Below are 72,089 nucleotides of genomic sequence, written 5' to 3'. Positions count from 1 at the left end.
ACTACATGATAGAAGTGTATTTTAAGTACAATACTGTTATACTGCAAGTACTGTATTAAGTGCTACAGAAGTATACTTACAATACGTCACTGTTATACTTCACATACACTTTAAACTACTTTCTGGTACCATTTTGGTACACTCCAAGTGTGCTATTCTGTTCCATGACAAATTGCACTTCAATTATCAGAAAAACACAATTTTATTGACATTAAAAGATTAATACAAATTTTACACACTTTACAGCTTTGTAAAACAAAAAAAACAATCTGTCTTCTGCTGATTCTTTGGAGGCGTTTAGAGACCTGGACTGCAGAGTTGCCCAGGAAAATCTGTAAAAATACAAAGAGGCAGATTAAAACACGGTAAATTACAACATTACAACAAGACATTACAGTGTACTCAAGCACTACTTGAGTACACTTGAGTACTGTCTTCATGGTAGCCACCAATCCTGGCAGCTCTAAAACAAGGACATAAAAAGGGGTCCAGGTGTAAATAACAAATTGAGACACAAAATAGCACATATATAAATGTCATTATACAACAGCGAAATCCGACCAAGTAATATGATTGACCAAGGCGCATTCCAACAGTGCTGATATTCAGCAATTACACTCTCTCTTTCTTTTGCACTCGCGCACTGTTGTATAAATGCAATAGATCACTTATGGTTAGTGCGTTCCTGGATAATCGCATCACTGCAGAGAGTACCTCCACCTGCAGTCTCGCTGTGATGTAAACAAAAAAAAAGACTGACAGACAGACCAACAGACACACACACACAAACAAACACACACGCTAGCGGTGCACAGGTTGACTCTGTCCTTCCTTTGAATCGTTTTAGATTGTCTACACAAGCCAACCCATGTTAAACATGTCAATTAAATCAAATTAACAGTGGAGAATGACAGCAAAGATGGGAGAGAGTCAATTGGATTATTTTCAAATTTGTAATGTGGGAAGTCTGGTCTGGAATCTGAGACATAACACGCAACATGCATGCACATGGGCTTCAAAATAACAGTGGGATGCATGTCTTGAATTCATGAATTTCACTTCATAACCTCAATTAGAATGGTTGCACGTGGGTCAATAAATTGTGTGGGAGGGTTCAGGTGGCTGTAGAGCTAACCCAGGCATCACTAGCATACACATGCACCCACCCACCTTTCAGAGCCTTCAAAGTCTCCTCATCTAATTCCACCAAAAACTTCTCTGGTTGCTGCTGGCACTCTGGCTCCTCCTGTGGAAGGATGCTATTGTCACTCTCCTCCTCACCGGTCATGATCACCTGTGCAGAAAACGTTGACTTAATTACCTTAAGCAAATAAGGCAGCTATACACTCCTAAGCATACACAAGGCAAGACACAATGTTTTCAGGGTGTGAGTGTATGTGTGTGTACATCAATAGGCTTGCCCCCACACTCTTTCAATACATTTCAAATTTCAACCGTTCCGAAGTCAGTGTAAACCATCCAAAATTCAAATGTTATCCTTTTATTTTGTTATTGACATCTAAAGTGGTTATTTGCATAAAAACACACGATTCAAATGATTAGGAAATAAATGATTGGATTTTTATTTAAATATTTGCTTTGATTAAAAAAAAAATCTTGGCATTAACGTTAGTAGTTTTAATTATGTATTATAAGCTGCTTAGAACTAGTGTTAGGAAGTTAAACAGGGCATAATTCCCTCTCTAATATCTATTTTATATTGCTGTGAAAACATCAACAAATTTCGCCTTCAAACAACTGTATTCAAGTTTCTCGCCAAAAACTAAATTTTACAAGATTACATTTGAACACATCATGATAACATTAATTTACCTTCGCCCAGTGCTCATTTTTACTGAATAGAGCTTGAACACATCATAATGTAACTCAACCCAACCTAACGTTAGCTAGCTAGCTAAAGCTGGATAGCAAGCTAACGTTAGCTAACGGTAACTAGCTAGCTAGGATAAAAACAACTCCTTCTATAGGTTATCATCAGTAACGGTACATTTCTAGAGACTATAGCCAAAGTTAGCTAACGTTACAAAGAGTATTTCAGAATCATTTCACTACTATTTTGGAACTTACCTCCCATGAATAGCACTTTGGCTGCAACTAGCTTCGACTCTTGTTGTCTCCGTTTGGCAGGCCAAATCACCTCTATCCAGCCTGGCTCCGACTCGAGGTCTTCCCTGCAGGTTAACGTTACTGTAACTTTTACATTCCTGTATACATCCTGTATGACGGATGTATTTTCTGCTCTAACGGACCCGTCTTGAAAACAGAACAATCCAAACATTCTTAGACCCTGAGACATATTGATATCTTCCAGAGTTTGGGTGCTCAATTTCAAATAATAACCGCCAATGTATTTGGCTACACCGCCCAAACTACTACATTGTGATTGGACCCAGTCCAGTGGGTGTGATTGCACCCAGCGATACCGCACACTGATTGGATGTGGGATGTATCAGTCCTGATATTTGTTACTAGGGTTGAAGTCAATAAATGTGATAAAATGTGGTAAGCTACCAGATAATACTTCTAATGTAAAAACCCCTCGTAGATTGAGTTGTTAAGTACACAGTACCTGTACTACAATGTTACAGAGTGGGATGTACCAACGTGTTTTACAAACTGTTCTGAACCTGACATACATAAAGTGATATCCTTCTGTCAAGCAAGTCTTTGCGCATTAATGCATGATGGTAACAGTCCAGACCTATACACTTCTATACTTCTTCCGATACACTTCCCAGTGGTGGAAACAAAGTGCACTATTCACAAGTGCACTTTGGGGCGGCTGTGGCTCAGGAGGTAGAGCGGGTCGTCCACTAATCATAAGGTCGGTGGTTCGATCCCCGGCTCCTCCAGTCCGCATGTCGAAGTTTCCTTGGGCAAGATACTGAACCCCAAATTGCTCCCGATGGTTGCGCCAGCACCCTGCGTGGTAGCTTGCCGCCATCAATGTATGAATGTGTGTGTGAATGGGTGAATGTAGGCATTGTAAAGCGCTTTGGATAAAAGCGCTATATAAATGCAGTCCATTTACCATTTACCAAGTGTACTGAAATAAACATTTTGAAAGACTAAAAATGAAAAAGTATATTGAAGTGCACCTTTAAAGCACTTCATTAAAGTAAACATTCTATTATTGTACTAATAATATGATATCCAAGCATGCAAATAAAGTACACTTATTATACGTATACTAAAACACTACTATAAGTATTTGAGATTAAGTACATGTATTTGAAGTGAACTAAAGTACAACTTAAAACTAACTTAGAATAAAGTACTCTTCATGTAAGTATACTACAATACACTTTTGAATTTCATAAGTACACTAAATTACCACTATAAGTATTTGCAATTTATTATACTTTTTCAAAGTACACTGAAATACAGCTTAAGATGAAATTACGTTAAAGTGCACTTTTTGTAAGTATACTTAAATACACTTCTAATGTAGTGAAATTAAAGTACACTTAAATAAAGCATACTAATAGTGTATTACAAAGGACTTGAAAATAAGTATACTTTTTATAAGTACACTAAATTACCACTATAAGTATTTGCAATTTAGTATACTTGTTCAAAGTACACTGAAATACAGCTTAAGATGAATTTACATTAAAGTGCACTTTTTGTAAGTATACTTAAATACACTTCTAATGAAGAGAAATTGAAGTACACTTTAATAAAGTATACTAATAGTGCATTACAAAGGACTTGAGAATAAGCATACTTTTCATAAGCACACTAAAATACCACTATAAGTATTTGCAATTTTGTATACTTTTTCAAATTACACTTACGTACAATTTACAATACACTTACAATAAAGTACACTTTTTATAAGTACACTGAAATACCACTTTAAGTATTGCAGGATTAGTATATTTATTTTTAGTACACTGAAGTTGAACTTAATGACATCTGTTCTGAAGTACACTTTTTAAAAGTACATGTTAAATATACTTAAAATTAAGCACAAAAAATAAAAGTATACTTTTTTATACTTAAATTATATTTCCAATACACTAAAGTATACTACTTTTTGACCTGGGGTGAGCACCACTTTTAAACAGTGAGGGAGGAGACAAGCTAGTTTTAAAAAATTTTAAAGCTACTGTATGGGCCAGGAGGAGCTTTGAGTTGGTCCGGGTTTTGACAACAAGCTTTAGAAAAGAGCAACACAGCTGTGCAGGGACGCATTGGCCATCTGGAAGTTCTGGAGAAGTCCAGAACAGCTGCTTGGCCCATTCGGCTGTGCACACATTGCTAAGATCTGAATGACAGAGTTCTTATTATTTCTAAGTCAGATAGTTATATCGACAGTCTCCACAGAGGGCGCTTATGCAACAATTTGGTTCCTGACCCTCATAACACCAAGTAAGCGACCGGAAGTCAGATCGTGAGCTACAATCGGACGGTTAGCATACAGAAAAAGATATGCATGTCCACTTTCCTAAACTATCATTCTCATGGTTTTGGATCTTATGTGTTTACAGGACAGTTGCAACCTGTTATCGTTGGGATTGGGCCAAAGCCAACATGTAGACCAAAAAACACAAAGAAAAGGGTGGTGCTGAGAAAATATGTGATAAAAAGTCATTGGAGTGCCCTCATTGTGTCCTCCATCTCTGTGAGTATTCTAGTTAAACTATAGCCTACTGAACAAAAATATGAATGCAACATGTAAAGTTTTGGTTCCCATGTTTCCTGAGTTAAAATATCCCATTCATTTTCTCTAATCTTCTGTACAAGTTTGTATACATCCCTGTTACTGAGCATTTCTACTTTGCCCAGAATTTCTTCAAATGATTTTCTCATATGAACTGTAACCAACTAAATTTTTGAAAATTGTTGCATGTTGCTTTTATATTTTTGTTCAGTTAGAATAATATATTATTATGTTACTACTTGGTATCGTGATACCTTGGCTGGTATAGTATCGTGAGGTAAGATTAAGGTATCGTGACCCTTCCAGGGACCGTGGAGTATCCGCATGCCGGTTGTGGTGGGCTGGTCTGGGTCAAAGTCCAGGGCTGCTTTTTTGCCCCAGTCTGTCCCTGCAGCTGTGTGTGGATATTGGTTTATATCATTATGGCTCAAGGAAATCTCCATATAGCACACGTTATTTTCAGGACTGGTTATAGGGTCTGAAATTGCTTATAGCAGGTTTAATTTAGTATGCCATTATTCACTGTTAGCTGAGCTTTTTGGAGCTACCAATTCTAAAGCGAGCACTTTGCATTATTGACAATTCACTTATTATACAATTAGTAAGAGTTAATTTACTTGTTTTGCAGCCATCCCATTTAAAGCAAGCACTATTTGTTGTGAAGGTTGATAAAAGGTCAATAAAAAATGTATTGGTTTTAGCTGCAAAGCAGAAAAACAAACCTTGCTGCATTAAAATTGGCATTACCCCAAGCCCGTACCCCAAGTGAAAGGATTTTCTCTCAGGCTGGGAATATCATCACCCGATAGTGATCAAGACTTCATCCTGCCCACACTGATGCCCTCATCTTTTTCCACATACAATCCAGGAACGTAAGGCAAAGACTACAACTGAGGATTTTGACATCCAGTCGGCTTACTAGGGTAGGGCTATATTTTAAGAGTCCACTTTCTGTGGGGCTCAGGACTCAGACCCAAATGCAGACAGAGAGGGAAGCAGTTTACAGGGACAACCAATGGCCTTCAATGGCAACAGGCAGGGAACACAATTGGAGGACAAAAGGTGGCTAGGAACGGACAGACAGGTACTAACTAGACTGAGAAGTACTAGGCTGGATAGCAGGCTAGGACAACGGCACTACAGTCTGGCACAGACTAGAAGGAGAAACAGACTTATATCCTCCTGAAACCCAGCCTATGCATTTGTGTTACCCTATTAATTCCTCTGTACTTAAAAGAGGACATCCTGGGCTTTCCAGAGATACCACATGTGTAGAGGTACGATGCTCACAACTTCCTCTTCCTTTCTGCACAAAATGGCTTCTATAGCAACAAGCACATTTTATGGAAAGAGAAAGGGTAAGTCAAATATTGTTTAGTTATTGATTTTTTTTTACTATGATATTCATATATCTTCTTGTTTATTAACATGTCAGGAATTACATTGAATTAACCCATTTCTAAATGTCCTCTATAGTGGACACCAGGATGATGTTAATGTCTTTCACATTTCACTTTGTTGTAGGAGACAGAACAGAGGAGGAGAAGATCCATCAAAATTGAGGGAGATTCAGATGTAGATTCGTCAGATGAGGAAAACGCTGAGGATGAGTTTGAGCCTGTTGAAGAGGTAGAGAGCAGTTTTATGTAGTTTCAGTGTACCCATAAATAATGTTTATCTCCAGTATAAAATATATCATGGCAGCTCAGTATTCCAAATCATATTTTTACAGTAAATATAACTAGTAACTACATTTCACTGTCAGAGGGGTTGAAGGTTAAATGATTACTCAGTTGAATACATATTGAAAATGAATGAGTTAATTAAATCTAATAACATTTCATCATAATAGATCCACACCTGTGCTCCCTAGGCCTCCTGACTACCAAGATGACCCTACAACCCATGCAAATTTAAGTCCAATTCAGTACTTTTCTCAGTACATCAACAGCAAAGTTTTTGAAGACTTGGCAGCATTCACAAATCAAAGGGAGCATCAGATAAGAGGAGTGTCTCTGAATACCACACCACAGGAAATTAAGGTCTTCTTTGATATATCAGCCCACATGGCCTGCCTTGGCTATGCCAGAATCAATGTGTTTTGGGCCAAAAAAAAACAAAAAACACAAAAGTGCCAATAATAAGCAACAACAACCCACTGAAAATTGTTAGTGTGACAGAAGAAACAAAGACAGACATTCTTTGGAAAGTCAGCCCCCTCCTTGACAGAGTGCAACAAGGCTGCCTTAGTCTTCCAAAACCAGGAAATCTCTGCATTGATGAGCAAATCAATCCTTTCACATGCTGCTGTCCAATCAAGCAGTTTGTTCCAGGCAAGCCATACCCTACTGGCTTGAAGGTATTTGTTCTTGCCTCTCCAGATGGTCTGATGCTGGACTTTGAAGTGTACCAAGGAAAGATTACCTCTACCATACATGGGAAAGAGCCCGAAGATGTCTGCACAAGATGTTCCAATAAAGACAAAGCACATGTCCAGATGTCATCAGAGAGTATAACAACAACATGGGTGGGGTGGACTTACGTGACTGTATGTTGAGTTTTTACAAAATGTAAAGCAGGACCAAAAAGTGGACTGCACATGTGATCGGTCACTTTTTTCATGTTGCCATTGCAAACTCCTAGATCCAGTACAAGTCTTACAGCAAAGGCCTGAACTGACCTGCAAACGACACTCAACAGTACCTGGACTTGAAATTGCACCTGGCTGAAGAGCTGTTGGAAAATCCAGAGCTTGACAGCAGTGCAAGTGAAGACAGTGAAGAAGAATATGAGCCACCAGTGAAAATGAGGACTCCACAACCAGAGACATCTGTGCGTAATTATGGAACCACGCACATGCCAGCGATGGATTGCAAACACCCTGTCAAGGGACCGGCTGCTTCATTGCCTGCGTCACCTCCTGACCTGCCTGCCTCTCCTACTTCCTCTCCATCCTCATCCTCTACTCCTCTCTCCCAGCATCTCTGATCTTTGTCTGTGTGTCTTGTCTATGTGTTGTGTTTCAAGGTCCTGTTGCACACCACAGCTTCAATCAAGCCAGCCCAGCTCCTCCCTGCACCAGCTGTCCTTAATTCACAATAGTCAATACAATTAGTCTAGTAACATATACACCAGTCACTTTCCCCTCAGTCCCTGCCAGATTGTCTAGTGTGTTTTGCCTAGCTTTCCTGCGTTCATGTTCCGTTCTGTATTATTTGGTTATCTGAACTCATCTGACTCTGCCTTGCCTGATAGTAAAGTATTTTTCACCATATACCTGCCTCAGTGTGTCTGCATCTGGGTTTAAGTTTGCTTACCTGTCACACATGCAGAAAGATGCAGAAATAAGGGCTGTAAAAACAAGACATACATGAGATGCACCAAATGTAATATGTTACTCTGCATAACCAAGAGAAATTGCTTCTTGGATTATCATCGCTAAAAATAAAAGTAACATGCAAAGAAATGAAAGAAAATAAGTTTTTAGTTTTGCAGAAGTAGTTTAGTAGTTCTGTACTTTAAATCAACAAATAATGCTAATCCAAAAGCAATTGTGACCAGGCCCAGTAGAAGAGGAGATTGGACTGCACCACCTATGGCCTAATAGTTGAGGAACCAAACCACGAATACTTGGGCCTTAGCACAATGTTAAATTTCAAAGGTTACAGACATGGAGACATGCATTCAGTACACTCAAAATGTTTATTTAGTTTGCTGTAGGTGAAGAGAAAAATGCTGCAAAGAAACTAGAATCAATCAGTCAACCTTTATTTAGCTCTCGGAAGACACACTGAGGGGGCTCTTTTCCAGTGGTGTGGAGATTACAAATAAAAAGACTAACAAGAAGAGGAAATAAATGAATAAACAACTAAATAAACAAGCAAAAAGATGAAAAGAGAATCACACAGATCAGTCCATCCTCACAGATGCATCATTTAAAACATTGCAATTAAGGTTAACCAGAGTTTATATTTTCTCACTGAAAAAGTCAGAGAATCATATTTCAGTAAACCCTGTAAAATATTCCAAGTGTGCAGAGCACAGAATTTAAAATCAGTCTTTCCGAGGTCTGTGGAGACACGTGGAACCTCAAGCATTAGACAGTCCTGGGAGCATGTGTGGTAAGCTACCAATGCTGGTCTCTCCTGATACAAAGGGAGGGCCAACCAACTTTTTTTTATAAAGGATGCAGTGGTGGGTACTGTAACTATCCCCTGTTATAAATCTAGGAGCTGAGTGATAAATTGCATCTAATGGTTTAAGCATGGTAGCAGTCCCGATAATCCAAAACAGAAGGAAAAGCACCCCTGTTAATCTCTTTCTAGCAAACAATTGAAAACAGGATCTGTTCCAATACAAGAAGCCAAGTTTCATCCGCAATTTTTTAATTAAAATTTCATTTCCACTGAAAGCCAAAAGCCCAAGAACTTTGGCCCAGGAACTCTAGCCTGGAACTTAAGCACTGGGCTAAACTTGTTAAAGTGTTTCCACTGAGCAACCTGGTCCCTGCGTAACCATGACAACTAACTTACATAACTGCTTGTCATCAAACATGGCAGACAACGCTGCTGTCAAATGTACTGTATAATCGTTAACATTAGTTTTTATTACTTTGTGGGAAGTTTTAAAAAATAAGAAGGTTGCAGGATGAGGCTAACATCATTCACATAAAAAAACAAAGCGTCATCACTGGGCAGTGATTTAAACGCCTACTGAAGGCGTTTAAGTAAAAAAAACTGCCTTGCCTGCGTAAGCAAAGGCATGTTTTTTCCCTTTAACATTAGTCCTTTACTACTGTGTGTGTCAAACTTGGAAAGTGAGTGATAGTAATTGGGGTATTTTCTAGACAGCTAAATAAGGCCAATGTTGGTTTTAATATACAGTATCAGGCTAAAAAGTTGTTTCCAACTGTAACAGTCTTATTTTTCTATGTGTAGCAAGATGTTTTTTTGTTTTTTTCCCCTAAGATAGCAGCTGAAAGTAATGCAGATTTAAGAATGAACATACCTAGTTTCTAACAGGTAGATGCTCATTAATGTTGGAATGGCTGCACTCAATTACAGATGTTACTAAGCAACACTCCCTATTTGAGCCCAGAGGTAGTTACAGAACCACAGTAGGGGGGTCCGGAGGAAGGGTAAGTCAAATTTCTCCCCCTGGGAGAATTTTTTTTAAAATTTAAACAGCAAAATGCATCATTCTGGTGTAATTTGACATGAACATACATGGGTGTAAATGAAGCAGCATAGTAAACAGTTTGAGCAGCAGTCTGTACAGGCCAGCAGTGATACAATATATTGTAGTCTGTCTGTCTCTCTCCTCAGGCCTGCCTCCTGAATTCTTCTCTTGACACTTATTTGTCTCCTCCCCTCATCTCTCTTTGTCTCTGTCTCCTCCTCTCTCGTTCATTTCAGGTTTTGCAAAAAATGAACAGAGACACAGTTATCAATTAATATATAAAACTTTAAATATATATGATATACAGTGTGTGCTCCTCACTCCTCATCTGTCTCTTTACTGTAAAAAAAGATCCAATCCAATCGTAATCCAGTGAGTTATTTAGTGATATTTAATCAAAAGTTATATTTCTATATATTTCACTACCTATATTTCTATATTACTACAACCTAATAGTGAGCTACTTTGGTTTATTTGTTATGTATGGAAACTTAACTTTAAGCATAACTCATTTTAAGAAGTAAATTATTTAACCTGTAATGTCCTTCTGTTAAGAAACTGATATTTTCAATGCTACATCAAAGATCACCATAATCCATTCTGAATGGCTGGAGGAGTCTACCAGCATAGTAAAATATACAGAGGCACAAATTAAATTACATTTTTTAACATTTTCTCACGTTTACGGGAAACAATGTCTTAAGTTGAAAATAATATAGATGTTTCATGTGAAGAGAATTAGTTTTTGCATTTAATGTTCAGCAGCCCACATAAGTAGACCTGAATGGGAGGATTCAGTAATTAACTGACTAACCAGCTGACTGGAGAGAAATAGTAGGAAGCGTTCACAATGGAGCGTGGATGGTGAGAGGTGACAGAAATCTTGAACAATGTAAAACTTCACTTACGACTACATATTAACTGATCAAAAATATTTGGGGCTAGTCTCAAAATATTCGGGGGTTAAGCCCCGAAATAAAGACCCTGGCGACGCCACTGTGTATAAGCATCAGGGCTAACAGCTTTGGCCCTGAGGATTTGGAAGGCCCAAGTAGTGGGGCTTGAGTTCCTGGACTAGCCCTGTTTTGGCCTAGGCCAACCCAGTGGAAGGGGGTCAGGAACTCTGGAACTAAGTTCAAGCACCAGGTTTGGCCCTCAGTGGAAAGGGGGCTAATATATGTTTTAAAAGAAAATTTCTCATCTAACCAAATTCTAAGGTATTTATATTGGGGAACTCGTTCAATACATGTGCCATTTAAGGTGCAGAGCTGAAGATCATTCTAATCAGTATCTCTTATTCTAGAAAATAACATGTAGTCTTGTCTGCATTTAACACCAATTTAAGATCTAACAGTGATTTAAGGCATCGACGGCATTTTGCAGATGAAGAATGGCAGCTTGTACAGAATGTGAAAAACAAAGAATAGTGTCATCTGCATAGAGATGGACATTACAGGCTCTCAAAGATTTCGGAACATCATTTGGTAAATATAGGGCCAAATATCGAGCCCTCTGAACACTCTTTGATATGTGAAGTAACTCAGATTGTACATCACCCACTTTAACACATTGATATCTGTCAGAGGTAGTTTTCAAACCAGCCACAGGCAGTACAATCAAATTCAAGATAAGACAGTCTCTGTAAAAGCAGGAAATGATCAACGGTGTCAAATGCCTTAAATCAACAAAGAGTGCAGCTTAGTGTTGATTTTTATCCAGGGCAGATACAATGTCATTTAAAACTAAGGAGGCAGAGATCGTACTATGTTTGGCCCTGAAACCAGACTGATAAGATCTAAGAACAAAGTGACTGGTAAGAAATGGCTTAAGTTGTTTGCTACCAGGGATTCCAAGACTTTGGCTAGACAGGACAATAGTTGTGGGCGATAGTTATTAGGGTCACTTTTATCATAGAATGAAAACAAGTCAGTCCAAACAATAATCTCTTTATTACAAAATAAATAGGGATAAAATGTTAGCTGTAGCCCGATACAGGTGGTAGCAGCAAATGGGGCGGTAATTCAAGGGAACCACCACTAGGTGGCAGAGTGAGAATAGGGCACGTACTGCAGGGAGATACTACAACCCCAATGAAGACACACCATGCATGCACAATACACCCATACAAACTTGTACACTGCAGATCCAATGAACGCTATGTGATGATGGGGCCTGCAAACTTTAAAGCTTACCACACCGCATGCACTGAAGACAAACTAGGACCCAGTCACTCCCCACAGTGCTGTCCCTCCACTCAAAGAAAGAAAGGGATAAAATAAAATTAAAAAAAACAACACACTCAGAGAAGTCAAGAAGTCGCAAAAAATGCTAAAGAAATGAAATAAAAAAATAAGCTTTCAGTTTAATAGAAAGTCTACTGTACCATACCTAAAATCAATAAACAAGTACAAATACAAAATGAAAGAAAGTTAAGTGATATATCTTTAGTTTAATATTGTATGTGTTTTAATTTGGTTTTACCTTTGTTTTAGCAGCACCCGCACACAGATACGACCGCAAGGCCACACTTTTAGTGTGGCCTTTAACAGTGTTTTGTGATTTAGAACCCTTAGTATCAGTCGATGAGTTGGTAAACAACTTTAAACGAAAATATTCATGCATGAAAACATAAATGATATAAGGCGGAGCGTCAGTGGAAGGCGCCTAAGCTCTCCATCCATCTGAACAACCTCAAAACATTCATGAAGCTTTCTTTCTGTTTTTTCTTTTTTTTTCTTTTGCAATTAACAGTACAAAGATGTCAAAAACAAAACAAACTCATACAAAACATACAAAAAAACCCTGCCATGAACATCACTGATGGAAAAACAATGGATTGTAAGTATGATATGTAAATCTGGTGATTGGGCTGTTATCAAGAAAAAAATCTTCTCAATCTATATTATACCATGATCTATCCATACATTTCATACTGAAATATTGTATGGGCAAGTACCTTTAAAAGCAACCTCAACTGTATTTTCACCCTACAAAAATTATTACATTTTCCAATAGTTTAACCAGTTCCACTCCTTTGTTCCAATCTCTAAGAATCCTTTCAATTTTCGATGTAAACCGTTTTTTGTTTTTCATTTTATTCACAATTTACACCCGGTCTTTCAGTATAATTCTCAATCCATCATTATCATACAAGATCAGCTAATAATCTTCATCCCACTTTCTTCAGAACAACCTTTTCCCAATTTTCCATTAGATTCAGAGGACCGCTTTTTTGGAACAATTTACCTGAACACATTAGAATCTGCTCCATCTTAAATTAATACAAGAAGCAAATAATTTAGCTGTTTTTGGTCCAATTAAGCAATGCAATATCGTAATCACTCTCCGCCATAATACATACATTACACTCATTAATACTCACCACTTCTTACAAATTTCGTATTTTCTTCTTTTATATAAATATTCACCTTTCTCAATAATCACACCTTGATTTTTGGTTCTGTATGTGTATATTTCAGTAACTTTTTGCCTTTGTCTGTTTATGTCTGCATTATATTATTGGCTTTGATTGTCTTCATTTTGGTTGCTTCACAATATGCCACTTGACAAGCCCTTATGTTTTTGTTTTTTTTGGCTCCTGCACATGTTTGTAGTCATTGTCTTCAACTCCCAATTTCTATGTATTATATTCCGTCCCTTCACTGTTATGCTACATAATGTGGTTTTGTTTTTTTTGTTTTGTTTATTTTGTTTTTTAATATGTGCAAAAACTAAACTAAAACTAATCATGTCTTTTTGGCCGAACAACATATGGTAACATTATTTGTCCAACAGATGGCGAGATCTTACTTACTTACTGATCTGGTATCTGAATGATCCTATCTGATATTATTTTTTAGAACTGACTCAAAATCAATGGATTTTAAAAAAGAGGGTTAGAAAATCATAATAATTCTGGTCCAGACTTAAAGTGTTTAAAAACGTGTTCCCTGGAATACCATCTACAAACATCCTGTCTCTTTGCCTTCTATTTTCCAAGCCACAGATACTGCCGTATCTAACCACAGCTCTCTGTCTCTGTCCTATATGGGCCAAGGGGCCTGGGGCTGGCCAGCAGGCCAGAGCTTCAGCAGGTGCTTGAGAGGAGGAAGAGAGAGCAGAGCGACAGAGAAGAGGAGGAGCAGACCAGGAGTCCTCTGGAAGAGGTGTTGCTCAAACGTCAGCAGAAACAGCTTGAGGTGACAAACCCTATTACAGGAGCTGATTGATACAGGGCTCTGTAATGACATTAAACTTTTCATTTAATTTTTCATACAAGTAGTAACATAAGTTTCTCAAGACATTGTGATCATGAACTGCGACTACTTTAGTGTTAATCATAAGGCCAATTATATTTAGAAAATTAGAAGAATAAGATTACTTTTTTGGTCCATTTCCACAAAACATTTGAATTTGTCTCTCTCACATGCATAACCTTCTACTTTTCATTTGAGAGTTTAATCAGCACTTTGAATTTCAGTGTCTTGCTAAAGGCTGCTTCAGCAATGATAACGGGCTACGTAGTTTTAATATTCAAACTACGCTAAGTGCGAGCACAACTCGATCAAAAAGATCTTCCTCAGGTGCATAGCCAAAACTGATATTTGTAGAAAGAAAAGCCAGCACTCATAATGTCCTTTTGACTTTTTAATGAATGGGCAGCTAGTGAGCACAAACAACAGACGCGTTTCAGCTATAAGCCATCATCAGCGTTAGGCTACGTAGATTTATTACCAAGCCCACCTCATTTGCCAGCACACAACTGAAAAACATGCTCCAGCAAGGGACTGAAGAAACAACCATCCAGTTATTAGTCAGCCTTCCTACCATCCTTCTGCCTGGTTTGATTCTAATAAAGGCCTAATCAGTGTCATCATCATCAGTAATCGTATGCAAGTAGCAGAACAGCCCTGCAAGAAATTTTGACAATGGGCATTTCCTTTGGCGGATGACTACGTGTTTGGTTTCCTGCATGCAAGACTGGAGTTCAGATCTGCTCTTTTATATGAATATGTTATATGAACTTGTCTTAAACACTTTGCTGTCATGGAATGAATTAATATGGAATGCCAATGCTTTTGCTTTTCTCACTGTGTTGCCAGAGGGAGAAGCAGCAAGAAGAGAAGGTACAAGAGGAAGCCCAGCTGATGGAGTTTGTCAGAGTCCGACAGAACCTGAGAAAGATTCACACAGCAATCCAAAACAAGGCTTCTAACCCCTGAGAAGAATGCACATATATAGAGTCAAAGTTGTTGTTTTTTTTTTTCATAGAGTTTTTTTGTGGCTCAGAATGTAAATGTTGAAACTCTGGTCGATTTCCAACTTAAGCAGTTGTTTCTTTCAACTTCTTCTGCGCTTAATATTTGTGTGCAAGCCAGATAGTTGGGTGTCTGGAGTAACACCTCACTAATAAGGACTTAAAAGTGGACTTGATACTGCTCATAAAGAAGACAATGACTCACAAATATTAACAAATATTTAACAGGATACTTGCAAACAATATTCTTATTTACTCTGTATGGGTCCAAGGGAAATGTAATCTGCTGCCATGTACAGGGTGAGGTAAAATGTTTGTCCTACACACCTGAGTGAATGTCACAGTCTGAAGCAGTCAATGACAACACATTAACACAGTAACTAAGTAAATATTATACTGTGTTTACATAATTCTAAATTGTAACATACGTATGTAGTTGTGCTTGATATAGTAACTGATCATTATGTATCAATGCTGTTTTTGTTTTTTTGAGTTCAACTCATGAAACTATTGATTTTATTTAATTTTTTTTCCAAACATCAGCTCTTAATATCATAAGAATCTGAAAAGTACCTCTAACCTTATGCACTCATATATAGTATTTACATATTTTGCTGTCAGTGTTGAGATGATGCTCTGAAAATACACTAGGCCTTACATTTAGCTTTTTATAGGTAGGTAACCTGCAGCATCTGTATATACCATGGAAAATAAATTCTTGATTGTGTTATGTAAGATGTAAGAGATGGCTTTTAATTGTATAGTCTCTGGTAGGGAGAACAGGTTCTACTATTTAAGCAACATCGAAGAGATTCTAGGAAGAGAAGGGAGACCACTCTCAGATTATAACTGCGCAAAGGGAGCGCTCAAAGTGCTAAATGGATTGGAGTTAAAGGAAGAATTGCGAAAATTGTGAAAATTTCATAACACATTTTCAGCTATTAGTAATTCAAATGGTCAATGGAGAGAAGATCAGGGCTGCGGTCGAATAGTCAAAAAAATACGTCCTAACTCCTATTCCTAACCACTTTTCCTTGACCTCGTTGGAAAATGTCATGAGGTCAAGGAAAGATGTGAAGGAGAATTCATAAGGGCTTAGGAAAAGACAGCCGCGGTGCTAAGAGAATCCGACTGCACTTACACTAGGCTACGTAATTATGCGACAGCGGATGTTAATGACGTGGGTCTGCCGTGGTGAAACTACAATGTTCAGAAGATGGACTACTAAAAACGCATCTTAGATACTTCGCCCCGTGCATTCTTACCGTGTTGTTTCATGCAGGCTATATAAACGTGGACAACCCGGTGAAAAATATTGCTTCATCACTAAGGTTGGAATTGAAATAAAAAAGGAATATAGGCTACCAGTCACAAAAGTGAAAAGAAATGGTTGTCACACTGAGAATGGTTGCTCACGCTCACCCTCCTGTCCACTCATATTTATCGACATGAATCCCAATTAGTATGATTGTATGAAAATAATTGTTAAATTATTGCAAGATAGGCATAACTGTACATATCATCATTGAGTTTCAAACATGTTGAATTAAAAACATCATCTGGCTAAAAACGTCTCATATCCCTTTTTCTTTAAAGACAGACTTCTCTGTTATGGTTGATATGCTGATTATGATCTGATTATAAGCCTATGCATATAATAGCTTAAGAACCACCACACAACTCAGTAAACACCTTGAAATGTTGACTTGATTGTGCTTTGAAGTTGTTATGGCTGATACAGGCCTTTATTAAGGCAAGGGTTTCAGCATCTGTGACTGAATTAAAATTAATTAATGATATTCCTAAAGGCTGGCAATACAACAACACTCAGAATGAAGAAATAACTAATGCAAACTGAGCATAGGTTACGCTACAATTTTAACTTCACTTTGATCATTTTACAACAGCAGCATAACGTTCATAGTTCACCTATGGGTTTAACATATTGTTGAAAGTTCAAAACATATAAGCATATTAGCAAGTTATGGCATAAGATGGAAAATGCTTAATAAGCAACGGTAACTTGCATGATGATCTGCGTCCTTTGTCGGTCATGATCGTTTGTTTTCGTGAACGGCCAAATGGTGCGTTGCTTGCTTCCGCAAGGAATTGTGGGACGGCATTATCTCCTTTCCTTTCGTAAAGGATGGTCCAGTGTATCCTATGCTAAAGGAGCTAAATAAGGAAGCACTGAAGAAGCTTTCCTTAGCATTTAGAGAATTCAAACAGCTCTTATCATGGCTGCCATTTAGATACTTCCGGGTCATTTCACTCAGTTAGGAACCTTCCTAAGCAAAAAGACTATTCGACCGCAGCCATGGCCTCTGTGATAGCGCCTGCCTCTGTATTCAAACTTTGCAAAATGTCACCGTAGGTCACAACCAATCAAGCGAGCTCTATGCGAGGAGGCGTCCCTACTGCAATCACATGCGCACACAGCTCAGTCTAGTTTTTACCACCCTGCAAACTGCAGAGAGAAAATAAATATATCCACAGAAAAGATGATGTGAAACAGCCATAATCCAAACAGAAAACTGGGGCTGGAATAAACTTGTGTACAGAAGGGAGTTTTTAAGTTATACAATAAGTTAATTAAGTTAATATGTAAACCAATTAATTAAAATGCTTTTAAATGGCTCATTTAATAAAACGATTTATAAACTGATTAATTAAAATTCTTTTAAATGAGCAATTTAATAAAACTATTTATAAAACAGTTCATTAAATGGACAAATAATTGACTGAATTTAGAAATTGATTTGCAAAATGCTATTTAAAGACATTTAAAATTTGCCTTTCATTTGTTCATTTGTTTATTCATTTTCATATTCTTTTTCCTTTTCACAATTCATTTTGGACCTTACTTTACCATTAGACAACTAGCTCTTTTACTTAAAGCACAAGCACCGAGAGTAATAGTAATAGCTCTCATTGAAGTATTTTAATATAACTGATTAATTAAAAGATAAATAAGTCAAACAATTTATTAAATTACTAATTAAAATCGATTTAAAATGTGTCAGTTAATTAAACATTTGTATAAATGAGTAAATGGAAAATTAAATTGATCAATTAATAATATGATTTCATAATACTTTCTGTAACCTACAGAGCAGTAACAAGAGCTCTCATTGGCCAGCTGCTCCTCTGTGGATTCTAACCAGTGTTGGGAATAACGCATTACAAAGTAACGCATTACTGTAATTCCACTACTTTTGGCAGTAACTAGTAATGTAACTAATTACTTTTTCAAATTAATAACGCAATTACAATTACTGAAATTTAAATGGGCTTGTTACTCGTTACTGGATTATCTGGTTTATGATCATCCGACCTTACGGTGGTGCAAGTGAATCAAAAGACTACCAACCTCCCTGGTGACTTTATTTCTCAAAAGCGACTCGCGACAAATCTGGCGACTTTTTCTGACCATGGGAAGCAATATTAATGTGTTGAATCCCAAAGCCTTTGGCAATAAATTGGTATGGCTGATGCCGGTTTTCTCTACTTGCTTGTCTAATCCAGAGAGGTCTGATGATCACAGTGCATAGCTCCCTCCCTCTGCTGAGAGCAGCGACTGTAGGACAGGGTCCACTTGTAATTGTTACCGGCGTACGCCGAAACTGGCCGGGGTTAAAACGGGCTATGCCGCGGCGTGCATAACAAGTGCAGCATTATATATTGATATGCAAATTATTGTATGACATCATCTGGCGACTTCTAGCGACTTTCTGAGCAGCCAACAGCTACTTTCCTTGGAAAAGAATTGGCAACACTGCTACCGGTCTGGTAATTTATGTTGGGCCAGGCATGAGGTTGAACTAAAGAAAAGCTAGTTAAGACAATAGAGTCAGCATCTGCGGCCTAACAAGAAAATCAGAGGCCTGAACTCTAGCCCACCCGCTGGGCTGGGATTTTAAACAAAGGAAAAGCAGCGCCAAAATTCCAACAGGCCCTGAAGTTCACACCTACGTGTGAACTGGCTGGAACCCAACCTCCAGTCTCTCATTGGACGAGACTCGGACGAGCCCCGGGATGTCCCCATGACGTCACTGAGGATCTAAATTCCAGAGCTACCTTTCCGCCCCGCCTCTTCTTGCAACTCCGTTGCTAAACAAGGTGGTATTTAAAACGTTCAAACTGTTTCTTTTGTTTAGCCGAGGTGCAGTCTTCAACTCGCTGGATGAGCCCAGACTGTTTAGTGTCTAACACTATTGGATCCAGAAGGATTAGATTAGCTGTTTGTGTATCCGGCATTCTAACTCCTTACGCATACTGTATGTGCAACCGGTGCGTGTAGCAGACCTGCAGAAGTGGACTGGAAGAGAATACAGCTGAGGACACTCCTTCCCTCCAAGAAGACAACGTAAGAGCACGTTTCTTCAACCAAGTCGACTCCTGGCTGACATCCTTCGCTGCCTACGAGGAAAGCCAGCTGACCGTTGCTCCGTGCAAGGAGAGATAACGGTTCCGCCGACCCGCCTGGGAGGACCCCACCGGATCGATAAGACGGACAAAACACACACCGATCACTCGAGAGTGATTCCCCAAGTAAGAGGCTTTGGTTCTGGGCAGAGACTAGCATAGGTGTGTTGAATTAAGCTTAATTGATCAGAAGCTACAACTGTGCATATTGGGAAGCGCATCGGACCGCCGTGTCCATATTTATGCTGGATAAAGATACCTCAATCATTGTGCTTGCTGCTTAATGTGATTGTGTTCATTTGAAGCTGATAGTGTTCAGTTGCATGTCGCTGGACTTGCATTTGTGTTGATAGTCACCGTAGAGAGCCAATATACTGCATTTTACCAGTTCAAAGACCAGTAACTCGGTGTACCACCCCAAGTCGTATTCCGAGTCCCTGTGTGGTAAAAGGCTGCTATTTTGTCTCCAGACAGCGAGTATAAGCTCTAGGTTTACCCTGAGTGCCCCCTCTATTCTCTCTCTCTCTCTCTCTTACTAACCACCACATACACATACACACACACCCACATCTCATTACACATTCATTACTACCTAAGGATTAGATGGTGTCGCCATCTTGAACTCTCGCGAGACGTCCCACCCACGTGGTCACGTCCGCCATCTTGCTCTCTCTCTCTCCACTCTCTCTCCTCTCTCTCTTCCCCACACGCATCCATACACATACACACACACACACACACACACATCCATACATGCCATATGCTGCTTGTGCCTTATGCTTGCTAGTTAGATCCATAGTTATAGTTGTGTAATAGTGATTGATTAACTGAAGTGCTATTGATTATTGATTAATATTACTAAAGTTAAATAAACACTTATATTTTTAAAGAGAAGTTGTCTGTGATTTCTTATGCATATGTGTTGTAGTAACAGCTGGTTGTGACGGCCTGTGTACGAATTCACTCTTCACTGTTCACTCATAAATGTACAGCGGTACTTAAACACTGTCATTTAGGGGTGAACAGCCATTTTGAGACTGTCTTAAAGGTTCAGTTATTGGTCCCTGATTCCAGGGTGGTGCCCCGTTAATATTGACTTCAATAATTTTATGAATATTAATAATTTTATGATTATTAATTATTAATTGCTAATAACCAAACCTGCCCCTATCAAAGCCCAACACTTAACCCACACAGTGTACTAATGCTTGATTTGAAGGCCTTTCGAGGCTACAATAAATATGCCTATCAAAACATATCTATTGTGTTTTATTGTTCCACTACTTACTTTTCATCATAGTGATAATGGGTACAATGTTAGATAAAATTGGACAGTTGTCTTGTCCCACACTGTGCCACAGCAACACTAAAATAATATAGCTATGTGTAATAAGAGAATTGAAGCAGACATTTAAAAGTAACGCAAAAGTTACTTTCCCTAGTAACTAATTACTTTTATTATGCAGTAATTGGTAAAGAGTAATTCAATTACTTTTTGAGAGGAGTAACTAGTAACTGTAACTAATTACTTATTTTCAGTAACTTGCCCAACACTGATTCTAACTCTCTCCATCTGCAGTCAGTAGGCTGTAGCATGTTGCTAAAGCTAGCAAGCCAGCACAATGTCACAGACGGGGGTCCCTCGGCTTTAGCCTGGTCCAGATGGAGCACTACCTTACCAACCCGTTCTCATTCCCAACTCGTCCTATGTTGACTCTTTGTCAAATCCCTTGGCATCGCTATAACGACGCTAAAGGTAACCTTTCGCGCCTGGAAAGGACGCACGGGTGTTCCATAGACTCCATGGTAAAGCCTCTCGCGGCAGTATTAGACGCCTGCAACTTTCTCTCCTGGACCAGGGAACACACAGTCTGGCGTACATTTTCTGCCCAAATAAGGCATTCTGGTTTGATGCATTTCCTATATAACAAGTTATTTCAGTGGTATCTCAATAAACTCCATAAAATATAGCACTTTATAACGTCTGTATCATTACATCTACTTTACAATAAGCATAATTTAAATAGAAGAACCAGTCGGGAGTTAACGTTTCTAAACATTGCATAATCCGTTTCGTCATTGAACATACCTCTTTCTGCCCATGAAACACAGCTGATGAAATCGCGGTAAAATAGCACCAACAAAAGTATATTTTTGTAATTTTTTGATTATATCCTCTTATAACATCAACCTGTTGGTTCAGAATCAGAATCAGAATCAGAATCAGAATCAGAATAAAGTTTATTGCCAAGTAAGTTTTCACAGTACAAGGAATTTGCTTTGGTATGGAGATGCATACAGTAAACATAAAAATAATAAAATAAAATAAAAATAATAATAATACAATTAATATAATAAAAAATATAATAAGAAATAAAAATATGTACAAATATATATGTGCAATATAACAATATAACAATATAACTGTTTTTTCAAGTGAATGAAATGTACAGTTTGTACAGTTATGTGCAAAAAAATTTTTGTGTTGCATCTTTTTCTAATATTGAGCAGTTTGCCAGTAAACAGCAAACTACAGTTTGCACTTCCTATGAGCACTTCACAATAAAAGCCTTGCTCCGTGGGTTTTGTTGTTTTGTTGTTGTTTCTTCCATAGCTGACGTTGTAAACATGGAATTGACATTATTACTGGGGTATTTGAGGGTGGAAAATAAATCTTTTTGTCAGATTTCAGCCATCTTAATGGGAATCAGGTGAATTTCAGAAAATATTGCATTTCAACCCAACTCAGTGCTGCCTGCCATCAGTAACCCCACTCCCATGAAAGTACAGCTCAATAGCTTTCTAGAGAAGTTGACCCCATGTCTCTAGCCCCTTGTGTTGCTGTATAATAAGCCTTCAAAAGTAGCCCGGGGTCAGGGTTCAAAGAGCAATATTGCAGTACAGGAACCACCCATGTTCGTCCTATTGACATATGTTACTCTCCAGGTCAAGGCCTTTCCAAAAATGTCTTTAATGTTGTCCTACGACAAAGTTAAATTTTCAACTCTGGCCCACCCCAGCCTCTTTCAGACATAGTTTCTGAGACCCTTTGAGACTCCAGCCTGGATAAGATCAAGTCTTTTAATTTTTTGCATATTTAGTTGAAAAGATCCTTCAAGATATTGATGGATCTCAATCTGAACTGAATCTCTACAAATGTTGTAGAGATTCCAAGATTCCAACAAGCTGAATAGTCACAGGTGAAATGAGCTCCTGAAAAATTTCAACTTTTTGATGAAGAAAGCGGGACAAAGCCAACAACCAACTTGGAAATAGGTGTCTAACAGAACAAAAAAGACAAAGAAACCTGCGAAAAAGAAATCTACATTTCTTTTTTCAAGATTTTACTAAAGAAGACTGAGCAACAAACAGTTACAGCTAGCTAACCAACTGCCACTGCTGAAAATTATTTTCACTACCTGGATGGACTGGTCATAACAACTTGGGAAAATACAAGAAAAACAAAGGCCCCACATTTGGAAAAACTAGAATATTTTCCCCTGAAAGAGAAGAAATATTAATAACACCTCAATACAAAAGATAATTTTCCTGTTTATTAAGTTAAAAGCTAGCAAAACATCTGAAAACTGACAGTTGGTAGCATCAGTCACCATGTAAACCAACACACACACAGCAGAATGCAGAGAAGTGGAGTATCCTGCTAAATACAAGAGTGTACAGGCCAAGAAAAAACACAAAGAAAAAACTCTACAAATCCGAGAATAGCCAATCAGCAAATCCTGAGATCCTGTATGCAGACCTCATTATATCCAAGAGCAAGAGAGAGAAAAACAACTTAATATTCCACACAACCAATACAGACTTATGGAAAAAAGCGGTGTGTAATAACTACCAGCACACCTTCAAAGAAGGAATAGGCCGCGGTGGCAGAGTGATTATATGTCAGGATGAGAGCCTTGACACTGAGAACCCTGTGCTCACCATAACATATTACAAAACTAAAGGAACCATGCTACTCCAGGGAAATGAAGCCAGCCTCAACTCATTCGAGGAGCTCTTTCCCCAGCTAAAAACAGAGGTAGAGAGGAGCAGATCCAGCTCATCCACGGACCTTGAAAATCCCATCAACACTCTGGACACAGCGGACTCAGAACAAGAGGAAGAAGAAAAACCATCTGAAAATGACAACAACCTGAACACTAATGTTCCCCCTCTAAATCTGACCAACACACTAAGAGAAAGCCTGGCCGCTCTAGAGCTGGACTTTACAGAGTTCAGAGAGCTGAGCCTAAACAAGCTTACAGAACTCAGCGACATCCAGCAGTTGAAAAAAGACATTGAACAGATGAAAAAGGAAAACTGGAGAACCATTGATGACCACCTATGCCCTTCAGGAGGAGAACAACAGTCTCCGGGTCCAGATGTCTGAGATGAAGGAGGAAGCTGAGAAAACAGAGAGAAGCTTCAGGAAGCAGCTGGAGCAGTCAAGGAGCCAGATACAAGACAACAAGGGCATCTGTCCTCTGCCTTCCTGCCCCTCCTCACCCCCTATCACTGCCCCTGATTCACCGCCATTAACTGACCGAGAGAACTGCCCCACCCTTGTTACACCCACCTCCCCAGATATAGACCACCTCCCTGCTGGCCAGCCAGAGAACACACAGGCTGACTCCACCCCAACACAGGCTGACTCCACCCCAACACAGGCTGACCCCACCCCAACACAGGCTGACCCCACCCCAACACCTCCATCTGCCACGCCAGCCGGGCTGGAGCCCCAGGTGGCCATACTAATGGACTCCAACGGGAAGTACATTGACCCCGAACGCCTCTTCCCTGGCCAGCGTGTTGTATCAAAGCATTGCAGGAACACGAGGCACGCACTAGAGCTGCTAAAGCAACACTCGCTTGGCCATCCCCAGGTCATTGTGGTCCACACAGGCACAAACGACCTGCCCTCCCTGCACCGATGCACAGCACAAGCAGTCACCAACATGGCAGAGCAGGCGTGCAGGGAGTTCTGTAGTAACTGCACCCACACCGTCATTGTCATCACACATCTGGAAGGGCCTTGCATCCTGTGTGTGAGCCTCTTCCCTGATAACGGATCAGGAAAGTGGATGGAAAGTGGTTGGATCGTAAAGGAGGCCACTGACCTCTTGGTAAATCACTCCATTTTCACTCTCCAGAGCTGGTATCAAGGACCAGACCTGGTAAATAACCATAAAACACCAACACTCAGCCCTGTCTTTGGTAATCCCCAAAGAGACAGAGAGTCTGAGATGACACCCATTGGAATGTTGCCAAAATCAAGAGAAATCTTTGATACAGACTCATGAAACTTTGGGTATCACATTGTGGTGGACTCTAATGTACATGACTAATTTTATGTGTAACTGTGATGTTTTATATAATAGTTATTTACGTTATTCAATTTCGTTATCTTTACATAGGGCTTCGATAGCCATGTTTGATATTAAAGTGTTCAGGAATTTGTGCTGAGTTTAATAATGTTAATGTTACGACGGTCAATTATATTGGATAGATCTGGGAACCAAAATTAGGGTTTCATGCATATGTAATGAGCCGTAAAACTAGACATGCCAGCCCACGCACACACCCCTCAACTGATCACAACAAAACCAAACACTCACATTTCCAATGCGGATTTCATGCACTTTATGTGGTCGCGACACGTGTGCTAACGGAGTCTGACAACAACTTTGTTCCAAAGTTTGTCTCCAAAGACGGACTCAACTGCATCATCATCACAAGCCAAGAAGAAAGCCTGTTTCATCTGAAACAGTGAAGATTGCCTTGCTGCCTGCCTATCTGCCTGACAAATGCACACACACACACACCAGCGCGTGTGTCTGTGTGTCCTGCCTGCTACAACCTCACTATCAGCTATCCTGCTGAGTTTAACTCTGAAGAATCATCGGAACCTCCAGAGTGGGTCGGCGTTAGCCTTGAGAGACCCATAGCCCTGTCCAGCAGCCTGCGTGCTCCAGCCTGCGTGCTTCACCCTGTTGCGGCCTGCTGAGATCAACTGAACAGACGTCAGATCTTCATCCTCCAGCACCTCGTCGAGCCGAGACTCCTCACAGCCTCCCGGCCTCAGCGTGCTTCATCTCCCTCCGGACCTCCGCTGGTGTCGTATGTACTGATCATTGTCCACTGGGCATCATATCATACATCACACATAGCTATTCCATTACATTCACACTTCACACACATATCACACACTTTATGACGGCTCCCTATAGTTATAGTAGCCTAACCATTCAGTTATTCAAAGATTCATTTGAGTCAGTTTTCCAGATAGTTATACTGTCGCCCCTTTATTCCTATCATTGCTGACTCATGTCTTCCACTGCTCATCTTCCATGATTGTGTCTGCTGAAATGTTGGTTTAATTATCAGTGTTGCATATTTACATGATCATCTATTCCTATTGCCATTGATTCATCACAATTCATAGGTATACCTCTTGTATATACTGTACTATATTCACTTGTATTTACCTGATTATTGAGTGTGCTTTAGTTTAGTAATAAACATATTATCTTGCATAAAGTCACCTCCTGTGTTCAGTGTGTGGGTTTAAATTCAAACATGCCGAGAATTCACTCCTTCAGATGAGACCTTTTGATGCTGTCTGTTATCTGGTGCCCCGTTCTTAATTCTCGTTGAAGCTAACTCTAAATTATATTGATACCAGACACCATTAATACCTATCACCACTACAGTTCCCAGATTCATGGGTAGTGATCTCCATCCTCTTACCCCGGACGGACGCCCCCCCTCATGTCATCCATGACATGAATATGGAGATTACCAGGAGCTGCTCCACCCTCCCCAACGTCCACCTGGCACACCACACAAACATTGGAACTTGGGACTTATATGACGGACTGCATCTGAACAAGAATGTAGTCAGAGTGTTTGCTAAAACTCTGAAAGATGTTGCGCTTGGATGAGACCCCAACCCCAACAAAAACACCAGGCCAGTACAAAGCCCCACGACGCCCAGGAAGAAGAGTGCCACAGCTCAACACCCGTCACCCTACTCCTCCTTACCGTACCCATCTACAGCCTCCTGCACCACCCATCCAGAGAGCCCCTCCTAACAACAGAGCCCCCCTTCCTCCACAGGAGCGCACCTACGCTGCTGTTGTGGCCAGACCTGCTCCTCAGCCTCCCCCCCAACACACAACAGAGTTGGGAGAGATCAAGGAGATGCTACATATTCTGTGCAGTAGACTCTTAATCAATTAGTTGGTAGGGTAGGTTGATGATCAGTCTTCCATTACAATGTATAGCTTATTTATTTATTTTATTAACACTCTAATCTTAACACAATATAATCCAAAGCATTTTTTCAGAGTAGACATCCTTACTTGATCTAAAAATGCTTCCAAATATTTAAAAACAATAGGTTAATTGGGATACCTGTGTAAAATAGTTGCTTTTTGAATTCGTTCCACTTTGCTTTATCTCCTGTTGGGAAAGTTAATGGTTTAATTTCAAATCAGTTGCTGGAATATCCAGGGTCTTTACTCCTCAGTATTTGGTCTGAAGGGTAAAAACCCTGACTTTGTAAATAGAGTCAGTAATATTGATATTATAATTTTATCAGAAACATGGTGTAGAGCTGATGCCCCCACCCACTGCCCTCCAAATTACAGGGAAATTATTGTCCCTTCACAGAAACTAAGCCATATACATCAGGGAAGAGACTCGGGGGGGACTAATTGTCTGGTATAAATCCAAACTACAAAATTCACTTCAAATTCTGAAAATTGGAAAAAAACAAATTTGGCTGAAAATAAAAAAAGAACTAATCCCCACAGAGAGAGATCTGTATCTATGTGCAATTTACATCCCCCCCTCTGAGTCCCCCTACTTTTCTGAAGACATCTTTTCTTCTCTTGAGATATGTCATTTCCAGAGGCAGGGGAATGTAATCATCTGTGGTGATCTAAATGCACGAACCGCTACTCAACCTGATGTAACTAACACCCAAGGAGATAGTTTTATCATTAATCAATCTCCAACAGATCATCTACATGTCCCCCCCCCCCCCCCCCCCCCCCCCGAAATAACTATGATACTGTCATCAATAGGAACGCTAAAGACCTGCTGCAGCTTTGCCGCAGCCTGAGTCTGTACATCATTAATGGTCGAGTGAGAGGGGACTCTCTGGGAAGGTTCACTTATTGTTCGGCTCTTGGCAAAAGCACTGTAGATTACATGATCACAGACATGGACCCATTCTCTTTCAGTTCATTCACAGTCAAAACCCAAACCCCTTTATCAGACCACAACCAAATTACTCTCTCCCTCAAAAAGACAAGTGTCACACCCACAGAGCCCAGTAAGCTGTCCAGTATGCCCAGTACATATAGATGGACCCATAACAGTGCCTAGCATTACCTGAAAGCAAGTCATGAAATTGAGTCATTACTGGAGGCTTTCATTGACCAGCCATACCCTCATACTGTAGAAGGCATATCTCAGGCCGTCCAAAATCTTACTTTCATCTATAGGAGAACTGCTACAAAAGCAAAACTGAAAATTTGTAAAAAAAAATAAATAAATAAATAAAAGAAAACTCAAAAAGAATAATTGGTTTGACAAAATTGTCAAAACCTTAGAAAACAAATGAGAAGGCTATCAAACCTGAAACACAGAGACCCAGGAAATGAAGAGATACGCCTTCAGTACTGTGAGACACTAAAACAATACAAAAGTACAATTAGAAACAAAAAGATAAATCACACAGAAAGACAACTCAGTATAATTGAAGAAAGCATAGAATCAAACTCGAACAGTGGAAGTCTCTCTGTAAGTCAGAGCCTGAGGAGCTGGTTATTCAAGATGGAGAAGTATGGAGTAAGCACTTCCAGACCTTATTCGGACCAACACCACTAAGTGATGACTCAGACACCACACAAATTGTGAAAAAATTTGAGCAAATGGAATTGATCATCAAAGATAACCAAAACCCATTAGATTTCCACATTACTATAGATGAATTGAAAACAAAATTGAAGGACCTGAAAATCAAAAAAGCATGTCGCCCCGATGGCATATTAAATGAAATGCTAGCACAGCACAGAAAAATTCCAATTGGCTATTCTCAAATTATTCAATTTTATTCTTTGCGTGGGATATTTCCCTGAGAACTGGAACATTGGATTGATTACACCTATATTCAAAAGTGGAGACAAATTTGACCCTCAAAATTACAGAGGGGTGTGTGTCACTAGTGTTATAGGAAAACTGCTTTGCAGTATCATCAATTCCTGAATTATGAAATTCTTCACAGAACACAATGTTCTTCATAAAAGCCAAACTGGAATCATGCCCAAACATCGCACAACTGACCATATTTTCACCCTCGCCACTCTGATCAACACTGATGTACACCAAAACAAAAGCAAAATATATTCATGCTTTATAGATTTCAAGAAGGCCTTCGACTCTATTTGGCACGAGGGGCTTTTCTACAAATTATTGACAATTGGCATAGGAGGTAAGATAGATGATTTAATTAAAACAATGCACATGAATAACAAATATGCAATTAAAATTGGAAGTAATAGAACCAACTATTTCAAACAGTGGCGTGGAGTAAGACAGGGCTGCAGTTTGAGCCCAACGCTTTTTAACATCTATATAAATGAACTAGCAGAGCAACTGCAAAAGTCCTCAGCCCCTGGGGTCAGTCTGCAGGACACAGAGGTCAAATGCCTGATGTATGCAGATGACCTTGTTCTTCTTTCTCCCTCCAAAGAGGGTTTACAGCAGAGCCTGGACGTCCTCTCCATTGATTGAATTCATGGGCATTGACTGTAAATTTGAAAAAGACCAAAATCCTGACGTTCCAAAGACGTTCCAGTTCTCAGAAACGCAGATTTACACTAGGAAATACAGAAATTGAACACACAAAACATTTTAACTATTTAGGTTTGATTATCAATTCCACAGGACGTTTTAACTTGGCTGTGAATGAACTGAAAGAGAAAGCAAGAAGAGCTTTCTACGCCATCAAAAGAAAAATTCCAATTGACATCCCAATTAGGACCTGGCTCAAAATTCAAAATTCAGTAATACATCCAATTATGCTATATGGTAGTGACGTGTGGGGCCCCTTAGCCGATCAAGATTTCTCAAAATGGGAAAAACACCCACTGGAAGTCCTGCATGCAGAGCTGTGCAAAATCATCCTGGGAGTCCAGAGGAACAGAGGTCAGTAATGCATGCAGGGCAGAACTCGGCCAGTATCCAATCATCATCAACATTCAGAAACAAGCCATCAAATTCTACAAACATCTCCGATCCAGCGACTCCCACTCCTATCAGTATAGAGCTCTTCAGTGCCAAGAGTCGAACAAGGACAAGAAGAGTTCCTTCTGGACACAAACACCAGGGATTCAGGACAATCCTCAGTCTCTCTGGGCCAACCAAATAATTTCAAATCAGAAAGAAAAATATATCACCTATTGGAAGGAAAAAACAAAAACACAAAGCAAATTAGAACTCTATCTGACCCTAGACAGAGAGTACACAGTGGCAGAATATCTGACCACTGTGACTAACAGCAAACTGAGGAAATCCCTCACGAGGTACAGGTTCTGTGCTCACAAGCTGGCTGTAGAAACAGGCCGCCACAGGCAGACCTGGCAACCCAGGGGGAGCAGGCTGTGTTTATTCTGCTGTCAGGGAGAGACAGAGACAGAAAGTCACTTCCTGTTACACTGTGACAGATACAAACATGTAAGACAGACTTATTTTGAGAGGATAGGCAGAATTTACCCAGAGTTCAACCATCTGCCTGATCCTCTCAAACTGCCCTTGCATTAGCTGCTAAATTTGTAGATTGCTGTCACACTCTAAGGGAAGAGGGACACACATTTCTTGAGTGAGAAATTTGAAGAATAATATGTGAATGTATGTGAAAAGTTCTGTTTTTTTAATTGGATAAGGTTATATTTTGCTGGTTTATGTTTCCTCAGAAACACAAGTGACATAAACACAGAAACAATGATAGTCAGTAGACAGTGGAGGCACAGCAACACACGCGCGTGCACACACACACACACACACGCACACACACACACACACACACACACACACACACAATAATACATGGGAGGGGATGGAATTATTTTTCTGTTAATTAATTAATTAATTAATTTTTTGTTATTTAATAATTTTATTGATGATTAATCTCTTGTTACATGCTTTGGCAATATTGTTTGTTTGTGAACTGTCATGCCAATAAAGCACCTTGAATTGAATTGAATTGAATTGTTTTTCCTAATCACAGTCATACTTTTGGATTTGGGCTAGTGTAGACCTTATTTTACCTACCAAATAGCCTACATCTGTATTGTTGTCATAGGAGGGTTAGGGTTGGATGACATTGCTGTTTTTGAAGCACTTTAGCCCCTCCCCAAACCTCCTGCATGGTCAGGATTATAGTATGTTGTAGCCTCAATATCCCTCTGTTTACAGATGACATTTCCTACATATATCTCTGAAGATGACCCTGTTATGAGCTTGTAGGTGGCAGTCTGTGCAACTGATTTGTGGCTTATACTTACCATGGGGTGATGAGTTGATAATCAGATGGATATGGTCATGACATTTGCATGGCCTCAGATCAGTGAGTTTCTTAAAATAATATTCCAACTTGGGTTGTTGCTAAAAATTGGACTGTGTAACTGATTACTAATATTGCCATGTTGTTTGTATTCAGTGCATTTCAAAGTAATCTGACTCAACCCTGCTTAACTGTTACACTCCTCATTATAGCAAGTTGTTACCTATGTGGTTAATATACAGTATATTTGCTTTTTAGCAACAACCCAAGTTGGGATATTATTTTAAGAAGCTCTCTTGATTTTATCCAGGCTGGAGTCTCAAAGGGTCTCAGAAACTATGTCTGAAAGAGGCTGGGGTGGGCCAGAGTTGAAAATTTAACTTTGTCGTAGGACAACATTAAAGACATTTTCGGAAAGGCCTTGACCTGGAGAGTAACATATGTCAATATGAAGAACATGGGTGGTTCCTGTACTGCAATATTGCTCTTTGAACCCTGACCCCGGGCTACTTTTGAAGGCTTATTATACAGCAACACAAGGGGCTAGAGACATGGGGTCAACTTCTCTAGAAAGCTATTGAGCTGTACTTTCATGGGAGTGGGGTTACTGATGGCAGGCGGCACTGAGTTGGGTTGAAATGCAATATTTTCTGAAATTCACCTGATTCCCATTAAGATGGCTGAAATCTGACAAAAGATTTATTTTCCACCCTCAAATACCCCAGTAACAATGTCAATTCCATGTTTACAATGTCAACTATGGAAAAAACAACAACAAAACAACAAAACCCACGGAGCAAGGCTTTTATTGTGAAGTGCTCATAGGAAGTGCAAACTGTAGTTTGCTGTTTACTGGCAAACTGCTCAATATTAGAAAGATGCAATACAATCTGAACCAACAGGTTGATGTTATAAGAGGATATAATCAAATAAATTACAAAAAAAAGAAAAACAACAAGAAAAACAACAACAAAACAACAAAACCCACGGAACAGGGCTTTTATTGTAAAGTGCTCATGGGAAGTGCCAAACGTTTTTCCGGGTGGAAAGTTGCGGTTGTGAAAAGGCAAACTGCTCAATATTAAAAAAGATGCAATACAATCTGAACCAACAGGTTGATGTTATAAGAAGATATAATCAAAAAAATTACAAAAATATACTTTTGTTGTTGCTATTTTACCACAATTTCATCAGCTGTGTTTCATGGGCAGAAAGAGGTATGTTCAATGACGAAACGGATTATGTTTAGAAACATTAACTCCCGACTGGTTCTTCAATTTAAATTATGCTTATTGTAAAGTAGATGTAATGATACAGACGTTATAAAGTGTTATATTTTATGGAGTTTATTGAGATACCACTGAAATAACTTGTTATATAGGTTATGAGCCAAATTTATTTCTAGTTATCTAGCAGATTTTTGATGTTTAGCCACACAAGCCCTACTGATTGACACAAGTGTTCTGCATTAAGGCTAATCAAGTGATGTTTTCTCAGCCCTTTATACTGCTGCATTCACTTGCTACCTGTTTATGCCTTGAAGAAGGTCTCTGACCGAAAGCTTGCATATTATAAATGATTTTTGCACAGATTTGAGTGTGCGGATGCTTTTTTCATTCAGTTTGATATCCTGTAGCTCCAGCACCTCAGCCAAGTCTGATACCGGGTGAGCGGTGTATTTTTCTCCATTTTTAGTTATCTAGCAGGTGACATCAAATGGTAAATGCAAGCGATTCTCTTTTTCATTTGGCCTCGAAATTGATCTACAACCAATTTTTTTTTTAATTAATATTATCACCAACGAGCTCAAGCAAAGAAATGTATCAAACCAGAATGCCTTATTTGGGCAGAAAATGTACGCCAGACTTTGTGTTCCGTGGTCCAGGAGAGAAAGTTGCAGGCATCTAATACTGCCGCGAGAGGCTTTACCATGGAGTCTATGGAACACCCGTGTGTCCTTTCCAGACGCGAAAGGTTACCTTTAGCGTCGTTATAGTGACACCAAGGGATTTGACAAAGAGTCAACATAGGACGAGTTGGGAATGAGAACGGGTTGACCTTACTGTGTCCTCCTCCAAGCATGTAACAGCAGTGGAGCAAACCAGTGGACAATAAGAACAAGCATTAGCTGTTAGCGGCTAACTTTATTTTTACCAGCGATTAGCTTGTGAGCTATCAAGCAACCACCAGCATACTGAGCAAATCTCAATTCCTCAAAACTTTCTAAAGTCTTCTTAAGATGTTAGAAAGCACAAAGGGAATGGGATATAGATGGCCAGCTGTTGGATTTCTATTGCAATTTCACTTCACAAGCTAATTGTTAGCTAACGCTTTGCAAACGCAAAGAGGAAAAGGCAGTGTCCCCAGCAACTTCAGTTGTTTTCGCAGTTGCCAAGTCCGCTTATTATAAGTGACTTTGGGCTTGTTTTTCTGTAAAGTCGCTTACAAATATTGGTAGTCGCGGGCTTGCTCCCTTGTTGTCAAGCAGATGTTTTCAATAGTTTGTCCTGTTGCAGGATCCGTCCACAACCCCGTTCCCTCCGCCCCTCCCCTTCCCCCATACACATAGGTGACAGTCAGTGAGGCGTTATTTTTTTTCCCACCCGCATTCTGCGAAGACCCGCTCTATTCTGCCTCTGATTGGCTCTGACCCTGATGGCAACGAGTACTAGCCAATCAGAGGCAGAGTAGAGCGGGTCTTCGCTGAATGCGGGTGGGGAAAAAAATGAGTGAGATTGTTGGGAAGGTTCAATAATGCAGGCTGGCTTCTCTTAGTTATAATCGCGAAGTGTGCATCTGTAAGAATGCACTGTGTTCCTTGCTTGCTAGCATTAGCAACATGCTACAGCCTACTGACTGCAGATATGGAGATTTAGAATCCACAGAGCAGCAGCTGGGCAATGAGAGTTTGTGTTACTGCTCTGTGGGTGGGACTTCATATTATGATAAGTGTGGCACTCTTGGTCCCTGTGGCTTTAACATTTTCTTAATGGAAAAGGAATTAGCAAATGAAAAAACGAAAAGATAAATTTAAATGTCTTTTTAAAAGCCATTTTGCAAATTGTTTGACTTATTTCTCTTTTAATTAATCAGTTATATTAAAATACTTCAATGTAGCTATTACTATCAGTGTGGCACTCTCTGTGCTAGTCAGTAAAAGAGTTGTCTAATGGTAAAGTAAGGTCCAAAATGAATTATGAAAAGGAAAAAGAATATGAATATGAATAAACAAATGAACAAATGAAAGGCAAATTTTGGCTAATTTCAAAGCATTTTTATTAATCGGTTTATAAATAGTTTTATTAGATGGCTCATTTAAAAGCATTTTTATAATAAATATTTTTTATAATCGGTTTATAAATAGTTTTATTAATTATTGGCCTCATTGCTGAACCACCCTCGCATACAACCACAGAGGGTAGGCTGCATAGGCAGATTAGTATTTGTACTATATTCTTTAAGTGACTAAGAAGCCATTTTACAACATTAAACATCAAATTAAATGTACATTAATATATAATAGTGTTGATATTAATATATCATACTGTTGATCAGAATTTGTGTTTGTCTGTGCATTCTAGGATGGGTGAGGGAGGGGCTAAGATTAACTATGTTGTTTTCAATACAAGAGTATGTTTATGTTATTATAGGCCTAGTATTTATACTTCAAAGGACATGGAATTGAATGCCCAAATACAGCACACTTGTCAATGTGACAACATGTCCTGACGTGGGGTAAATTATTGCAAGTTCTCAAGAGTAATTTCAGCAGTTAATGCCATTTCTTGAAGACCATAATCTCGCTAGAAATATATATATATATATATATACATACACATACATATATATATATATATATATATATATATATATATATATATATATATATGTATGAAGACTGCAGGTTGCTACTCCTAATCGCCCTACTGATAACTGTTATCAATAACAGTTATTGATAACATTTAATAGTGCTTACTGTTAACTGTTCTACTAGTTATCGACCCATAATGCCGCCGAAGCCAAAAAATCAAGGACAGATCATCAAAAATCAAGACTCTTCTGACACGCCAACCAAGCTAAATGCCGAACAACTCAGCGTTGGCGTGCTCAACGCTGCACTTCAATCACTAAAGCAAGATATCTGCTCCAAGGTTGATACTGTGGCAGTCGATCTACGCTTGGAAATTGCAGCATTTCGGGTCGAAACTCAAACAAAGATTGCAACATTACAGGCCACAACTGACGAGCATGATGAATGTCTACGGAGCTTGGAAAAATATGCTACTCTTTCCGATATAGCACTGGATGAGCTAACAGCTAGAGTGAAACAGCTTGAAGCTAAGGTTGTAACCCTTCAACAAAAGTCTGAAGACCTAGAGCAGGTGTGTCAAACTCAAGGCCCGCGGGCCGAATCCGGCCCGGCACCTCATTTTATGTGGCCCGCGAGAGCTTGCAAAGAATATAATTTGCGCAATACAATTCTATGCTGTGTTAATGAAGTACAGTGTCCATAAACTACATGTCCCAGAATGCATCCCGATTTTGTTATCCGCGCACTGAAGGCGTCTCCGCTAGATGTCAGTATAGGCTAGATAGCGTCTCAATATCATAGCCGTTTTCCAGCAGTGGCGCTCTAGCCGAGTGGTTGCAGCAGCTAGTAACATTAACGTTAATAGTAGCAGCCAAAATGTCCAAGAAAAGAAAAATTGACGCAGAGGGAAGGCAATTTAATGAGAGATGGGAAACCGAATACATGTTTGTGCTTAATGGAGACAAGCCGGTATGTCTTATTTGTAACGAGGCAGTGGCAGTGCCAAAGGAATACAATTTACAGCGGCACTTTGATACTAAGCATGGAGCCAAGTATGCTAACCTTAGCCACCAAGAAAAGCGTCAAAAAGTCCAAGAATTAAAAGGCAGCCTGCGTTCTCAACAGAATATGTTCGCAAAAGTCACAGCAAAAAATGATGCAGCAGTGAAAGCCAGCTTTATTGTGGCTGAAGACATCGCCCGATCCTCAAAGTGTTTTTCGGAAGGTGCATTTTTGAAGCAGTGTATGCTGAAGGTATGTGAGCAGGTGTGCCCTGAACAGAAACAGGCTTTTAACAATGTCAGCTTGTCAAGAAACACTATCGCAGACCGAGTCAGGGAGCTAGCGGGAGATCTGACGACACAGCTGGCTGAAGAAGCAAGCAGTTATCTGGCGTTTTCATTAGCTGTTGACGAAAGCACCGACATCACTGATACGGCGCAGCTAGCCATTTTTGTAAGAGGAGTGAAGGCGGACTTGTCTGTCAGTGAGGAGCTCCTGGATGTGACAGCCATGCATGGGACGACGACGGGGAGGGACATCTTCAATGCGGTGGAGAGGTCCGTGAGTAAAATGAAATTACCCTGGGAAAAGTTGGTGGGGCTTACTACCGATGGGGCACCTGCAATGTGTGGCGAGAGAACTGGCTTGATTGGACTGGTGAAAGAGAAAATGAAAAAAAGTAACTGCTCCACACCCCTGATAACTTATCATTGCATTATCCACCAAGAAGCTCTGTGTGGCAAGATCCTGGAACTGGATAACGTAATGACCACAGTCACGAAAACGGTGAACTTCATTCGGGCACGGGGCTTGAACCATCGTCAGTTCCAACTATTTTTGAAGGTGGTGGACACGGAACATGGAGATGTGCCATACTATACACAAGTCAGATGGTTGAGTCGGAGCACAGTCCTCGCGATTTTTTGAGCTTCGGGAAGAAATTGCTCTTTTCATGCAGAGTAAAGGAAAACCCTTGCCCGAACTGTCAGATCCAAACTGGCTGTGTGATTTTGCCATGTTGTGCGACATAACAGAGCACCTCTCCCAACTGAACCAGAGGCTGCAGGGCCGCAAACATGTCATAACGGGGATGTACGACGTGATCACAGCTTTCCAGCTGAAACTGCGCCTATGGAAGTCTCAACTCCAACAGGACAGTCTTGCCCACTTTCCTGTCTGTCAAAGCATCTCAACCTCAGTCCCAGGTGCTTTTTCGTGCGCTTGATTAGCTACCAAAGTGAACCTGCTGATTAATGAGTTCGATCGGCGCTTCTCTGACTTCAAAGCACAGCACTCAACCTTTGCCACCTTTGCCAATCCTTTCACCACCGGCGTCGACAGTGCACCACATCACCTTCAGATGGAGTTAATAGAGCTGCAATGCAACAGTAGCCTGAGAGCAAAGTTCCAGGACGCTGCAATCGGGGACTTTTACCGTCTCCTCCCCCCTGCTTTGATGCCACAGCTCCGAGTTCAAGCTGCCCGTGTCCTGTCCTTGTTTGGAAGCACCTACCTGTGCGAACAGATGTTTTCAATCATGAATCTGAACAAGACCAAGCACAGATCACGCATCAGCGATGACAACCTCCACGCTGTTTTACGGATTGCTACCGCAGAAGACCTAAAGCCAGACATCGACAGACTGACCTCAGGGAAACGGCATCAGTCATCTGGCCAGAAAACAAACAGGTAAGCATTTTAAAAACCTTCACGTATGTAATATCAATCAAGCTAGGTACAATGTAATATGTGTGCATTCTAATGGTTGTGCTTGTTTTGTATGTTTTGTATTTGTTATTATGTGCAGGGATTGATCCATGGAATAGGATGGTGTGTGATATCCAGGCTGATCACTTGGAGAGATCTACTTGGTGTGTCCAGGCAGCATCACTCTCACATCCCACTTCGTCCACATCATGTCTGAGTAACCTGAACCAGAACCTGGTTACACAAAGTGAAACAACCCTTATTGTTATTTTGACTTTATTACTTATACTACTTTGTATATTTCACTTTTTTAAATAAATTGTATAATAGTTGTACACTTGAATGTCTATTTGCCATTATTTTCCCTAGAATTCTGCTTTCAGAGCTAGTTATTAATTATTAAGTTATTACTAAAATCAATAATAATCGAATGCAGAGGCAATTATGTAGTATGATAAGTAAATACATTTATAATAGTCTTACATTTACAACCGGCCCTTTGAGGGCAACCATAATGCTGATGTAGCCCGGGATGAAATTGAGTTTGACACCCCTGACCTAGAGGGACAACAGAGGAGGAATAATCTACGACTACTTGGTATTCATGAGGGATCTGAGGGCCCGTGTTCAACTGAGTTTGTAGCACAGCTACTTAAAGATATTCTACACCTCGAAACCCCACCATTGCTTGACCGTGCTCATAGATCTCTGAAACCAAGGCCCAAAGAGGGACAACCACCGAGACCCATGATAATCAGAGTTCACTTGTTCCAAACACGGGAACTTATTCTTCGGGAATCAAGGAAACTGACTCAACTGTCGTACCAGGGGAAAAGAATTTACATCTTTCCTGACTTCACCGCAGTGGTGGCTAAACAACGAGCTGCCTTTGGTGAGGTAAAACAGACCCTCCGAGCTATCCCTGGTATACGATTCGGCCTTCTCCACCCTGCTCGTTTACGAGTTACTCTAAAAGATGGAAAAGATCATTACTTCAATGAACCCAGCGAGGCAGCTCTCTTTGCAAAGAATTTATAGCCCTCGGGTAAACTGACAGTTGTACAGCAAGTCAACTCACCTCTATTATGAGGATACCTTATCAACTTTGTGATTCCTATGTGTAGAAGTCCTCGTCTTTTCGACTCGGTGTTGTGGTGTTGGATTCAACTAATCCTGTATGACTCTTCATGTGGCTTGTCGTTACTCTAGTCATCTTGCAATTGAATTCGGTACGAGGTAATGTGTGACTCTTCTTCGGAGTAACGTTGTTACTGAACTCGAACTGTTAACTCTTGCTCGTGTTAGCTATGTTAACGTTATCCATCTTCTTGCCATTTCCTTGGACCTGCTAAAGCTGAAGTGGTTTCGATAAAAACAGGTGTTTTCTTTTCTTCTCATATAAGATTAATATTAGTTATTGTTTAGAGTTGATGAGCATCTTGCTCTTAAATGAGCTGCTGTGTTGTAGTTCTGTAGGCTACCATGTTTGTTTACGTTGTGACGTACTTCACCTATCTCGTGATAGTTAGCGAGATCACTGCAAGTATATGGTCGGATACCTTGTAGGCTTGTATTTGACTTTTTTTTTTTTTTTTTTGGCTGCTATTTGACATGATGTTTTTTTTTCTCTTCTTCTTTCTTTCTATCATTAAATATAATAATAGTGATAATATTAATGTTAGTGATAGTGATAATGATTATAATAAAAATAATGATGATAATGATAATAAAAGAATGAAAAAATGCAGTATATAATGTGTTATCAAATTCTTTAGTTTTTCTTATTTTATTAATGTCACACATGGCTAATCTGCCCTGCCCTAAAGGCTTGTAGTAAAGGAAGTCTTTAGTTAGGAAATGTGTTTATCTTTTGTCTCAATGTTGTCTCTTTATCTTGTTCTTGTGCTTCTTTTGGATCTGCTTTTTTTCCCATATTAAGCATTAGCAGTGGCCCTACTCCTTGTCAATTATGTTTGTATGGATAACTATAAAGGATTAAAGATCGTACATTTGAATGTTAGGAGCCTTGTGCCTAAAATGGATCTATTTAGACCTTGGATTGACAATCATAAATCTAATATAATTACACTTTCTGAAACGTGGCTTAACAGTAGAATTAGTGATAACGATATTTACATTCCTAATTATGTTTTGTATAGAGCTGACAGATGTACCAGGGGTCATATATGTCTCTTCTAGCCTTGTGTCTGAGTTGATTATACCTAAAGTGAACCCAGTTCACTTTGAGTGTCTTTTTGTAAAAATAATTTTTCATGAAAATAAGCATTTGATCATTGGTAGTATATATAGGCCACCATCCTCTCCCTCTGACTCCTCTAACTATATAATCTCTACCATAAATTCTATTGACTGTTCAAATGAAATTATTATTTTAGGCGACTTTAATATAAATTGACTGGATAGATCGTCCTCTAAGGACAAAAATTTATTTGGAAGCCTAAACCTAAGTCAGCTCATGAAGGAGCCCACGAGATTCAACCCTTCATGTCAATCTTTGTTGGACTGGATTCTTGTTACACATCCCTATAGGTTTTTAAGTGCTGGTGTTATGTCTGACTGCTTCAGTGACCACTCAGTAATTTATTGTGTGTGGAAGATTAAAATATCAAAATTACCACCAAAACTTATCAAAATTAGACAATATAAGAAAATGAATGTAGACCTATTCATCCAAGACTTAACTGCTATAAATTGGGATAGATTTAAATTAATACCTCATGTTAAAGATGCCTGGGATTGTTTTCACTCCGAATTAACTGATGTAATTGATAAACATGCCCCTTGGAAGCTTGTAAAAGTTAAGGGTAGACACTTACCTTGGGTCAGCTCTGAACTTATAAGTATTTTTAGGCAAAGGGACAAAGCTTGGGCCAAATTTAGGCAGACAAGGGTTCAGGCTGACTGGGAAGTATATAGACATTTTATGTGTACAACAATGACTAGGAACGCTAAATCCAACTATTATAAAGATTGTCTTTCTGAACATTTTAATAATCCCAAACAGTTTTGGAAAAGAATCAATGGTATACTTAACAAATCTGACAATAGATCGATCAATCAAATACGGGTTGACAATCAATTACTTCATGATCCGTTAGATATTGCTCAAGCATTCAACCTGCATTTTGCTTCTGTCTGCTCTTCACAGATTTCTGATTATTCCAACACTCATAGCTTTAGAAATATGGTGCCTAGGAATAGTTCTTTTTCTTTTAGGAAAATATTACCCACAGAAGTAAAACGTTCCATTAATGAACTAAGGGAGAATAGTGGTGTTGGACTTGATGGGCTTGAAGCCAAGTTTATTAAGTTGTCCTCCAATATCCTGATGTATCCACTTACTGATTTGTTTAACCCTTCTATATATATATATATATATTCTATATTCTATTATAAAATTAACAAATGATGTGTTCTCCTCTGCTGATAATGGTAAACTCACAGGTGCCATTTTTATTGATTTAACAAAGGCTTTTGATTTGGTTGATCATTATATTCTTTTAGACAAGCTTTATGATATTGGTTTTTCTCAAAATACTATACATTGGTTTAACTCTTATCTGCACAACAGAAAACAATGTGTTGCTACAAGGAATCATGTCTGATCTGCTTGTCTTGGCAAAAGGTGTTCCCCAAGGATCAATCTTGGGACCCTTATTATTTTCTATATTTATCAATGACCTTCCTTCAATTTGCTCTAATTGTAACATTCAATTATATGCTGATGACATGTCATTTATACAGCCCAATCACAGGTATTGCATATTCAAAACTCATTCCATCTTGATTTCGATATGGTTCAAAATTGGCTCTCTGCTAATAAACTATTACTCAACAGAAATAAATCTTATGCTATGCTTTTGGGGACAAGGCAAAGTCTTAGGTCTTACTCTGACAGTCTGTCCATTATTTGTGATGATGGCTCTCCACTTGCTAATGTGAATGTTATTAAATATTTGGGTTTGTGGATAGATTCTGAACTGTCGTTCAAACCTAATATTGACTCTGTCATCAAGAAAATACATTGCAGCCTTGGTGCTCTCTTTCGTTCTAAAAACTGTTTTACTTTTACTGTTAAGAAAAAACTTGTAACTCAATTATTATTGCCTATTTTGGACTATGCTGATGTCGTCTATCAAAACACCACAAAAACACAACTTTTGCCTCTGAATGTACTCTACAATAGCCTGTGTAGATTTGTTTTAGGATGTCCTTATCAAACATGCACTCGACTGGCCTTCCCTATATACTAGGAGACACTTCCACTGGCTTCAGTTCATCTTTAAGTGTATTTATTTCAATTACCCCTGCTATCTGAAGCAGTTGTTAGAACCATATCAATCAACATATTCTCTCAGACACTGACCATCTTCTCTTTTCTGTTCCAAAAGTTTCCTCCGAAATCGGTAAAAGGGCATTTATTTTTAAGGCTCCTTCTGATTGGAATAATTTACCAAGTCTCTTACGATATCTAACTTCACTTGGTATATTTAAAACTACTTTATTTTCCCATCTTAAAACTAACTGCTCATGCTTTGAATTCATTAATTTATTTGTTTGTCATTATATGTGTGTGTATATTTTTATATATACATATATATGTACTGAGGATGTATGTATGTATGTATGTATGTGTATGTATATATGTCTATGTATATGCATATGTATTTTTTGTTTTTTTTTGTTTTTGATTAACGGTCATAGGTTATGTTTAGTGTTTTTGTGTTGGTGTTGTTGTTGTTGTTGTTATTGTTGTTTATTGTTGTGTCTTTGTCTTGCGTCTTATGTTGCAGGACCCCATTGAAAACGAGATGCTACATCTCAAGGGGTTTTATCCTGCGAATTAAATAAATAAATTTCCAACATAAAAATTTCCAACATATATATATATATATATACATATATATATATATATACTGTATATATATACATATACGTATATTGTATCTCAATAGTAAGGCACTGCTGAGAAATACACCAGTGAGTAAAAAAAAGTGACATGTCTGGTCTCCCCTAAACCTCTATGGTCTGGTGAGACAAAGCAATCTACCTTTTGTTCCCTAGAAAAGGGAGATTTAAAAAAAAAAAAATTCAAGACAGACCTGGGGTCTCATTTATAACCGTTGCGTACGCACAAAACGGGGCCTGAAAGAGGCGTACGCAAAAGTTGTGATCTATAAAAACAAACTTGACGGGAGAATGTGCGCACCTGTACGTAAACTCTGACCCATGCGTACGAACATTTTGGAGACAGGGGAAATTGGCGACGCAGATGGTAAGGTGGTGAATTGAAGCCAGATTGTATAATGATTCCTCTCACACATTTAATTTCACTTAATATCAAACGTTAAGTATAGATCCACGTTATCATAAACATTCAAACCAGCAGTGTTATTTGTACGTGCGCTTGTAGTGAGCCATAACTATTCCATAAGTACCTTTCAATTTGAAAAGATATAAGCCACCTCAAATCTTAAATCAAAGTCCGCTCAATATTTCATCAGCGCTTTATCACCATCACATTCCCCACCCCCAGAGTGCAGAGGAGAGGGCCGGACTGTATGGTAACTAACTGCGGTTCTATCAGGTTGGTCTGTCTAATGCTAGACCCAGTTAAGCACATAGATCCAAGAGCACGGCTCTAGGGAATCTAAATGGGCATATTAGCCAGTCATCATCATGGGCCAGGAAATCTTGGTGGTCCCTGAACACTCATTCCCTCCTAATCCTTCCATTCGCGTAGTCCTCTAGCAGTGCCAGTGCATGGTAAATGGACTGCATTTATACAGCACTTTTATCAAAAGCGCTTTACAACATGCCTACATTCACCCATTCACACAATGGTAAATGGACTGCATTATATAGCCCTTTTATCCAAAGCGCCCTACAACACATGCCTACATTCACCCATTTACACATTCATACACTGATGGCGGCAAGCTACCACCCAGGGTGCTGGCACAACCATCAGGAGCAATTTGGGGTTCAGTATCTTGCCCAAGGACACTTCGACATGCGGATCGAACCACCGACCTTGTGATTAGTGGACGACCCGCTCTACCTCCTGAGCCGGAGCGGAGTCTCGCTCAGACATAGCGGGCCGCGTCGGCCGTCACTGTGCGTGGGGGGGCGGGGAGGCGAACCATCAACCTTTGGAACTCCGGCCCAGAAGCAGCTGCCTTTGCTCACAGCTACACTGCGGCGTCCTGATGATAATTTATCCCGGTACAAATACAGGTACTAACCACTGTGGGGTTTCTGGCAACCGGCTGTTACCAGCAGGAATTAGCCGACAGGTATGTGTTTGATATGATTAACAATATATAATGTTTATCTTTCTGCCTAAAGCCTCTTTTGGGAATAATATTATTCTGTTAAATTCTATCCTTAGGTCTGGGATATCGCAGCTGTCCCTGAGTGCAATAATGCCTGCCGTGTTGGATGGCATTATTTATATGAGTAGTCAATACATCAGGTTTCCTTACACTATGGGAGAACAGGCCAACATTAAAAGGCAATTTGCAGCAATGTCCGGTTTCCCAAATGTAATCGGCGCAATTGACTGCACCCATATTGCTATAAGGGCTCCATATGAAAATGAATTTGTCTACGTTAAGCGAAAGCATGTGCATTCAATTCATGTCCAAGTCATATGTGACTCCAACATGGTCCTGACAAATATAGTGGCACGATGGCCTGGCTCAACACATGACTCCTTTATCCTGACGCATAGCAGTTTAGGGAACAGACTACAGGCAGGCGCTGTGTGTGATGGCTGGCTTCTTGGTAAGTTAATAAACAACGTATTGTAGAAATTCTAACCATTCAAGCCTGATGTATAATTACTCTTCCGTTTATAACCTGCATGTGACTCCCTCAGACGCTGGCTCCTCACCCCGTTTCCAAACCCAGAGAGGAAATGCACTATAATGCTGCTCACGCTCGTGCACGCTCAGTTGTGGAGTGTGCCATCGGCCTCCTCAAATGCTGATGGCGGTCTTTAGATGCCTCAGGTGGCAGACTTTTGTGCCTTTGACAAGATCTTTTAATGTAGTTGATATTTCTTTTTTTGTTAAGATTTATTTTAGACATTTTATGCTTTATTGATAGAGACAGTGTGAGAGATAGACAGGAAGGTATGGGAGAGAGAGAGGGGAGGACACCCGGGTCGCTGCGGGAAGGACTGAGCCTTATGGTACGCGCTGTATTCGGTGATCCACCGGGGCGCCCATGTAGTTGATATTTCACACGTCACGGTTGATATGTTACACATCACGGCTCTTATTTGTTTAAGTTCGTCTGATATTACATTCAGACGCGTCATGCCCATTCAAGCTGGGGGGGCACGTGCCCCACCAGATTTTTGATATCTGGATTTTATTTTATTACTATTATTTTTTTATAATATGTCGTTATGATCATAATATTATGAGTCAAACGTATTCTTCTAATTATGTCATCATACCTCAAAAAGACACCCCCCCTTTCCCTTTGGCATTGGTTTCTTCCAAAAGTTGCAGGATGAAATCGGTTCGCAACAGCAGGTACGCACGCACACAGCACTCTGCTGCGCATCAATGCTGGAGGAGATGTAGGCAGTGTGTTGCTGAAGTGGTTAGTAGAGCATCAATCCCCTTTTCAAACATGTGAAAATGAAATGCAATTAGTTATACACACTTAATTGCATTTGCAAAATATAGGAATAGTTTGCATAGCAAGATAGTTGGCTAGTACCAGCTAAAGTTAGTAGCCATCCTCAATCCGGCTGTTTAGCCTTCTGGCTCGCTAGCTAGTCGTGACTTGTGATAGCATAGCATCCTATTTAATATTGGTAAAGGAGAGCTGTGTGAATCTTATGGCAGAGCTGACCACCACTATCACAGGTTATAGTTAGCAAAACACTGAATTCCATTTGATATCTCCAGGTCAAGATGCAGAGGAAAATCTCGTCATTCTTTAAAAAAATGACAGAAAGCCCCAGCCCTGTCCTCAGTCAGGAGGTTGATAGTGCAAGAGGTAGGTTATCCCCCCCCCCCCCCCCCCCTCTCTCTCTAGTTAAATCAGTGTGTGTAGGTGTGGTTACAGGTTATATGTACTTAGGCTAGTGGTGATGATGGATCTTTCAAGGAGGCTGAGCAGTTTGGAAAATAGGTTACTACTGCTCAGTCTGAGCTTTTATTGGCAATGGAGCAGACATTGCTATGTGATGTCAGCACAGTCTCATCTGTACTCATGCTGCTTCCTATGCATTGTGTTTGAAAATATTACCATGTTGGCAGGTTCCTTTCATCTGTGGCTTTATTATCTATGTTCTCTAAATTAATTTGCATTGTGGATATAGTCTTTTTATGTGAATTTATGCCCCTTAATTTTTTTTGGGTGAAACAGACAAGTTTTATCTCTTTTTCAAGAAAAGTGGCAGCAGTGTAGAAGCCAGTGTAGAAGTGAGTGAATAAGTGAGTGTCATTTTCAATAACCATAACAGCACAAATAATTGACATGAAAATCTCTAAATAAATATACAGCATTTACCCTAATATAAAGTGGAATATAAACTTGCTTCCCCGAGTATTGAGGCTGTTTGTGTTTCCAGCGGTGTGAGCTCGGGTGTGCCCTTGCCCCCACCAGTAGCAGACACGCTCTGACGGTGGGATGCAATTCTTTTTTTTGCCTCCACCTTCAGATCTGACCACTTTTTTTTAAATGTCCCATATTATGAAAAACATGTTTTTCCTTGCCCATACACATATACTTTAGTCATCCCTCAACCTAACAACCCCCAGAATGTGAGAAATGAACCCTAGCCTCCTCCCTGGGAACACATGCCAGAAAACGAGCCATTTTGATTTGGCTCCCCTTGTGACGTCCCAAGGGGAGCAATTTGCATACGCCGACCTCCAAGGTGGATAACCACTCCCACTCCCCTCTGCTCTCTGTGCGCTGTCGGCCGCCATTGTTTTCCTTCGCTACTACAGCTTAGCAGATGTCAAAAGCAAGAGCAAAACATGCTAAATGTTCCGTTGTTGGCTTCAAGGCTGAACACAGAGCTCTACACTGCCTCTCAGCATCGGAAGATAAACTTTTTTTTTTTACAATAACGTTCTGACTACAGTAAACTTAGTCCAAATTTGCATGTTTGTGCTAACCGCTTTACCTCGGACTGCTTCGTAAACGAGTGTCAATACAAAGCAGGATTTACATCAACACTGCTCCTGGAAGATGGAAGATGGATTTATCCCAACTGGATGTGGCCCAACAGCAAATGTGCAATCGGTAAGTGTCGCCACTTTGTGATGATATTTACAGTTGGGTACAGTCAGCTGGGCTTGACAACATGTCGAGGTTTGCTAACGTGTGTAAAGTTATGTTCCATTTGCTTGTTTGCGACATTGTTTTCATGTTTGTTTTTTTAATACAGTCTATGGTGCTTTGTTGCTAAATCAGTTGCCTTGTGTGGAGTGATGTGTCCGCTGACGTAGCTTGAGAATGAGAAATTAATAAGGTAGTTTATGGTGTTTCAGTCCGATTAGCATCGGGTAGCGATTTAGCTCCAGTCCCGATGGGACGGAGTTTGATGCGGGCCTGTGAATAAGGACAAAGAGGGCTTGTTCGGAACCGGATACTAACGTACTGCCTACTACATACTCAATATGTATGTACTGTATGTACTGCATACTGCCTACTAATTATGAAATTAAGTATGCAGACTGTTCACACTGTAGTATACAACCAAGTATCCCAGAATGCATTTCGCACTCGCCGGCAGCGATAGCGCGAATTTTAAAGCAGGACAAAAGCTGTTTTAATTTTGGCTCTACGACTGTTAATGTGTCACTTTAGTAAGTTTTAATATTTTTTCAGGCGAGAAAGTAACCATGTAGATTCCCAATATGTGGTCAGTGTATCCAAATAACGCCTGTTTGTAAATCTGCTGCGACGTTTTCGGAGATTTGAAGGTAAACAAACCAGACCAGCGCGCCGCCGCTCCTGCCCCCCCCCGTTCCCCCGCTCCCGCCCCCTCGTCCCCCCGTTTGTTTTCCTACCTGTACCATAACGTCCTGTGCATCACGTTCACTCGCCATCAACATTTTAACATTTTACATTTTATTCATTTCATTTTACATTTTATCCAACCATGCCTCTTACCAGACGACAGAGGCAATCAGCTCGTCGTCTGCGGTACATGATTCAACTGTACCTGATTTTGGGATTTCCCCCAGAAGTAAGTATTAGCACAATATCAGCTCACTAGCTCCCAGTATATTAATGTGATGTCTGAAGACACGCAATGCATTTTGGGGCGGTTGAGTATATCCAGTAAGCTCACGGCGCATACTCAGAAATTCTTGCTAATCTAGTATACATCCGGGCATTTCTCGCGTACACAAAATTCACATACTATGCAGTTGGAACGTACTACATACTTAATTTCACGTCACACTTAGTATGAATAGTACGTTAGTATGCGGTTAGTATCCGATTCCGAACACAACCAGATACTATGATCCAGGCTAGGGGCTAGTGCCGTTAGCGGCGTGCTAATCTAGCATTAGCGTTAGCTAAGGTTAGCTCCTCTGGCTCACTTTGCGGACACATCTCCTTACTAGACAGCCGCACCTAACGTGGCAAAACTCGAACAGTACTTTGTTTATCGGGGACTCTGGTCACCGCAAACATTTCACTTCTAACGCCAAATGAATGGAAGGGAGTTACTGGCTGATGAGATGTAATATTTCACGTTCTGTCTTTGCACCTAGTCTGGCAACTCTAGTCTTGTAATCAGCTGGGGTTGTGGCAAAAAATAACCAGAAAACCTGAACAGCGAGACTACAATAAATGCTACCATTCTTGAGGTTGTAATGTCCTATTTTTCTTGAGACTGTGTTTAGAATCAACTACATAGTAATTATTGAGGCTGTAGTTTGTGGTAATGTTACTGGATTGCAGTATATTGTAAGGTGTAGATATTACTCATGATGCAATATCCTAAAAAATATTTGAGATAATTGGTTGCATTAAACATTGCTATTCCCTGCTATGGGGCCAGCACATCTCAGACAGTCATTAAATAAATATACAAATGTTATAACAAAGTATAAACTATTGTATAAAATAATTTATGACTCAAAATTGCACATTTTACTACTCGCCAGTGTCAGGCCACACTATGCAGTATATTCTTTTGTAATGGAACAACTGATGACTTCTGTGTTTCTGTTACTCCACAGATTACATCGATGAGTTGATGATCTTTGATCAAGTCTTCCAGGACCCTGCACCTCATGTGAGCCAGGTTTTGAAGATCCCCGTCCCAGAAGACCCGTGCACCCAGTCTGACAGGCCAGCCAAGGAGGACGTCATTGCAGCCACGTGTCTCGGTTCAGTCAAGAGGCAGTCTGAACCCGACGCAGCTGGTAGCATCAGGGAGCTCACAGCATTTGCACAGCACCACACACACACACACTGGTATCAATACTCTGACCCTGTGACCTAGAAAGCCCCAGCACTAGCTGACAAAGGATCTGTAGGCTAGACACTGAGAAGAGGGTACACATACTGTATATATATTTCATTTGAATACTTAGTCTCTTCTTTTATTGTTTTGGTTATCTGGCATGAGGTCAGGTTGTAGTTGGGTGTTTTCCATGAATACATAACAGATAACTAAAAACATCAAATTATAAATCATTTTTGTGATTGATGCACCCTGTGTACACTCACAGATGTATATTTTGTAACATAACAGCAGCCCATTATGGTCCTGCTTAAGCAGTATGTTATGTTTCTACATGTGCCTTTTTTATGCCTTTTCTAAAATAAAATAATTGTATTCTGTATTAACAGTCAGTGTTGTGGTTACTTATTGGGTTCACATTTAATTTACATGGGTGTGTAAAGGGAAAAACTTATATAATCCCACACACAGTGTCTATACTTACATGGTGCTTTACTACATTTCAATGACTGAAATGTAATAAAGCACCTTGCAGTTGTAGACGGTGTGTGGGATTATATTACTTTTTCAGTAACTTTTGTCCTATGCTCCTGTCACTAAAAGACTTTTAGGTGTGCTAAAGTTTTTTCTACATGGATGTGTAATAAAGTATAACAACACACAGTTATTTTACTCAAATTTATTGTCATGTAAAGTTTTATCCAAAGTCACATGTTCAAATCAATTCATGCACAGAATGCATAAAAGAAATTTACTGCTCTCTACCTCTAAGCTGTAAGGGCCCATAGTCTGCTTTATAAATGTTCATTGCATTCTGTAGTGAGAACACATTCAAACATACAGGCTCCAGACCAGGATGATCAACAAGCATGTAGGATGATCCTGAAGCTGCTTCATTCTTCTGGTAACCTAGGGAATGAGAAAGGGTAACTGTTATTGAATTGTGCAAGCTTTATACGAACATTAAACTGACAATTGCGTTTATCTATATTATATGTTTATTAGCACAGACAATTTAGAGTAGATGTGAGTACTGTACAACCTAATGTACAGGACAAACAAAGGTGTCAACTCTAAAAAGAGGTAAGATGTTATGTACAGGGGGAATGATCAGCAGGCCTCCATGAGATGCAGTTTTTGAATATTTCAGCTATAGTTCTAAAACTGTTGAGCTAGCGTTATAGCTGAGTAACACTGGCATAAATTACGACAGTCATATGTCCAAATGGTAGATAGCATGGGACATAACCATATGTTTGCCGGTGTCGTGACAATGTTTGTATCCACTGCAGATGAGTTCTTTTGCGTCTTCACATCAATTTGATGTATTTGAACATAATAACTACATAATGTCTGGTGTGGATTTGTTTCCTATCGCTAGCCAGTACAACGGCAATTGGAAGACACTTCATGGAATAACATTACAGCAGCTATCCAAGTAGCCAGCTAAAAGCTACCGACACCTACTGTGTTGACGAGCTTACTAGACAGCCTCAAACCACCGGCACCGGTGAACGTCAGGCTAAAAACGAATCAAACAAACCATACGGTATAGTTACAGTGCGAGACACTCCGGCAGGTAATGTTAGATATCGTTTTTATGGGATACAAATTCATCCGCTATGGCTATCCAGAAAGACCACATAGCCGCCGCAACCACATACACACACACGGTGAGAAAGTACGAAAACAGTGAAATTTCAACCTACCAGTCAGAGACATCCTGCTGTAACCGTGTCTGTAAAACTTCGGCAGTTGCATCCTCTTGTTCGGTTGACAGATTCCGCCTCAAAAATGTAGGTTTTAGATGTTCTGGTACGGAGTTTTCTTCTACAAGCAGCTGCCATGTTGGTCTTGGAGTTTTTCCGCGTCTGCACCCCCCGATCAGGCGGCCAATCAGAGCAGCGCCTCATTACCAGAGCATCCCCGCCCACTCAGAACAGCGCATAGTTAATGAGGGGAGAAACAGAGAGGATGGAGAGGCCCCATAGAGCCTGGATTTGTGTGTTTTTTTGCAACAGAATTCATTATTATTTTAAAGACCACTGAGAAATGTTTTAAACAGCTAAAAAGAGCATAATATGGGACCTTTAAGGAAATTGAAATTAAGATTGGGCTTCTTTTTTAGGAACAAATCCTGTTTCTCCTTTAATGTTAGGAAACGGCTTGTTGCTGCTACTTTCTTGCCTCTCCTGGACTGGGGATGTTTTGTATATGAATGCCTCAGCTCACTCTCTTCATCTGTTGGACGCTGTCTATCACGGAGCTCTGAGATTCATAATCGATTGTAAACCCCTCACACACCATTGTACTCTGTATTCTTTAGTCAACTGGTCATCATTATCCATGCACAGAGCTTTGCATTGGTATAACTTAATTTATAAATCCATTCTTGGACTGCTGCCCATTTATTTATCCACTTATATGTCACGTAAACAGTGCTGCTATAGCCTACGCTCCCAGGGCTTCATCACTCTCTCCATCCCCTCAATCTGTACAGAATTTGGTAAAAAGGCCTTCTCCTACTCTGCCCCCTCAACCTGGAACACGCTACAGCAGGAACTGAAGCTGTCCAGCTTGATTCCCCTAGGGGATTTTAAACTACTTCTACAAAATATGGAGAGTGTCTGTGGGGGTTTGCTCTTGTACATAGTACTTAAAATCTGGTTACCACTTGGCACTTTTGCACTTATCACTTTTATGATTTGTGATCTATCTTGTCTCTGTATTGAATGTCCTGTCTGTCTGTAACTTTGTGTTGTACTGCTGCTGTTGCTCAACCAGGTCTCTCTTGAGAATGAGACCCCATGTCTCAATGTGATTACCTGTCTAAATAAAGGTTTAATAATAACAATAATAATAATGAACAATTTCTGTCCCAAATTGACGGTGGGGAACACATCCAACACTGATCTGCACTTCCCATGATTAAGAGAGGGAGAGACAAATGTTCCCAGATAAGTTCATCTTGTGATAGTTCATCTGAGATGTCTAATTCCTTAAAGTCCAGCCTTATTAGTACTGTTAACAGGAGAGGTAGTCCCAAGGAAAGCATTTTGAATTCCGTTAATGAAATCAGGAAAACTGTTTTTGTTGTCCAGCATGCGCTCGAGACGAGCTACAAAAATATGGACGACCGTCAGAGATGTTGTCCTCTCATTTTATAAATTTTATACATTGTCGATAAAAAATGTTTATAGAAAAAAAAATTTATTCGAATAAGTAGACCAAGTTGAGTTTGCTATTAACATTTGGCAAAATTTGAAATGTCACATCATGCCAATAAATCATGCCATTGAATTAAATTACTGAGGGAAGCCTATAACTTATTCTGCACAACAGTGCCCATGCCCCACTGGCCCTTAATGCAAAAACGCCACTGCTACCTACCTCTTCACTTGTCATTGTGGGACATGTAACCTTCAGTGGGAGAAAGATCTGGCAAAGCGAGACTGGTAACCGGTGAGACTTCTCCGTAGGTACAGTTAGCTTAGCTGTTAGCCTTTCTGCACAGTGCTTTGCTAGGTTTGGCCTCAGGGGCCTCCGTAGTGCAGTAGCGCTACACTAACGTAGTGCTTTATTTACAAATGTGTTGCGGTTTCTGTCCCCCTCTAGTGGTTGGAAAGTCACTTATTGCAGCTTTAAGTTTGCAGTTCGGGATCTGCTGTGTTTTGGCTTTCACTGAGACGTGGCTGGACTCCATCCACAGCCAGGACAGAACAGTGGACTCTGGTAAGCACAGAGGTGGAGGGGTTTGCTTTATGGTGAACTCTCGGTGGGGCACGGATGTAGCAGTATAGAGACAGTGCATAAAATAGGCCATGCCCATCGTGGGGGAAATCACTGCACCGCTCTCCATTCACTTTGTGTGACTGAATGCACATAATTGCCATTATTGCCCAAATTAAACATGCCTAAAAGCTGTTGTGTGGTGGGATTCACAGCCGACAAACTTAAAAACCACAAACTACAGTTTTTTGTGCTCCCTAGCAAAAAAAGGAGCCATTAAGAAGAAAAATGTGGATCCAGGCTGTAAGGAGAGAGGCGCTGACAGTGGCCCATGGTAGAAGAGGGGGAAACTTTGGGACCCCAAGAGTAAATACACTTATAATGTGGCCAGTATTTTGTCACTGGTAAGTAAGTTACTAGTAATTATCTAGTTATATTCTTTTAAGATAACCTGTATGTTAAATGTGTTTAAAAGCTACCATGCTGTCCTAATATTAGGTTGCTACTAAGCAAACATTACTGAGCCAATTCCTCTCTATAAAACAGATGAGTTGTGTTCATGTGTGGGTCTCAGGATAGTTTGCTCTGTATTGACTGCCAGTACAGGGTGCAAAAGTAATGAGAAATCTCACTGACTTGTTAGCTAACGTAAGATAGTTAACTTAGCAACAATCCACTTTAACAACCAATGTCACGTCAGAGTCACTCAAACTTATAGTCTGAAAAGCATAGCTGTATTTCAGATTTTTAAATATTAAGTGAAATTATTCAAGGTCAATTTATTATTTTACCTGGTGATTAAATTAAGTAGTGGTAAATCTCAAAGTATTTCACTTCAGGTCACTGTTGGGATAATTTATCCAGCTTTATTGCGGTAATGAAAAAGGACATTGATGGAGGCCTATTAAGTTCAGTTTTTCAATGTACATTTCCCTCTCTGTTGGAGGCAGTGTGCCAAAATAATTCTTTGACATACTTGTCTACTCGAAAACAGGAAAAACCTTGTCAGGCTGTCCATATCTGAAAAGATTTCCTCCCGATCGCCGCTTTTGCCGCTTTGTTAGCGATATTGTTTTCCCCCATGGTGGGTGTGGCCAGGAGTGGACTGGGACAAAAAATTGGCCCTGGCATTTTTGGCCCAGACGGCCCACCACAATCGGTCGGACACCACCCACCAGTACACCATCCTTGCAGTCCCCTATGCGTACCTACTGTACTATTCCCCCAAACTATTCCCTGGTGATCAGAGGTGGCCGTGGAGTACACAATCTCCAGTCCAGAATTGTTGGAATTCCCTGACAAAGATGTGCAAAAAGCTGTACAATTTAAACAATACCATGCTGGTAATGAGCAAATAGTTGTTTATTCAATTAATGCATGGAGCTGTTCCATCTTATTTCATTTGATACTAACTATTCAGTTCATACAGATTTCAAGTATCCAAATATTGATAATGAATATTGAATAAGGTTTACACAGTTAATAGATCACCTTTTTGTTTCATATTAATGTTCAGAGAGGAGTAATAGTTAGATCTTTGTATGTGATAGGACAATTAAATCAATGGTGTGCTTGTTTGTTTGGGGAGTTTGACCTTCAGTTCATGCACCTGCCACATGAAGGTGCATGCTCAATGGACAGCAGCACCAAACAATTTGAACTTACTGTAGGTGGAGAGCTACCCCACAGATAGTAATAACAGTAATCCATACCACCATACCTGGCTGAAAATAAACATAGGACAACTTTGTTGCCTGTTGTTGGAAATGAAAATGTTTTTTTTCCCCTGTAGGCTATAAGCAGGTATACATTTTAGCACAGTAGGTGCACAGGTGTTGTATATTATACAGCCTTTTCACGCATCTTTATTAAGGGAACCCTTAGCCTAATAATTTTAATAATATTATGATGATACAATATGGACCTAAGTCACTCACAGCAACGTGGGCTTAGCCAACGTGATGCTGACAAAATAACGTTAACGTTAGCTAGTTAACATTAGAATAGTCAGCCGAAGTTGCAACTGCATTAGGGAACTATGCTAGCTACAAAAACAATGCCAAATAGCTTATGCTGCGCTATTTGACAACTGACTGAGTGACCACCAGCAGTAGGTGACGGTCTCACTTTATGATAGCGTTACGATTATGTTATCTTATTATCATCGACATTAATTGAATTAATCATCATCATCGTCATCATGGCATGATGGCACACACACTACCTCCCTGCTCCCTCCCTGCGAGTCCCTGTTAATCATGAAGCTACTCCATGCTTACCGCTTCAACTACACTCTCCTGCTCCTGCTCACTCTGTCCCTCGGCCCTGTCATGCTCACTCTGTCCCTCCTTGGCTTCCCTGTCACACGCCTGCTGCCTGCTCCTCTGCCTGGCAGTGGCCATGGCCAGCCACCTCTCCTCCTTCAAGTTCCACCTGTTGCTGCACAATGTCTGGTCCTGTAGATATTGAAGCTACTGCAGCAGCAGACATGTCTGTTATTTTTGCACATTTGGTGGCATCCGCCTCTAGATTTAAAAATGTTTTGGCCCGCAACTTCTCCGCACCCCCCTTGCGCTTTTGTTTATCCATTTTGACACCCTCATTCATCCACAGATTTTTGGCTCTGAGCCACGGCATCTGACACGAGAAACAGAGAGGACAGAGAGGGAGGGGTGGGGCCTAGTAAGAGATGTGATTGGGCCAGCCCAGTGTCAGTATAGAAAATGAACCAATGGGCTGCTGTCCCTGCTTTATGGGCTGGTCATTGGCCAAATTCTTTTTTTAATTTTTTTATTAAAAATTCAATTATATCGACCCCAAGGTGCGTCCAAGGTGCATTGGCCCACCGGGAAATGCCCGGTATGCCAGATTACCAGTCCACCTCTGGGCGTGGCTTTCGAAGTGTGACGCGCTCAGCAGTGTCTCTATTGGCAACAAATTGCTCACTTGACTTTGAGCTCTTAACCATTAAAGTCAGACCTTTTAATCTGCCCCATGAATTCAGCTCAGTCATCCTTACAGCAGTCTACATCCCACCACAGGCGGGTTTCCCACTCGTGGTGACCAGACTCTGGATCACTGTTATACTGAAGTTACAAACCGCTCCCCCGCCCGGCTTTTGGTAAAGCCGATCACACCTTCATCCTACTGCTGCCTGCATACAAACAAAGACTACAACAGGCCAAACCAGTTCAACGAGCAGTTCTGAAGTGGGCCACACTGCAGGGCGGCTTTGAAATGACCAACTGGCAGATGTTCCGGGAAGCAGCTAAATATGGAGGTAGATTTCTATCAATAAAAAACAAACACAAAAGTATAATCCAAAATTATTTTTACCATCCACATGCAAATGTAACCGATATATTAATGTAATAGGTTTATATTTCACCAATAATCAATTTTCCATTTCTATTCATGTTTTGTTGTTGTTTTTCATGTATACACCTGTTTCTGTATATTTTTCTTTTGGGGAGCTTTTTGTTAATTGTATTTTTGTTGTGTGACCTTTGACATTTTGGCGATGTCACTTCCTGTGGATTCGCGCCGTTCTCCTCAGTCGGCTGCAGGCCCTGCTGAGGAGAGGTAAGGCGATCTTATTTTGTACAGGTCACAAATGCTGTTGGTTATTGTCATAATGTTTTTTTCAGTGTGTATGTGTATTTTTTTTATCGTGTACAGCACTTCTATGTAATATGCTAGTTTACCGATTTCAAGCTAGGTTAAGCTAGGCTAACAGGGCACAGACATGGTTTCTCATGCGGTCCGCTGTTCTCTCCTTTTCTCCTTTAAAGGTGTGCATGTAGAAACCCGGTCAAGTTGCTGTACTGATGTTATTGTGTTTTACACAGGTATGTGAGCTCCGTCTTTGTTATTTTGTTATGTAAATTAGTTTTGTATTGATAATTTCGATTCTTTTTCATACACAGTGTATATTTCTATGTGTGTTCCTGTTCACATTTTAAAGGTCCCATATTATGAAAAACACGTTTTTCCTTGCCCATACACATATACTTTAGTCATCCCTCAACCTAACAACCCCCAGAATGTGAGAAGTGAATGCCTCTGCATTGTTGCCCTAGCCTCCTACCTGGGAACACATGCCAGAAAACGAGCCGTTTTGATTTGGCTCCCCTTGTGACGTTCAAAGGGGAGCAATTTGCATACGCCGACCTCCAAGGTGGATAACCACTCCCACTCCTCTCTGCTCTCTGTGGGCTGTCGGCCGCCATTGTTTTCCTTCGCTGCTACAGCTTAGCAGATGTCAAAAGCAAGAGCAAAACATGCTAAATATTCCGTTGTTGGCTTCAAGGCTGAACACGGAGCTCTACACTGCCTCTCAGCATCGGAAGATAAAAAGATATTTTTTTACAATAACGTTCTGACTACAGTAAACTTAGTCCAAATTTGCATGTTTGTGCTAACCGCTTTACCTCGGACCGCTTCGTAAACGAGTGTCAATACAAAGCAGGATTTACATCAACACTGCTCCTGGAAGATGGAAGATGGATTTATCCCAACTGGATGTGGCCAAACAGCAAATGTGCAATCGGTAAGTGTCGCCACTTTGTGATGATATTTACAGTTGGGTGCAGTCAGCTGGGCTTGACAACATGTCGAGGTTTGCTAACGTGTGTAAAGTTATGTTCCATTTGCTTGTTTGCGACATTGTTTTCATGTTTGTTTTTTAACACAGTCTATGGTGCTTTGTTGCTAAATCAGCTGCCTTGTGTGGAGAGATGTGTCCGCTAACGTAGCTTGAGAATGAGAAATGAATACGGAAATTGATGGTGTTTCAGTCCGATTAGCATCGGGTAGCGATTTAGCTCCAATCCCGATGGGACGGAGTTTGATGCGGGCCTGTGAATACGAGGAAGCCTGTTGGCCACAACGACAACAACAGTTAGCAATCGTCTAGTTAACCAGGCCCCGAAAGGACAAAGCTACTATGATCCAGGCTAGGAGTTAGTGCCGTTAGCGGCGTGCTAATCTAGCGTTAGCGTTAGCGTTAGCTAAGGTTAGCTCCTCTGGCTCACTTTGCGGACACATCTCCTTGCTAGACAGCCGCACCTAACGTGGCAAAACTCGAACAGTACTTTGTTTATCGGGGACTCTGGTCACTGCAAACATTTCACTTCTAACACCAAATGAATGGAAGGGGGTTACTGGCTGATGAGATGTAATATTTCACGTTCTGTCTTTGCACCTAGTCTGGCAACTTTAGTCTTGTAATCAGCTGGGGTTGTGGCAAAAAATAACTAGAAAACCTGAACAACGAGACCACAACAAATGCTACCTTTCTCGAGATTGTAATGTCCTATTTTACTTGAGAATGTGTTTAGAATCAACTACATGGTAATTATTGAGGCTGTAGTTTGTGGTAATGTTACTGGATTGCAGTATATTGTAAGGTGTAGGTATTACTCATGATGCAATATCCTAAACAATATTTGAGATAATTGGTTGCATTAAACATTGCTATTCCCTGCTATGGGGCCAGCACATCTCAGACAGTCGTTAAATAAATATACAAATGTTATAACAAAGTATAAACTATAGTATAAAATAATTTATGACTCAAAATTGCACATTTTGCTACTCGCCAGTGTCAGGCCACACTATGCAATGTATATTCTTTTGTAATGGAACAACTGATGACTTCTGTGTTTCTGTTACTCCACAGATTACGTTGATGAGTTGATGGACCTCATCTTTGATCAAGTCTTCCAGGACCCTGCACCTCATGTGAGCCAGGTTTTGAAGATCCCCATCCCAGAAGACTTGTGCGCCCAGTCTGACAGGCCAGCCGAGGTGGACGTCATTGCAGCCACATGTCTCGGTTCAGTCAAGAGGCAGTCTGAACCCGACACAGCTGGCAGCATCAGGGAGCTCACAGCATTTGCACAGCACCACACACACACACTGGTATCTATCAATACTCTGACCCTGAGACCTAGAAAGCCCCAGCACTAGCTGACAAAGGATCTGTAGGCTAGACACTGAGAAGAGGGTACACATACTGTCAATATATTTCATTTGAATACTTAGTCTCTTCTATTGTTGTTTTGGTTATCTGGCATGAGGTCAGGTTGTAGTTGGGTGTTTTCCACGAATACATAACAGATAACTAAAAACATCAAATTATAAATCATTATTGTGATTGATACACCCTGTGTAGACTCACAGATGTAGATTTTGTAACATAAGCAGCCCAGTATGGTCCTCTATAAGCAATATTTTATGTTTCTACATGTGCCTTTTTTATGCCTTTTCTAAAATAAAATAATTTTATTCTGTATGAACAGTCAGTGTTGTGGTTACTTATTGGTTTCACATTTAATTTACATGGGTGTGTAAAGGGAAACATATATATAATCCCACACAGTGTCTATACTTACATGGTGCTTTACTACATTTCAATGACTGAAATGTAATAAAGCACCATGCAAGTGTAGACAGTGTGTTGGATTATATTACTTTTTCAGTAACTTTTGTCCTATACCCCTGTCACTAAAAGACTTTAAGGTGTGCTAAAGTTTTTTCTACATGGATGTGTAATAAAGTATAACAACACACAGTTATTTTACTCAAATTTATTGTCATGTAAAGTATTATCCAAAGTCACATGTTCAAATCAATTCATGCACAGAATGCATAAAAGAAACTTACTGCTCTCTACCTCTAAGCTGTAAGGTCCCGTAGTCTGCTTTATAAATGTTCATTGCATTCTGTAGTGAGAACACATTCAAACATACAGGCTCCAGACCAGGATGATCAACATGCATGTAGGTGGATCCTGAAGCTGATTCATTCTTCTGGTAACCTAAGGAATGAGAAAGGGTAACTGTTATTGAATTTTGCAAGCTTTATACGAACATTACACTGACGATTACGTTTATCTATATGTTTATTAGCACAGACAATTTAGAGTAGATGTGAGTACTGTACAACCTAATGTACAGGACAAACAAAGGTGTAAACTCTAAAAGAGGTAAGATGTTATGTACAGGGGGAATGACCAGCAGGCCTCCATGAGATGCAGTTTTTGAATATTTCAGCTATAGTTCAGCTAGCGTTATAGCTGAGTAATACTGGCATAAATTACGACAGTCATATGTCCAAATGGTAGATAGCATGGGACATAACCATATGTTTGCCGGTGTGACAATATTTGTATCCACTGCAGATGAGTTCTTTTGCGTCTTCACATCAATTTGATGTATTTGAACATAATAACTGCATAATGTCTGGTGTGGATTTGTTTGCTATCGCTAGCCAGTACAACGGCAATTGGAAGACACTTCATGGAACAACATTACAGCAGCATCCAAGTAGCCAGCTAAAAGCTACCGACACCTACTGTGTTGACGAGCTTACTAGACAGCCTCAAACCACCGGCACCGGTGAACTTCAGGCTAAAAACGAATCAAACAAACTATACGGTATAGTTACAGTGCGAGACACTCCGGCAGGTAACGTTAGATATCGTTTTTATGGGATACAAATTTGTCCGCTATGGCTATCCAGAAAGAACACATAACGTTAGCCGACGCAACCACATACACACACAGGGTGAGAAAGTAGGAAAACAGTGAAATTTCAACCTACCAGTCAGAGACATCCTGCTGTAACCGTGTCTGTAAAACTTCGGCAGCTTCCTCCTCTTGTTCGGTTGACAGATTCCGCCTCAAAACTGTAGGTTTTACATGTTGTGTCACGGAGTTTTCTTCTACAAGCAGCTGCCATGTTGATCTTGGAGTTTTTCCGCGTCTGCACCCCCCCCCTCACCCAGCCGATCGGGCGGCCAATCAGAGCAGCGCCTCATTATCCGAACCTCCCCGCCCACTCAGAACAGCGCATAGTTAATGAGGGGAGAAACTGAGAGGATGGAGAGGCCCCATAGAGCCTGGATTTGGGTGTTTTTTTGCAACAGAATTCATAATCTTATTTTAAAGACCACTGAGAAATGTTTTAAACAGCTAAAAAGAGCATAATATGGGACCTTTAAACCTCAGTGGGCGGATCCAAAGAACCAGCGCAAGTTAGCTAACTGGCAAACTTGAATGGTAAAGAAGGAACTCTGGTCAAAATATAAATAAACTAGAAGGGCACTCGGAGAGCGCAGACCTCCGCCAAGGTTCGTGCTATTATTGCTTGTTCGTGAGTCGGATCCGGATCCGCTCCAAAACGTAATGGGTTCTTCCTTGGCCCATGCTACACCCTTCCATGAAGTTTCATGAAAATCGGGCCAGTAGTTTTTCCGTAATCCTGCTAACAGACAAACAAACAGACAAACAAACAAACGGCACCGAAAACATAACCTCCTTGGCGGAGGTAACAAGTGAAAACTATCTTAATGCTAGTTTCAAGCTTGCCACCTGTTTTATCTGTGAAACTGTATCAAACGTATCAAAAAAGCTATCAAACCCAAGTATATCAATTGTACATTCCAACTTTACAATAATTTTCACCATCTAGGCTAAGCTGATGGCATCACACAAACAACAAAAATCAAGAGGACCCAAGACAACCTGCTTAGGCCTATGGTCTCAGAGGGGGTGAATCTTGAAGTACATGACAACCACATTGCCCAGATTCTGAGGTTGTTGGATCAAGCCCAGGAAAGTTGGTCAATTTTGAAAGCCAACATCCCAAAGAAAGATCGAAAAGCTGAGAACCTCCCCCAGTGACCCAGTGGCTTGTAGAGTTAGCTGCCTACGCAAAGGTTTTGATTGGTGGGTTCAAGCCTAAGTTAGTGCATTTTGAAAGCCAACATCCTAAGTCAAGATTGAAAAGCTGTGTGAAGCGGTATGACTCAGCGGCTTAAAGCGCAGGACTGCTGCACTGCAGTTGTTGAGGTTGTGGGTTCAAGTCTGAATCAGTCACTTTTGAAAGGCGACAGCCAGAGGAAAGACTTGAAAGCGCTCAGAGAAGAGCTGTGAGCGCGAGGGGGACCTGGTGGTGTGACACCAGGTTCTCGTCTAAGAACATGAGAGCCCTGCGGACCCTGGTTCGACTCCCTCTCCACTGCCAGTGCTATAAGGAGGGGGTTATGAAGGAGGAAGCCCTGCCCAGCTGTTGGAAGTCTTTTGCCATTGTGTCATAGCATGTATGTAGCATTGCATGTATATAAATTACATCCAACCAGCTGCTTATCTTATAAGTTCACACTACTAACAACAATAACATGGAAACACTTCAGAGTGAGAGGGCCAGGAGCATATACTTATCGCACTGAGCTACATCCAAAGACTTCTTCTGTCTCATTCACCAGCGGAGGGAACTTATGAAATATTAAAGATTTTCCATTTGCTGTTCTAAACACCCCTGTGTCTGGTAGGTCTTTCCTGGGAGAAATCCTCATGCTACTTACAGCACTGCAGATTAAAGGCCGATAGTAAATAACGCTTTGAAGCGAGGGATGAGATCAGACCATGGGCTACATCATCGCAGCGTTTACGTGTGTGTGCGCATGTGTGTGCGCGCTCTCCTGATTCATACTGACAGAATGAGGAGGCGGCCTTCCAGAATGTGTACTGAGGCAGAGAAAAGTGACTCAGTGTGTGTGTGTGTGTGTCCGTGTCCGTGTGTGTTGGGGGGTGGGGGGTTATTTGGTGATTGGTACGGAGATATTTTGGCTTGTTTATTCATCTGCAGCCAACTGAAAGAGACCAAATCTAGAAAACAACAACAACAATTTTTGGAATCACTTCACTACTCATTATATAGTATGACAATATGTGTGTGTGTGAGTGTGTGTGTGCGCGCACAGTCATGCTCACTCAAGATGCGTGCATGCATTAATCGCCACTGCATCAATCAAAACATGCATGGCAATAAATGAGAAGGGAAAGGTCAGACAATGGCCAAACTCCGCCAAGTGTGAGCACAACTCGATCCAAAAATCCTCCTACCTCCTAATACAGCCAAATGTCTCTGCACATATAGCTCACACATTTTTATCATTTCAAAATACAGATCCTCTACACAGAAAATGGAAATGAAGGGAGGCTAAATTTTCCCTTGTACAGACAGAAGATATTAGCCTTATGAAACTAAAGAACTGCAGATAATTGGCCAATAGAACATGCAGTCAGCTGCAGCAGGCAAGAGACATTTAGCTGTATTTTCTATTCTTCTATTATATTTTTCTTGATACTTATTTTTCCTAAGTGTTATGTTTATGCTGTGGATTGTGTATTCCTGGTATTAATCCGTACTGAGTGGGGGAAGCCGGTACGTTGATTTCTCTTTGACAGTGACTTTTTGATCATGCATTTTTCATATTGATTGAATAATTAATTGAACTGTATGCATATATGTATTTAAGTGTCACTCCTCTTTGAGCAACACAACGCTGATGATGGCTTATTGTTGAAAAGCGCCCGTCGTTTGTGCTCTATAGCTGCCCATTTAATTAAAAGACAAAAGGACATTATGAGTGCTGGCTTTTCTTTCTTCAAAGGTCAGACAATGGAACATGCAGTGTGTTATTTCTGAATAGTTTATTATATGTATCTATACATATAGATGCATAAATGCGTGTATAACCCATATGAAACATAGGGCTACTAAAACTTTGTCATTTAGAGGTGTAGTTGCATGTTGTTCCCTAAGGGGGGCGCAATACACTGTCTGTGCATCTAAAATGGTATAGAGCGCTCCGTTATTTTTTTTTTCCCACCCACATTCCGCGAAGACCCGCTCTACTCTGCCTCTGATTGGCTAGTACTCGTTGCCGTCACGGTCAGAGCCAATCAGAGGCAGAGTAGAGCGGGAAAAAATGAGTGAGACAGACGTTTCAATTTCAATCAATTTCAAGGCAAAATGTTTTGGACCATGCCACATTTTCCACTCGTGTTTCACCACCTGTTCAAATGGTTTTAAGAACATGTTTTCATATAATTTTAGTTTATTTAAGACTTTTCTAATTCACTTCAATTGTTTGTCAGACATCGGTCATCGGCTAACCATTCATATTTGTCCATTTATTGTAAAGAACATTTGTCAATGGGAACGATGGGTATATAAGAGATATAGATCCTCCATTATAATGAAAGGAGGAACCACTGTATTGCTGCAGACTAAGATTATTTGTAATTTCTCCTGTTTCTGGGTTGTAATTATTTAAAAATTGGATCTTCTCAGTCCCTGTTGCATTGTTGCCGACACTTATGTGAATGTCCTGTAAGTCACTCTATACAGTCTTTTTTTTTTTTTTTATTACTGAGAGATATATTTAAACTGAAAGAAGGAAAATCTGAGTTTGGTTCTATTTTATTTATGACATGTTGGTTTGAAGTCCTGGAACTAAAAAAAAAAAAAGATTAGCACATGTTAAGTCGCTTCTTTTGGGCTTGTTTCCATAGACCTGGTTGCTTGTTTATCTCGCGAGATCTGGCAACTGGTGCGGTCTTCACGTTACTTCCGCTGGAACGTCCTGCAAACCGACTAAGCAACTCTTGGTATGAAACGCCACAGAATAGTCGTGAAACTTTGATTATTTCCACATATCAACGCTAATAAGCTGTTCTTTTATCAGAATCCCAACTGTGAACGTGAGGGGGACAGCTTCTGTCAAGTTGTTAGTGTTTGAAACTCCAGTCAGTTGAAGCACACGTTTTCTTGCTAGTCTGTTGCTAGCCACTGTGAGGAGAGAATACACCACACTTGCTGTTCAAGTTCAAATACTTTTCATAAAAACCAATCAGAGTTATGAGAATGTTGTCTAATGTTTCGACGTACTTTGGTGCATATTGTACCATTGTATTAATGTTCTAAAAAGATCGCTAACGCTAATCGCTAAGCTAATTGCTAGCATTGGTTAGTGGTGTGTCATTGTATTAATGTAACGCTAATAGCTAGCTAATGCCAATTGTTAAGCTAAATGCTAGCTTTGGTTGGTGGTACAGCTGATAGCGTGGTGAAGTGTTAAAGGTGCATTGCACTTATTCTGTTGATATTAAAACCATTCGGTTTTAGTAGGGTTAAGTCACTTAAATGGTTTGTAGTATAACTACATTGTGATTGAACTGATTTTGGTTATTAAAATATAAATGTAGGACTGGGTGATAATTCAATATTATCGTTTATCGTCTTTCAGTGGAATCATATCGTGATGATATGAAGATATTTTAATATCGTGACATTTCTGCTGTCTAAATTGATGATGACAAGCAAATTTTACTTAAAAACTCTCATAAAAATATTTCTGTTTCATTTGACATCACACCTAACATTACCATTCGGTTCAGTGAGATGAACATTTGATTATTTAACGTGATTTTCCATACATGAACCATATTATGATATATATTGATATCGAGAAAAATCCTTATGATTATCGTGATATTGATTTCAACCATATCGCCCAGCCCTACATGTTAAGTAAATTAGTAGTGATAATTCAATTCATATTCATGTTTAAAGTGGAATATATTAAAATGATGTGTAAAAAGGGATATGTTACAGTTAAAAAGTGGTTCAAAAAAGATAAATAATTCATGTGTTGATGCTAAAATACCAATTGTTGTTGTGATACATGGTAATTCATTTCATTGTAAACGAAGTATATCCTTAGTTATTGGTTATACGTTATAAGATATTCTAAATGAAGAGAAGAAGTTAATGAGGTCTCATGTTAGAAACAGAAAGAGAACAGAATAACTTACTATTCTGCACTATTTGTGTAGGTTGTTTTTTTGAACTAGCAGATAGAATGTGGAGGATTCAGGTGGTAGTAGTAATATATTCAATACACACACTCACAAGGACAAGGAACTGAACTCTTGGGATTTCAAACTCCTTCATTTAAAGGAGCACTCGAGTTGAAGGTTTCAACTCGAAAGGGACTTATTCTTTGTTTCTTCTATTTTATTTATCATTTTAAAGAGCTCTATTTTTATTTCATTTCTTTATATACAAATTGCTGCGCTGTGTATGTTGTGTTATTGCTGCAAGGCAATAAAACTGTCAGCTGTTCAACTCAATACCAGCTCCTCTCGTGAGTTATTCAAGAGTTATATGAAGACGTGCCCCCCCCCCCCCCCCCCCCCCCCCACACACACACACACACACACACACTCCCCTCCCATCATACAAAACCTGCAACTTGACAGTGAAAACCCTGTTTCCTTTTCCTAAGACTCCATGGTTGCCTCCCAGTGGTTAAAGAATCTGACATTTTTTCATTTTAATATTAAATATTAAAATGCAACACATTTTGAACAGCCTCTGCTGCCATTATGTCCCGCCTCAACGTCCTGTTTCAACCGGAAACATGTTGAATTTATCTGATTATTTTTACTACTATATTGTTTTTACCCTCTACTCTCATGATTATTTTGTGGTGCTGCCTTCTTCTCTTTTTTTTTCTTTTTTTTCTTTATTATATGAGTATGAGTTCTGCTTGCATTTGATTAAATACATGATTTAATCAAATACTACTACTAATAATAATATAGTGATTGATTCATTAAATAATAAAAAGTATGCACTATGCTTTTAGAATAGAAAATATCAAATCGTCTTTGTTGGGCTGTTTGTAAATACTGTAACAGCTTGACAGCTTGGCCGTGTGTGTGTGCTGTTTTCTGTACCTTGTGTGTGTGTGTGTGTGTGTGTGTGTATGCATGTGTCTCCGGTTTGGCTCTTTCTGCATTGTTGGCCAAACAACAGATGGCGTCTCCATGTGCTTCCTGTCCTCTTGTCTTCTGTTTCCTCTCTGCATGTTCCTTTAGCAGGTTTCTGTGCCTTTTTAAAGGGATATTTCACAATATTTAACTGGCAGTTCAATGACTTGTAAAATCTCCAAAATTTCAAGAAGTAATCTTGCCTTCCTGCACTTATCAATACTGAGGCTGACAACAGAAGCCTTCATGCTGGCGGTGACGGCCCATTCCCCTCAGCAACGTCTGTGAAAAATGACAAAACACACGTTCTCTTTTATCCCCCCGTGGCCTTCAAGGGCTGTTTTTTTTTCATAAAGGTGATCGTTTTCATTTCCACGTTTTTTCCAGTAGGCCTATTTGAAAATGATATATTATGCCACGCTCTTTAATGAGAAATACAAATAAGATTCACACAAAGTCAAGATGGATAGGATACATGTCCCTCTCTGGTTTTCTGTGCATAAATAACACAGCACTTCACCTCTTAATCTGTTTTATCATCAAATTCCTGGAAATTTCCCTGATATTACCTGACTTCCCCCCCCCGAGAGTTTAACACATTCTCTCACTTTCCCTGTCTGGAATACAACCTCTCTAAATTCCATGATATTCCAGAAATTCCATAACCAGTGGGAACTCTGATATATACTGTATATGTATACTCTATCATTGAAATGTATGCATTTGTAGGACAAAGAAAAACGGTACTCATGTACTTTTATGAGCATCTTGTTTCATAAAACAAATTCTTTTCACATTTCTTCATCAATGAAAAGCTTTTAATTCTGAGTCTTAACGTGTTGCTTTATTTAATTTTTTTATATATAGTTTATTTGATAGAGACAATGCAAATTAACATAGTGACACAACTGGTTACAAACAAGTTGATGCAACTGATGTTCTGCATACAGCTTGCTAGTTTCCAACTCCTGTCCCTAGTTAGGTTTTTATTGAGAGAAAAAAGAAAAAAGTGTCAAGGTTACATACAATTATAGAATATTATTTAAAGAAAGAAAAGAAAGCTAAGAGAAAAAAAACAAGGCATGAGATAATTAAAAATGCATACAGCTCTGATGTTGCTTCAGCCAGCCTTTAACATTTTTTTATTAAAAACCTCAATATCTTGGGTTAATTTTATTTCAGTTGGTAGTGTGTTCCACATTTGAGAGCCCTTTATAGAAAAACTATTTTGTGGTTTTTTTGTGTTTAAGTGTTTTGGTGCTAAGTTTTGTAAACATTTAAAAACCAGTTGAACATTTTATGAAATTATCTGCAAATTATACTAGCTGCTTCAGTATGTGACATAGAATGCATACATTTCCAGTATGGATGATCCCTCAGCCCTGACAGTGTTTTCATGTTATACTCCCCATGCATCTTCCAGAAGACACCGGCTGCACCCTGGTGATTGTGAAACATCATGACTTTCTGTCTCAGTCTCAACGGCGCGGTGAAACTGAATTTTCATTTTGGTTTCGGGGGCTTTCCCTGCTTTTTTCTGTCTTGCGGTAGAAACTGTAGCCGAGGCAAAAAAAAAAAAACCCAAAACAAAAAAAACAAAGCCTGCTTCTGCTTTCTGATGTGCAGAAAAGAGGAAGTTAAGATGATTGTTCATGACTTGATACTGGCCCAGTTTCTGACCCGGAAAACTTGCTGCACCCAGAGAGAGAATGCACAATCCCAAAGATACTTATTATCCTCGCCCTTCCTTCCACACACACACACACACACGCACACACGCACACACACTTGTAGCACAGAGCTGGTTAGACAGATTTCTTAGAGGCACAATGAGATGAAATAATGAGTCCATTGAAGCCTAAAGGTTTTTAATAATCAGTATTTGTCTTTATTCAACATTGAGTTCAGCAAAACACTCGGGACATCTTTGAATGAGGTTGGGAATCAAACCTTTGCAGCAGTGATGCATTACTGTAAGTGTCAATACTGTGATGCTGTGGCACCATCTAGTGGTCAATGCATGGATTGCACATTTTGCAATGCTCACTTGTCGGCCCCATTAACCTTCAGGATGATCATGTAATCATGACGACACTATTCTGTGTTCATGCAAAGTGCAGAAAATCTTAATATACATGACATCATTGCGTGCTTAATAACATAGTACTACCACTACTACTAATAATAACTTATTTATTTATATAAGTTTTATTTATTTATATAGCACCTTTAAAAACAGACTTTACAAAGTGCTTTGACAGTGAAAATAAAAGCAGAATACTCAAAATGAAACAGGAATTAAATGAAGAGGATAGATATACATACAGTATATGTATGTATGTATGTGTGTACAGTATGTAGATTGCTGATATGTTAATTACTCTCTATTTTATGGATTTAATGTTTTATTTTATTGCATATTTTACATTTCTGTTTTTGTCTTTTTCCTGCTGTTACTATTTGCTGCTGCAACAAGCCAATTTCAACTCGGGGATCAATAAAGTTTCAACTAATGGTATATTAAGATGCAGATTAAAAGAATACAGTGTACATAACACCCAGTTTAAGTTATTTGGTTTACCTTAGGTATGTACTAAGACAAAATAGCTGCATTATAAACACATTAGGTCAGAGGAAACTTTAATGATCTCCAGGGGGATATTATGTCATTGGAGGAGCAAATCTCAACAGGATACAGCAAATATAAATAGAATAGATTAAGCAGACCTATAGGGAGAAAAAGTATGAAAAGTATGAACTGCATTATGAGGAGTAGAACATACTAAGGCAAAGAAAAAAATGAATGTACAAAATATATACAGTATGAAAATAAACCAAAAATGTGACATATATACATTATGAAATCAGTATTTAATAATCTGAAGAAAACACAAAGTGTGCGTCATTTTCCCATTAGCAAGTGCACAGAAGGTCATATGTACAAAAAGTGTCTAGACGTGCAGGCGTGCATTGTAAAAAACTATTCACCTTATCAAACATTCAATTGACAGATGTTGATAACATGTGTACAGAGCATGCAGATCTGGATATGTGCGTTACAAGCTTATCAAAACTCCAATGTGCAAGGGTACATGTGCATTTTTGTCTGTTCTCATTATCAGAACACATTTGTAAATGGAGGTGGCATACGTACAGGAATGTATAACTGTAGTACAATGGTAATACAGTGATATAGCCGACTATTAGTCACTTAAAGCAATATTTCACATAGTTTTAACATAAGGGTTATTTGGCACTTAACTGCCATGAAAACCAGAATATAAACTAATCACCAAGATTGGATTTTACTTCCCATTCATTTGAAACTTATGTTTTTTTATTTGGTTATTTCTCACATCCCCTTTTACATCAAAAATATTTCAACATAGGTTGACAGTTTCCTTTGTAAGGGGTGACAATTTTTGTAGAGTCTTATATATCCGAACAATTCAACATGGAAATACGTATAAAAATAAATCAAAACAAATTGAAATAATAACAATACTGAAAATAACCAACGTAAATAACACAAACATATCAAAACTAAACTAAACACGGTGTTATATACAAGTTCACCTTACACAGACATACATATTCAGTCCTGTTTATTTTGTCTCACTTTAAAGAAGACACAGTAGACTACCTCAGAGCATCACCTGCAGTCCAGTTCCTTACTAAGTATATGTTCGTTCAGTTATCAATCCCAATCTTCCCCCATTGCCTCCATTAGTGGTGTCCATCTTTCTATAAAAAATTCCTTCTGTAGTCTTAGCATATATGTAATTTTTTCCATTGTATAAATGCTTCTTAGAATTGTTAACCACTCATCATAGGTGTGGGGTGTCCTTTTTAAGACATCTTATTGTAATTGCTTTTAATTTGCTTTTAATAATTGCTGTTAATAATATTTGTACGAGATACATCCTTTTCCTACTGTGAATTACATCCGGTGTCATCCCAAGAATTACTATCAGAGGGTCTCTTACCAATTCCTTCCCATTCATTTGAATGGGGCCACAAAAATAGACTGAAAACTGACATTTAACATGTTGGTGAACAGATTCAACAACAGATCCTGCTGCTGTGTTTTTCAACTGACTGTGGGTCCAACGCTTTACAACAGAATACATATATTATGTCTGGTATTCATGGCAGTCAAATGCCAAATAACTCCCATGTTAAAACTAAGTGGAATACTGCTTTAAAATGTGCTAACAGTGCTAGCATGACCTCTAGTGTTCACAAGTGAGAGTCACACTATTATATACTATTACACTACTATAGTCTAAATGCTGTTTTAAAGGCTGACAACAATAAAAAAAAAATTTAAAAAAAATTGAGTATCGGCATGAAATATCGGCAGCTTCAAAAACCCTTATCAGTCGAGTCCTTGCATTGCCTTAATTGTACACACACTTGGATGTATTTTTAGCTCTGGAAAAGCACACTTGAATGTACACACACACACTCACACACACACACAATACCCTTGTGCTTCCTCTGTGCGTCTTTCCTCCTATTGCCACTTAACATGCCTAACGAGGTCTACACACACACACACACACACTCACACACACGGTTGCAGCATTACATCAGCGTTTAATAATGCTGTTATGTATATGTTGAGTTCATTTTACATCATTTTTTATCCCCACTTCCTTTTATCCTTTCCTTTCCCTGGACTAATACTCTCTGAACCTGTGTGACATACTGTGGTGTGTGTGTGTGTGTGTGTGTGTGTGAGGCGGGTGGTCCTTCTCCCCCCCCCCCCCCCCCGCCGCCGCAGTGGGACAGCCATGACCGAGGTCGCTGGGTCAGGGGAACCAGCCAATCAGAGGCGAGCCGCTCCCTATTTCCTGTCCCACATGGCAAGCATTCCCCAGCAGTGTGACCGGGGATGTCAGAAGAATTGCACAAATCCTTTACATAATACTTCAATGGTGCTTTACTTAAACAGTCTGTTTCATCCACTTTGATATAAGGCCTTTTTAATGGGTTACAATGAAAAGTACTAAATGTGGACGTATGGGAACATACTGTCAGGCTGAATTCTCCGCAAACAAAACAAACTAAATTTAAGACTCCAGATGCTGTATTTGATGGTATTTAAGGGATTCTGAGTTTAGATAAAATGATTAAAGATGTTTTAAGTCTTTTTCAGGACCTGCAGATCAGCAGTAGGACAAAGTCAAATGGAGTATTCAATGTATTAGATGTTTTGGACCGGTTTAGAGTTATCTTGTTATCTTCCAAGGTCTTCCTCTAGGAGTGCAGGAATCTTTCACCATTTTGTGATTAAAAGTAGTAATACTCAGAAAGGGGAATAATCTAGTTTAAAATCCTCCAGTCAAATTTGAAAAAAAAACAAAGTATTCACTCTTGAATTTCTGCGTATTTTCTTGTGCTACAAAATTTGTTCAAAGTACAGGTACAAGTAAACGTCTAAAATCTAGTACTCTTTAGAAAGAGTAAAAATTCAAGAAATAAGTTAAAACTTTAGTTTGCAAAAGTATTCACGCCCTTTACTCGCACATTTCATGATATACATTATTCATTTTTCCATTCTTCTTTAGGTAACAGTTAGACATTGTGAATACATAGGCTATTCTTTTCAAAA

The 72,089-nt window shown here is 39.7% G+C and overlaps 2 protein-coding genes across 2 annotated transcripts in view; both read left to right on the top strand.

The window, feature by feature from the left end:
• Nucleotides 1-15,087, top strand: part of LOC139642336 (uncharacterized) — a 32,547-nt gene extending 17,460 nt beyond the window's left edge. Inside the window, exons 3-4 of the mRNA XM_071517136.1 lie at nt 13,923-14,064; nt 14,968-15,087. Of these exons, the coding sequence (XP_071373237.1) occupies nt 13,923-14,064; nt 14,968-15,087 (262 nt within the window). The remainder of the gene's footprint in view (nt 1-13,922; nt 14,065-14,967) is intronic.
• A 20,719-nt stretch (nt 15,088-35,806) lies between these two features.
• LOC139642335 (general transcription factor II-I repeat domain-containing protein 2-like) lies at nt 35,807-44,651 on the top strand. Its single transcript, XM_071517135.1, is given in 4 exon segments — nt 35,807-36,846; nt 36,848-37,621; nt 38,344-38,536; nt 44,541-44,651. Coding segments are annotated over 4 exon segments (2,118 nt in total).
• Nucleotides 44,652-72,089: the final 27,438 nt, after the last annotated feature.

Source organism: Centroberyx affinis, unplaced genomic scaffold, assembly GCF_046629955.1.
Source record: "Centroberyx affinis isolate AG114_WGS23_722 - 3 ecotype Tasmania unplaced genomic scaffold, CSIRO-AGI_Caff_v1 ptg000464l_1, whole genome shotgun sequence".
In the NCBI taxonomy this organism is placed as follows: domain Eukaryota; kingdom Metazoa; phylum Chordata; class Actinopteri; order Beryciformes; family Berycidae; genus Centroberyx; species Centroberyx affinis.
This window is presented reverse-complemented; position numbering and strand designations above follow the sequence as displayed.